Genomic DNA, 72089 nt, shown 5'->3' with positions numbered 1-72089 from the left:
AGGACGAACTATGTATATGCTGTCTGTAGGCACGAAGGAGGCAACAAGACAGGGTGAGGCCACAGGAAGGCTAGGGGCAAAGAGACAGCTCCTTCCCCACTTCAGGTCACCCATCCTCAGGTGTGGATACTAAAAACATGTCCTGTGATCCCATGGCCCAAGGGACAACCATGGCTAACTTTTGGGTAGATAAACATATGCATAGATACACAAACATATTAATTGCTTTTTTAACTTTCAGTGTAGACTCAATTCCAGACAAAGATCTCTAGGGTTAATCAAAAAGGAGTATAAAATCCTAAAATTAAATCAATAGAAGAGGCAGGAACGGGGCAGGTGGAGGAGGCCTAAACACTTATATTTTTCCCTAGGAAAACAGATAGTTTTGAATTTTTCCCTCAATTTGTTTACTTCTGAAGTGTAGTTGCCTAATACAGACATATTATTTTAAAATTTATGATGCCATCAGAAATGTATTTGTTTGTGATGTAACATAAAACATACCAATGGACGTGAAATATATGCCATTTAGATGATCACCTGCCATCGTTTATAATAGCCAGTACACAATGGAAACCACTTTTTCAAATGAGCTGAGGCCTTATTATTCTAGTGTCTAATATCCTGATTAGATTATTTTTGTGTTCAGTTTGTGAATCATTCTTAAAAAAGCATAGCTAGAATGATTTTCAACAAACCTGGAACAGGCGTAAATAATATAGATTAGCCTCTGAAATCAGCAACTTAGAGAACACATAAGTATCTGGTATATAAATTGTGCGAAGAGCTTTGACATTATATAAAAACTCATCATGCTGCCCTGCAGGTGCGCATCCGCCGGCACCACAGACGCGGCTGCTGTGCTGCACCTGTGACGCCAGGGCAGCGAGGAAGAGGCTATTTCTACGCTCAGTGCCCAGAACGGTGGGCACTAAGAATGGTTTGTAGCCTGACAGCCCTTGGGGAAAGAAAAAAAAAAAAACAACAAAAAACTCATCATGAATATAAACTGTTATTTATGGGTGAAGATGTCTGACAATAGATATTTTCAGTCCTTTTTCTAATAGAAAGAAAGCACTCATGAGAGCCTAAGTGGCAACACTGATTGACAGGAGCATAGAGGATATCACTTGAAACTAAGCCATCATAGAAATTTGATTAAAATGGCATAAGAGACTATATGTTCTTTGGCAATACGTACTTAATTCTTACAGTAGAAGTGTGACATTTTTCCCAGATAATAAATTTAATCTTTCTTATACATCATTCATTCATTCAACAAAAGTATATTGATCTTCTATTATGAAACAGGCAGTGTTCCAGGTGCTTGAGTTACAAAACAGAATCCGAACCCTCCAGGAATTCATAGCTTAGGTGGGAGATATAGGACAAGTTGAAAAAAAACAACAACAATACAACGTGGTAAGCATTATGTAAAGTTTTATGAAAGCCAGAGGATAGAGTGACTGACTATATATTAAGAAATTAAATATGACATTATCAAAGAGAGAAGGAAAAAATAAAAGCAAATACAACAATTGAAAGGACAACTTTTTAAAGACCTGGGTACTGGCCCGAATGCTGGTCTGGGCTTCCGCAGGCCTAAAAGTCCCAGAGAGAAGTGATCAGCTACAGAGACCCATGCACTCATACATGGAAAATGCTTAGAGGGCTTGATTTGATTCAGAAAAAAACAAACAAACCTCCCCTCTATCAACTGTACCTGAAGCATAATTTCAAACTCACTTTGATAAAGCTTCCCCTACTTCCTCTGACTGAGTTAGGATTGTTTATGCCACCATGTAGGGCTGCCTGTAGATAATTCCATGCTCACTGTGGCCAGCTGGGAAGGGCTGGGTTTTGTCAGAGACTGACACTTGGAGAACTGGAAAGGCTAAAGAAAGATGGCTGTAGTTACATAATGAAGGAATGGATTTAAAATTAATTTAAAGGCCAGAAGGGACGCTGAAAAAAAAAGACAAATAAAAATGGAGTTACAAATGAGTAGATTTTTGCCACTGGTAAAAATCTGGGTCACTTACAGCTGTATTTTTCCATTTGTGTTTTTGTCTGTGGACTTTGATAGCACAATTGTCTAATAAGTGTTCATCATCTGAATCTAACAATAGATTTCATTCCAGAATACAATTGTTAGATAACAAAAATTCAGTATGTTGGAGAAAAAGTCAATCAACTGACTTTTGTATGCCTTTGTTTGTAGGAAGTTTTAAGCTTTGTATGCCTTTGTTTGTAGGAAGTCAGGCATAAATGAGCATTTGTCATTCTACTCTTCTAGTGCGGTTCCAGCATACTGTGCCTTGGGCATGACACATCAGAGTTTGATGTTTATCTTTTATTACCTGCCAGACCCCTCTGGAAAGAGCCTCCATGGAATTCATCATCTGCAGTGTTTGTTTCAGGTATACATATAAAAACATGTTGAATGCATTGGTTGGGGATATTTTGGTTTCCAAGGGCAACTTAAATAAAAAAGTGTGAGATGAATAATGAAGGGGACCTTCTGCAGGAGGTAGGAAGTTAATAATTAAAATGTTATTTACAAAAATACTGACAGCAAAGCTTTCTATTGTATGTCAACTATTTGAGTGCCACTATGAATAAGGGCAGCATGATTAAACTTGTTTTACGTCTGCTTTGGAGAATTTTGTGAAGAAACTTTCTTCTCTATTATACACTGAGTTTATAAAAAAGTAAATTGAGAGTTTGCATCAGGAAGTTCACTTAGTCTTAATAATCATGTAAACATTAGGTACTAAGTTTCAGAAGCATAAGGATGCTATAAAAATTTTATGCCTATTTTGATTGTTATTGAGAGTATAATCTTTATTTTTGTTAAAGCGTTTGTCTCATTCTAATAAAAATGCTCTGAGGGAGTAGGGGCTGGGCGGACAGGGGCAACGGGGGGCAAATGGGGGGTATCTGTAACAATGTGAACAATAAAAATGACTTGAGGTTAAGTGATTAAAGTTGAGAACTTTGGGAGCTAATAATTATTAATACCTTTTCTTCACCTTCTAAGTTCTTCTAGTGGGTCTAATAACCAAATTAACAGACAAATTCACAGTAACAGGAGTATATGAAATTTTAATACACACATTGGGAATTCACCTAAACATGACAATTCTAAAAAACAGTGATGCCAAATTGGGTATTTATGACATTTTGGAAAAATGAGAAAAATGGGGAAAAGGGATATTAGATTACAAAAGTGAGAATGGGCTGAAACACACAAGACAGGCAACTCAGAAACAATGGAACACTAGGGGTGTCTAGCTGACAGGCCCCTTCCTGAAGCCCTCCTATTTACCATACTTCATTCAAGTTAGGCTAAAGCAAATATCCTGAGATTTTCTTCCTGAGGCAGGTTTCTCTGCCTGGAATCTCTTGGGCGGAAAAAGGGAAGGGTCAAGGTTCTCTCTAAGTCTCTTTTTTTCCTTAATAAACAGCTTAAAATCAATATCTCAAAAAGCAGCTTCTGAATGGCACAACTTTGGTCCCTTTCAGAACTCAGTTTCACATTATATTTGAAATGTTCGGCATTTTAAATGGTGACAGCCTCTCATCTGCTTTAGAATATATTAAAACACTCGGTTGTCAACATGTAGCATTTCTCATTATTCCTAATGGGTACATGCCCAAGTTCTACTCTTGTTTTTCGGACAGATTATTCTGAAAAGTTGAAATGTATACTGGAAGGCAGGCTGTGGACAAGTCTGGGAGGGTGTGAGTTTTCTTTAGATGAAGTTAAGGAAATGTAACGCAGTTAGAGTATCTATTGTGTGCAAGGCACAATGGTAGACCAATTCACTGTGGAATAGTGTCATATAAAGGATCAACATGATCCTTACTCCTTCTTCATCTAGTGGAGAAGACAGGTAAAAATCTAAGGAAGAATGAGTCCCTGCTATGTATACTGAGTATAAGCTGCGTGCTTTGGGATGGAGGCAAGAATGAGCATGCTTTCCATGAGGAAACTGGGTAACACTGCATGAGGAAGGGACTCACTGGAGAGGAGCTTTGGCTTATCAAATAGTGACCTATCATTGTCAGAGACATCAAATGATGGACACGTTTGTATAAGACAAGCAATTTATCTGAAAGTAAATCTGTAGCTGCAAGTGATTGCTAGGGTGGTTGGTGATGCTGGCTGTGAAAGAACTCACAAAGAGAAGAAAGTACAGAGAGTAAAAGTTTTATTTTTACTTTCCCACTGGAGGGAAAGGGGTAGGTGTGGAGATGTGCACCAGCCCTGAGAGGTGGGGGCTTTGCGCTTTTATTGGGTAATGGAGAGGTTGTAGAGCAGGATGTCTCTTTTGATGTTATCTTTGGGTGCAGGGTCCAGTCTGTTGTGGTCTGGTGTGTCTTATTTCATAAGTTCCAGGAGCATCCGCACCTTCAGGGTGCTTCCAGTAATTTTCTAGTCCTGAGGATAAAGACTCATAAGACAATTAGGGTCAGTCATCACTTATGGGGTCCAGCGAGCTCTGGCAAAGAGGGCCTGAGAAAGGGCTTTTGTCCTTAGTGACGGTTTAGAGAAAGAAAGCGATTAGTACTGACATCATCAGATTTTTGAAATTTTGATTTCTAACTAAATTGGAATAAGTTTTGCTACTACTGAGCTTATGGTAGAACTGTGTTTTCTCCCTGACCTCTCACAATTTTAGCCAAGGATTCCAGGTGAACCAGTTTTTGTGAAAACATCTTAAGAGTCTCACTGTCTCCAGTCTAGTCTAGAGCAATATTGATTGTTTACTCTTAGGAGAAGAGAAAAAAACAACAATATGATTTTAAAGCACCAGATTTTCACAGCAAGAGACATATTCTCTCTTTTGGAAAAAAGTTCCTTGATAACTAGGATGGAACATTATATTTAATAGATGTAATAACTGTGAGCCTTGGCGTCCACTTGACCCAGCTCTCTACTGAATAACCTCCTTTGTTCTCTCCTGAGTAGGGTCATATTCTCAGGAAGAGAAAGTACTTGGGAGGAGAGAGGGAGATAGTGTGTGTCATTTCTTTTCCAGTTAACTAATGTCTGGAAAAGGACAAAGATTGTGTTCCATACCAGATGCTCTGGCACCGTGAGCAGCTGTAGCATGAGGTTAACCACAAAAACACGGCAGCTGAACAAAGGCTCGATGATTCAGAAGGGCAGATTGTGTGTGTGAAGAAAATCTGCTAGGATGATCACTTTTCTAAGCAAAACAGATTCTTCAGCAGAACCTTCCATAAAATGAACAGTTATTAATCTTAAATTTGGTATTTCCCTAAAGAATATTTTACTGAGACTCCCTATTCAAAGCAAAGTTATAAATTCATGCATTCAGCTGAATTCTTAGCAGTGGTAAAGAGAAAATAGATAAAAAACATATTCTTACTCCCAAAGTAGATCTTATGGGTGGATGAGGTTGCAAAATCGAGGGAAATGGCAACATATCATGATAATTAAAAATCTATTTGTCAAAAACCATGTGTATGGCACTGAGCTAGGTAATATGCCAAGCAAGTTGGGTAAGATCTGTTCTCTGCCCTGTAGATGCTTATGACTCATCCCCAAAACACCTGCACAGGTAGACACAGAGAGCTGATGCTTCCACACTGCAGGAAGAATGGGTGCCACCTGAGGTGAGACCAGAGGTCCATTCTGCTTTGCAGCATGCATCTGTCTGTGTGTCAGGGCACTGAGGCAGCAGCTCTGTAGGAGGCTATGGCTCACCTTTTACAGGCAGGACTCAGGGCTAGGGGTTTACTGGCCCCAACTTACCCTACTTTTTCTGCTTTATGCTATTTTGTTTTGTGCAACTCTATACAAACTTCCTGATTCTATTTTTATATTTTAAATGTGTTATCTTTCTTAGGATTTAAAATTTTATTTTCAGATTTCAAGGTTTTTAGTTCATTTTTTATTATTTTTTATTTACCTCAAATCTACCTTTTTCTAGTTCAAGTATCTCTCTTGATGTTATAAATAGGTTTGTGTTTCACATGTATGGTTAAGAGTCCACTTACTGAAACCAGAATACTGTGTGATGTTGTAGGCTGACCAGTAATATCTCCATTAAGGTTTCATTTTTACAGCCTTAAAGAGTTTTACACTTTTTCCTTGGCACAGTAAACCTTTATTTGCCTTTTGATATAATAATAATAACAATTTTATGTGGCATACATTTATATAAATAAAGATATAAATATGTTTATTATAGCCCATTTGTAGCCCATCAAGGCTTTCCTAAGGTACAGTGACTAGACCTATATTTATTATTCTAGTTCTAGGCATATTATATTTTTAAAAGATAGAGTGTCTTCTTCTATTATATTTAAAATATTCTGTTTGATGAGGCTCAGTACTTTTATCTGCAGCAGCCCATTAGTTGATAATCTTCACCAACAGTTCTATACTGTTGCTGGATCTATTTCACACTATATCAGAACCCACTTTTACATATTACATACTATATGTATATTTAAAATTTTCTGCAATGCCTTAACCAATGTCACCCCACTAAATTCAATAAAAATTTATACAAAGAAAATTTTTTTCCTGCAAGTCTTTTCTTACCTTTTAAGCATATCTGTTGCTTTTCTGCCTACCCACAAAGCTTTCAAAAATTACTTTGATCCTCTCTACACAGATAAATATATTTTTAGGTGAAAAATCTTAATTCTCTGGAAAATATGGAGATTTATTTTTCAGTTCATCTATAAAAAGGCTAAATAAGACCAGTACTAGCACTGAGTTCAGGGAATTGAACAATTATTTTTGCTTCTTTTACTATTTTAGCTTCCTTTATCATTTAGCTTCATCTTATGAAAATAACATGGCACTCTCCCTTCAGGAGGTTATTTTCTTCCCTTCTTCGGAACTATTGGTCAGGCACCTATTCTCATAGAGAAAGTTGTGTGGCAGATTTTGCATTGCCTCGCCCCAGGGAGTGAGACCTGCTCTGGGCCTGGCGCTGCTACTGTGTGTTTTGCTGTCTCCCTGGGATGGGTGTGAATCCGGAGCTCTTTACAGGAGAAGCAGCCACGACATTTACATTGTGACACTTCTTTCACACACAGAGCCTCTTTATAATGGTAGTTGCTCAAAAATTCTTGGGTGGATATGGATATGTAGGTGGAATAGGGTTCCACCTAATCTGTCCACTTGGATCTAGGTAATTTTCTTGTAAAAGTGTTGAGCATCTCTGGTGGTAGAACTAGAAACTGTCTGGTGATTCCTGACATTTGACTATCTAACCCCTCCACAAATACGCTTGAGAATGAGAAACATGACACTTTTCCAAATAAACCATCTCATCTTTAGCTCATTATGTTAAGTAAAATTCTGATTCTCTGTAACTTCCAAGAAAGTTATCTGTATTTTCCTCCTGGGCTTCACCTCAAAAGACAGAGATGTTACTGACCTCTAAATTGAAATGTGAAGTTAAGAAAAAGACTTGTATTTCCTACTGCCTTTTATATAAAATTGTTCAGCAGTTAGTATTATTAAAGGCAACATCTTTAGTTTTTAGTGTTTTATGTCTATAAAATTTGTAAGTAGCATGAAGAAATGCAAGAAGACTTTCAAACCATCCATTTGGATTCTGTACTTTCTAGCTGTGAAATTAGGTGCTTTACTGCATCTTTCAGAAATTCAGCCTCCTCATCAAGAAAATGGTCTAGTAGTACCTTCCTCATTCATATAACACATACTCATACACCTTTTTAATCATGTATTATATTACATTCCATGAAACAACAAGTAATTCATCATTAGTTCTTCTAGAGTATCTAGACCTGTGACTGACCTATTCTATTCTAAGTACTTGTTGAATAAATGAATTAATTCTATACAAAGTAAAGTAGCTCCAGTAAGTCACTTGCCAACAACAAGTGTGAATATACTATATTTTTTGTCAATTTCTATTTTTGGTATATTTTAAAATGTGTCTGGTCCCAATCAGTACTGACACATTACATCTTTACTAGAAACAACTATTATAGAATTTATATTAGAAAATGAGCCATTGTAAGAACTATTTGTAGTAATAAAAGTCAACTCTTTCTGAAAATATTTACTTGTCGAAAATCTACAGGCTATGGGAAAACAAAGAACTTGTATTACATATTTTTTAGTTTTCCATTTTTCTTTATAAATTTCTGTACATTTAAATTTTTGCAATGAAGATTATTACATTTGTAAGAAAGAACAGATAACAACAAAAATCTCCAATGATTCCATGTATTCAGATGGAACTTCCAAAAATGCAATAGAGTTTAAAGATTAAAATTCTTTAAAAATATACAAGTGAAGTTCTACATTTCAGGACAAGTAGCTCTGTGGGTAATGTGTCCCTAAATATATCTTATTTTCTGTTAGTTGGAAAATGGTGGTCTTTTGGGTCCTTGTGCATAATGATCTCAGTGAGTCCCTAATTTTGTATAAGACCGAAGGGGCTTTGCAGAAACAGCTTGGTTGAAGGAGTGAATCACTTACTATGTCATAAATATGTTCTACGTTTTCACATAAGCTCCAAATGAGGTTTATTTATCTGGTTGGTGAATTAGGTATGTAAAAACAATGATATTTTGGGTAGGATCTTGAGTAAGATATGGAATAGATCAGAGTCTACAAACATTGTTAACCACCAGGATTAAGTAAATAGTTTGTAATTGGTTCTTTCTAATGTCTCTGAATTTTCTTTAATGTTGCTCCATAATGTTTAGAAAATTCTCTTGGAAAATAGGTATGTTTTTGTTATGCTATGAGAAAGTATAGGAAATAAGACTTTGTCCAGGTCATAAAGGGAGTAATCATATCCCTGGTGATAACTTGAGATTTAGAGGATAAATATAGCAAAAAAACAAAAACAAAAACAAAAACAAAATTAAAAAACCCCCCCAAAACCAAAAACCAAACCAAATCAAAACAAACCCTAAAGGAAACATAAAATTAATGGGATAAAGAGACAAAGCTGTCGTGAAGTAACTTGTCACCAGCAGAAACTTTTCTTTTTCTAAGCCCTTCCTGAGAAAACTTTGAAGGAGTCCATGTGATATTTTCTCTAGGAAAGCTTTTTTGATTACATCAGCTTACTGGGTTACCACCAGATCCTGTTGGACATCCTAAGAAATCTTACCTAGAATCATGTATGAAGGAGAGATTGGAATCAAATGTCCCTTCTGATTTTGTATTTCAACATGATAGGCTATAGTTGCCATTCATTCATTAGAAAATATTTATTAAATTTCTATTTTATTCTAGACAATAGATTAGGCACAAGGATACATTTAAAATGTCATCTTCTAGGGATCTCCAGTCCTTGTCAGTCTTTCCTGATTTCTCTTTCTATTTTATCTGTCTTGGATTTCATATTTTATTATTTTAGTCTCTTGCCAGTATCCTCAACTTATTTTGTCACTGTCTTCCTGAGTTTGCATACTCACAGACCTCAACCTTGTGATGTCCACATTTCTAACAGAGCTTTGCTAAAGAAAAATTATGTCCTTGTGCGCTGTGGATAGGAGCCACCACAGCTTTAAATTCTCCAGTTCCTGCGGGAAACTCAACATTTTTGTTTCTCTAGTTGGCTCTTTCTCATTCTCTGCTGTGACTATGTCAAACCATTTATATCCTCCTTAAAACTTTAATTTTCCATATCCCTACTGTTTGAGCCTTTCCCATCTGAAAGACAAAATTGGAAGCTCAAGAACTGTCCACCTCTCTTATCCAGAATGGAAAGGAAGTGGATCACCTTTCTCTTCTAAAATGGATAAGAAAAATCAAAGGCTTAAAATTAGTTTTAAGTTCAGATTCTGCCACTTAAGTGACTTTAATCTTCCTGAAGCTCAGTTATATCATTTGAAAAGCACTCATTAAATGCTGACAATTTCTTTTTTACTCTTCTTTTTCTAATTTTCCTCTTCCTCCTTATTTTTCCTTTTCCCCCTTCCTTCTCCTAGCATTCTATTTTCTTTTCTTACTCTTATAGAGGAAGATATAATAACGTTCTCTATCCAGTTAAACACCAAACTGCCAAATTTACCTCACAATATATCTGTAATATCCTCATTTTTCCCTTATTCCCACAGCCATGATTCTAGTTCAGATCAATGTAATTGCTACCCTAGGTTGCCTAAGTGCATATTGGGGGTCCTGCTTAGTTCCTTTGTTTATGCTGCAGTGGTTCTTACCCCTAGAAGAGGCACCTAAACATATGCTTGGCATTTAAGGAATCACAATGCTTGGACTAAACTAATCATGGCCTGTTGGTTTGGAGAAAAAATAATGTGTAGAAGAAAGAAAGACTACTTTAATAATACTGAGAATTATTTTGCAAAGCATTAAGTGAGATTTCTAAGAGGAGATTAAACAGCTTACCAATTATGGTGAAGAAGATAATAATTATGGTTTATTTGAATGGTCAATGAAATGTAATAAGGGATCTATTTTCACTAGGGATTTAAGAAAATTAATCATTTTCGAATGAGGTGACTACAGTGAGTCATCCAGGGGGGTGAGTTAATTTTGAGTGGTGGCCATAAGAATAGAAAACTACCTCACTGGGTTAGGCTAGATAACCAATAATAGCCTAAGCAAGAAGGAAACAATGTTGGCCACAGAAATGATCCAACTAGTTTCGTCAATATAGAGATAGGTTTGGGGGGGAAATAACCAGCTATGAAGCCTGGAGAGATTGGTGAGGTGGTGCCTCAGAGAATACTGATTTGAACTTTTCCTGAAGATGATGAGAAGTTGTGGAAGTATCCTAAGCAGAGAAATAACAAGACCAAAATTGTGACTTAGAGAAGCAGCAAGGGTTTAGCCTGGAGGATAGGTAGGAGAATGGTAACACTGAATTTCGGGAGAACAGTTCGGTAACGGCTGTGGTAATCCAGGTGACAAGATAGGAAGTGGAAGCGCTCATTTCTAAATGGAAGTTAGTGAACAGAATTATCACAATGTATTTAACTCCTCCTACTTTATTCTTTGCTCCTTTTAAGTTTTCACTATTATAACAAAAGTTCCACTGGACATACATGTAACTTTGTACATTTTAAATTATTTTCTTAGACCAAGTTGCCAGAGATAGAAATAGTAGTTAATAAGTATGGATATTTTTAGATAAGTTGATGCAAGTGTATGATATGATCTTTGAAATATCTCTTCTGTAAATATTTTTTATACATTTTCATCTCTTTTCCTTTGAAGAATATACTTTAAGAAAACTGAAGACATGTTCTTTTCAATTTAACATATTCTTTTAAATTTGATAACCATTGATTTTTTTCCCCCATTATTTCTAATAGAGGTTAAAACTTGTGAGATTTTCTTGGCTTGCTTTCTGTTTTGTGCACCTTTATCATTAACAATATCAGAGTGTATGGATGAGTAGGCCTCAGACCATAGCCAGTATAGTATACAGGGATCAAAAGAAAGGTTTTTAAAGTATTGTCTCTAAAAAGGTAACTGTTAGAGAAAACTACAAGTAAATGAATAAAAATCATTGATATTAAGAATGTAAATAACACTAGTTACTTTATTGGAAGGAAACTTATTAGGTCAAATTAGGGTCTATATTTAATGCTTGGCAGAATCCCTTTAGGTTAAACCTCTTTTTCTTAATTTGATCAAGCCACTGAGATGAATTACAAATGACAAAATTATATTAATCCACATAAACAATTTTCAAAAGAAATACTGTGATGAGAAAAACATAAATTATGAAAATATCTTGTAATAGAAAATATTCTGTAAAGCCATTCCTGTGTGAGAGAGGAGCCAGCTGATGGAATAATAGCAAAAACATTTCTGAAGTGGGAATAGGTTTTTGGGTGGAAATGTCAAAGGGAATCAGAATCTACCTGTTGTAGAATTTTGAGATTGTCTACATAAAGCATGAATTAGATTTGCATACTTACGCTATGCAATCAGAAACTGCATATCTGTGCTTACACTCATGGTTTCTCTAACCCCATTTACTGCATCCCTTTCCATCTTCAGCTCAGGTGTCTCCTTTTTTTTTTCTTTTTTTTTTTTGTTTAAACTTGGCCTAGTTTCCCTGCCTATCTGAAGACTCTATTTCTAAAATATCCTGCCAGTTTAATAATAGCAACATTAAAGTCCAAGCATGAGAATGTTGTACACACTGCTCCCTCTGAGAGCCCTCAGACTACTTAACATATCGTCATCTGTCTGAGTGATTCCTCTAGTTTATTGAGTTCAGAATCTAGAGCTGCTTAGATAAGAGATTAGAGCCTGACTCAATGGAAGCTTTTCCCCATAAATTAGGGGCCCATGAGGTAACCTAAAATGAGGTATCTTTCCACAGAGATCTCCAGTAATGCACGGTGCCTGGATAATACCACAACTAACGTCTATTTAGTACTTACTATGCATCAGGCACTGCTTGCTCAACATAAAGTTGCAACCAGATGATTTGTCAGCTGCAACTGTATTGCTGACTGCTTACATAACATTTCCAAACTAGTAGGCAAACTGCTGCGAAGAGTCAACACCCCAAACATCTCTAGTTGTCTATGGTTCCCCTAGGGCCCTTGGACCTCTCCACAATCCATCAACTAAAGAGTTAACACCTGGCCCTGCAGGAGTATTCTAGAATTCTGTCCTAGACTCCTAGTACCTCAGCACCCCAGCACCCTAGGGGTATTCTTACTGACAGTATTCATTAAGAGTGCAGTTAAGTGCTAGTGCTCTGGGATTCAAATCTTATCTCTACTACCTACAAGATGTGTGATTTGGGACCAATTCGTCTTCCTTTGACTCAGTTTTCCTCATCTCTTGAGGTGATAATGCTGTCTATCTCAAGGGATTGTTTTAAGATGAAATGAATTAATATATACAGAGCATTTAGAAGAGACTTGACACATAGTAGGTATAATAAAAAGTGTTTGCTTTTTTTTAAAGATTTCATTTTTATTTTTAGAGAGAGGGGAAGGAAGGGAGAAAGAGAGAAGCATCAATGTGTGGCTGCCTCTCATGTGCCCCCTACTGGGGACATGGCCTGGAACCCAGGCATGTGATCTGACTAGGAATCAAACCGGTGACCCTGTGGTTCACAGGCCAGTGCTCAATCCACTGAGCCACATCAGCCAGGGCAAGTGTTTGTTATTTTTAACAGCTGTTCTAATGGTTAAATATTTTGACCATCAACTCTCAGTACCACACTAGATACGAGAAAACACAGGGTCACTACAGCTATCACTGTACAAGAGGGCCTGGGAACCCTCTTGAATTGCTGTGTGTTCTGATAGCATTTCAGTCTTTGAGATCTTCTACATGGGAGTTGAGAAACTTCCTTTTCTTCTTTATTCCCTACTTTATACGTTAATCATGCAATTTCCCATAAGAATCCAGATATCTGGCATTCCTTGGGGATTTGGAGAACTGCCATCACTGGGACTGCATTTTGTCATGGCAACAGCTGGCTAGAGCCCCATGTTGGCTTCTTGCTGGGAAGGGGTGTCAGCTCTGGTGTTCACCATCTAGCCCACGGGGGCTTGTTGTTACCTGCCTGGAATTTGAGTTTGCTATCCATGAGCTCCCTGAATCGCTTTCTTTATGACATGGAAAACTTTAACTTCCATAACAACACTCTATTGCCTATTCTTGATTGTAAGATTATTTATAAAAAGGACCATGTTCTATTTATTTTTATGTCTTTAACTTTGCCTCATCCATAGTAGGTTACCTATAGCCCTCATTGTTTGACTGATGAAGTTTAAGCTGATGGTGAGTTAAGATGGTTTTAATGCTTATAAAGGAAAGAGTTATGAAAAATATAGTCATAAAAGGTTATATTGAAGAAGTTGAGTGAATAAGCCTTTATGAGTCACACAGATAACACAGATAACAGTAGAATTGGAATTCCATCTAGTTCAAATGTCAGGCTGTGGTAATGTGGGAGGCTCCTTAAATAATTCTCATTCTTCCTTGGCAGTCATACGGACTTGAACAAATGACTTAACCTCTGTCGAGTATTTTTTCTGCCTTGGCAAAAATGTAGGTAATAATAAATGTTCACTGGATGCTTTATAAGTATTAAATGAGACATAATATTGTTTGGTTATGAAATTCTTATAACTTGTTCATATACTTGCAGAATATGATTGTATTTATTGTAGTGTTTCTACATGAAAACACCAAATGTTACAGGAGAACTTGCTACTTAGTGGCAAAGATCAGAATTAGAATCTAATCACACAAATCCTGGCTAAATTTTTTTTTAATTTTTAAAAATGATTTTATTTTTTTGCATTTTAAAATTATATTTTATTGATTATGCTATTAATACTTGTCTTAATTTTTCTCCCTTTGCCCCTCACTATGCAGCATCTACCATTCCCTCATGCAATGCCACCATTGTTCATGTCCATGGGTCATGTGTGTAAATTCTTTGCTTACTCCATTTCCTATAGTGTACTTTACATCCCCATGGCTATTCTGTAACTACCTATTTGTATTTCTTAATTCCCTCACCTCTTCCTCAGTCCCCTCACACCACCCTTCCATCTGGCATCCATCAAAATGCTCTCCATATCAGTGGTTTTGTATCTGTTCTCCTTATTTGCTTAGTTTTTTGGATTCAATTATTGATAGACATGTATTTTTTGCATTTTTATTGATCATAGTTTGATCTTTTCCTTAAATAAGTCCCTTTTAATATGAGGAAATAAGTCCCCATATAATAATAGTTTGGTGATGAAGTCCTTTAGTTTTCTCTTACCTGGGAAGCTCTTTATCTGCTCTTTTATTCTAAATGATATCTTTTTTGGGTAGAGTAATCTTGGGTATAGGTTTCTGCTTTTCATGACTTTGAATATTTCTTGCCAATCTCTTCTGGCCTGCAGAGTTTCTTTTGAGAAATCAGCTGACAGCCTTATAGGAACTACCCTGCAGGTACTAACTTCTTTTCTCCTGTTGCATTTAAAATTTTCTCTTTGCCTTTAATCTTTGGCATTTTAATTATGATGTCTCTTAGAGTGGTCCTCTTTGTGTCCATTTTGTTTGGGACTCTCTGTGCTTCCTGGACTTGCATGTCTATTTTCTTCACCAAATGAAGGAAGTTTTCTTCCATTCTTTTTCCAAACAGATTTCCAATTTCTTGCTCTTTCTCTTCTCTTTCTGGTACCCCTATGATGTGAATGTTGGAACACCTGAAGTAGCCCCAGAAGCTTCTTACACTATCCTCATTGTCTTGGATATTTTTTTCTTCTTGTTATGATTTTTTTTTTTTTTTGCTTTCTTATGTTCCAAATCATTGATTCTCAGCTTCAAGCAGTCTACAGTTGTTTCCCTGTAAATTGTTTATTATTTCAATTAGCGTATCCTTTGTTTCTGACTGGATCTTTTTTATGCTGCTGAAATCCTCACCAAGTTCCTTGAATATCCTTATAACTAGTGTTTTGAACTCTGCATCTGATAGATTGCTTTTATTCATTTGTTTAGTTCTTTTTCTGGAGTTTTGATCTGTTCTTTAATTGGGGCCATTTTTCCTTGTCTGCTCCTTTTGGCATGCTCCATGTGCTTGTTTCTATGTATTAGGTAGAGCTGCTTGACTCTGTGTCTTGGGAGCATGGCCTAATGTAGTAGGCGTTCTGTAGGGTCCAGTGGCACAGCCTCCCCCATCACCCAAGATGGGTATTCAAGGTACACCCTTCATGTGGGCTGAGTATACCTTGCTCTTGTAGTTTAGCCTCAGTTGCTGTTGGCGGGTCAATGGGAAGGATTTACCCAGGCCAGTCAGCTGCAAGGACTTGCTGTGACCACAGAACACTAACCTTCACCCTCCGTGGAGGATCAGCTGTGCAGGGGCAGGGTGGTGATGCTCTGACACGGTATGTAGCAGTCCACTGGGTGCACAGGCACTGGAGTTTCCCACATGGTGCAGGCCAAAGTCAGCTCCTTCCTTTATTTTTCCTGGGACAACCATTCATGAGCTATAAAATAATATGAGATGGCTGCTACTTGTTCTGGGCTTGGAGATTCCCAGGTGAAGCCAAGCTGTGAATGGGCACTAGAACTGACAGAACTCGAACCTGGCTGCTTTTATTACCCATCCTGGGGCCACTTAGCTAGAAGTACAGGGCCTGGGGGCTCAGTGAGGCCAGCTGTTGCTTGTTTGATAAGACTTAGAAAGTTGTGAAGCATGAGCCAAAACCTGCCATTCAGAAGGAGAAGTCATGGTTAACATCTTGGGTGGGCCCATCACTTGGGTGGGATAGAGTCTCAGGGGATCTCCAAGTCAGGGCAAACAGTGTTAGCCATGTTGATGGAGTCTTAGATATGGCAACTCTCTGAAAGCTCTGTGGCTCTGTGAGGGGAGGGCTCAGAAAAGGGACAATGGCCTCTGTCAGCTTTTCTGTCTTGGAGAAAGCTGTCCCCCAGCTCCCACCTTGATGCCAGATCTTCACTTTTCCCTGTATGCCACTGGTGCATTTCAAGCTGCTACCTCAGTGCTGGAACTCAGGTGAGTAAGTCTAAGTAAGTCCATTTGTGGATCCTTTAAGTGGAACTGCTTGGGGCTCCAGCATTTTCTTCTAATGATTCAATCCCCACTTCTTTTTGCAGTCAGAAATTATGGGGACGTATCTTCCTGGCACTGGAAGCCTATACTGGGTGGCCTGGTGTGTGACTGGGACTTCTTACTCCCGAGATATCCCTCCCGAATTTGTATCTACCACATGTGGTTGAGGACCAGTCCATTCCGTATCTTTGCTTCTTCTACCAGATTGTATGGATGTGTTTTCTCTAATTCCTTAGTTGTTCCATTCAGCTCAGTTTCTGACAGTTCTGAGTGAATGGTTGTTTAATAGTTTAGTTGTAATTTTGATGTGGTTGTGCAAGGAGGCGAGCCATGTTTACATATGCCGTCACCTTCTAATACATTTTTTACTGAAATACCATTCACATCTTAACTAAATATAATTAAAATACCAAGGTGAATAAAAATACTCCACTGGAGGCAGGAAAAACCAAAAATCTCCTAAATTTGTTTCAGCTATTATAGCTATGTCTATACTTTGGTCATCTTAGTATACAAGATAAAGTCATAGGACTAAACTAAATGTATTCTTCATCTAAAAATATTTTTTTTCTTGAATACCTATTATGGAGTCAGAGGTACGTACTATAACTTAGTTCTGGGATTTGTATTGGTGAAATTCTCAGGTTAGAGACTAGGTTAATTGTCTTTGTTGTTTTCTTAAGAAACTTTTCCTTTTGGTCGTGCATATATGGACACAGGTGAATATTACTAAAATGAACCTTCTCTGGGTTTCAGTCTCTGGCATTTCAGAAGCAGAATGGCATTTGGAAATCAGAATATCTGTTTGTAACCTGCATCTTCCATTCACTCATGTGGCCTTGGCAAGTTATTCTAGATTTCATTTTTATCATTTGTAAAATGGAGATTCAAGTACTTTGAGGGTTATGCTGCTCATAAAGTGCTCAATTTTAGCATATTGTTATATCAGTTGTATCCCAGAGTTTGAAGCTAGAAAAAATTTTGAAGTTTATCTCATTTGATTTCTTCAATCTGTATATAAGGGGACCCCTAAAAGTTCAAACTAGTACAAATATTAGTCTGCTCAGTTTTCTTAGATATTTATATACCTGGACAAATATTTTATTTTCTAAATGAGACTTCTTAAAAATAAACAGAGACATATACTTATAAAAATATTACCAACAATACAATTATATATCAACACCTACATGATCCTAATAACCAATGTTACCCCAATAAATTTAATATAAAAAGAAAAAATACAATTATATAATGTGTATTTCTGGCAATGCAATTTTAGAAATGGTAAATATGCACAATAGGTTTGGCATATTACTATTAGAATCTTATAAGAAGTGTATTGGGAAAATTTACACAAATATCTAAATAAAATTATACACTACTAGAAAAAAATTATCTCATAATTAGTATCATATGGGCCAAGTATAATACTATCTGAAGTGAAAGAGACCACAATATTCTAAGTAGTAAAACTAAAATAAAAAATTTTACCTTGTAAAATATAGCTTTGTTAACATAGAATCAAAAATAATGTATCATAATTACAGATAAACAAAAAAAGAAAAAAATTTTTCTCTTTCAGCCTTCAGAGGCTAAATTTATTTTATTTAAAAATGGGTGCAACTGTGCCCCAGCAACCACTCTGGTGGTGTATTTATATAACTTGTCCCCGGATATGGAACTTCTGAGAATCTGCTCTTCAAAAAGATGACACTCAAAACATTTTAGAGTGTAGTTTTTTGACTCTGACTGTGCCACTTTCAATTCCCCTCAAAATACCACTGTCAGCTTAAAAAAATTTGTAATTTTTTTTTTTTTTTTAGTGTTGGCTTTTGTATTCTGGGACTCAGAAGTGATTCTCTCCATTGCTAGTGCAGAGACACAGGAGCACCTCACCCGAGCCTCTGCCTTTCTGCCCAGTTTCCTGCTGGAAAGAGCCCTGGACAGGTCTGTCAAGGGATCCTGTCAAAAATTATAACTAGAGTGTAGGAAATTTGGTGATTTTGTTTAAAATTGTTTTTCTTTCATTTACATATCTTAAGCTATAAAACAGTTTAAGTATGACACACATTTTACACATGTAAAATACATTCACAAAACAGCATTTTATCAAGTACTTTTTTAAAGTAATGTTGATACAATAAGGAAGAGGTAAGAAAAAAGAAGAAAATCAAATTCTCAGGTTCTTATGCCACTGGTCAAAGACATTAGAGATCCTAAAAAAGAAATCATAAGAAGAAAACATTTTAGCTGAAATGCATTTGGTAAAATTATTTAGGGATAAATAAAATAAAATGACCCAGAGTATAAAATGAGGATAGAAATCTTGACCAGTTGGTCAAGATCTTAATTTATTTCATGAAATTTTCTGTACCATGTACAAAAGGCCATATAGAAAATCCAGCCTGTCAGCAGAATGTTGGAATTTGTAATTTTGAATTATTCAAGTGGAGGTGGAAATGACAAGATTTACCTTGTTATAAAACTCTCCTATACTCATTTTAAAATTTAGTCTTCCAATCATCATACCTTCTTGACAACCAAATTTACTTGTGTGCATGATCTGTAATTGGACCTTTTGTTGATTAATTATTACAGGATGCAAGAGATGAAGGTAATGAGATGGAAGGCAGCAGGATGAGTAAATTAAGAAGGACAAGAAAGAAAGTCACTAAATCAGAGATTTTTTCAACTGAAATAGGAGAAATGCATATATCCAACTCAAAAGGTATCTTGTACGCATGCTTGGCTAACTTAGTTGATGCAGTGTGACTCTTACTCTCAGGAGGTAGTTTGTTATTATCATCCCTCAAAAATATATGGTCAATGACAATCTCTATTTGGTCCACCTTTTCATAATAAACTAGCTTTTCTTTGATGGAAGAAGCAAAAACAAAGAAAATTTATTTTTATGTAGGCAACAAAATAGATGGCAAATATAGACGTACAATATAAATATACGAAAACAATTAACCAAAATATTCAGAATTTATAGGACGGCAGAACAAGGAGATAAAATGGCAAAAAAGAGAATGTAACAGAAGGAACATATAAGTAAGAAAAAAGCACATGTCTGTTCTGAGAATGAGTCTAAAGATCATTACTGAGGATTTGGGAGGCCCTGATAAATGTGTGGAGCATGTTTGCATATGACATGTTGGGATTCCAACTAGACTCTAATCGATCTGAAACTAGGAGTTAATTTGGACACCAACTCAACTCTAGGAACATTGGTGTTTTCCAAGGCAGGTCAGTAGGAATGGCTAGTGCATGGCAACAATAAAAAGCAGTGAGATTTCTTTAGATTTTTAAACTTGTTTTTAAATTCTCTATAGACAGTGCACCCCTTATGGCCTGCAACTAAGATGTACTATGCCCTCTGCCTCTCATTTGGTACGTCACTACCTAGGGATAAATTATTTCCTCAAGCATTTCTCTCCATATCACTTTGAAAGATAGTTGAAAGCAATGGAAACATGACTTAACATTTTTCTTTACTACAGAAAGGATCAAAAAACAAATGGTGTGTCACAAATTGGGAGATATGAGCAAACCAGTTGTGGATTATGGCTCTGCTGAATCTCATCTGCCACAAGATGACAAGGACTTCCAGGGTCATATATCAGTGATAAAACCCTCGCCACTCAAAACATCAGCCAGAGCTCCTGGTGGTCAATTCGACCCAGACTCTGGCTATACTGGTAAGGACTCTGGGACAAACTGGCATAGGTTTCAACCACTAATCCAAAATTTGTGTTTGAATTAGAGAAAATGTGATTTTATTTGAGGAATGCTAGCCTGGTAGTCAGAATACTTAGAAGAATTTATACAGCTATCATTTATAAGGTGCTTTACAGCTTTCTTTACCCACTAGGCTGTTCATCTGGAAAATGGAGGGGTTGTAATGGATGATCTATCAAGTCTTTTCTAAAAGTGACTATCAGTTATCCTAAATTTCTGGTTTATTAATCGTGATACGGCTATTTTGGACTATGAGTGCATTGGTTAAAAAGCTCTGAGATCCAAATGAGAGAAACTAGCTAAAAAGGAGTATTTCTTCTCCCTTGAGGGAATCTGTAATGAAAGGGTTGAACAAACAAGGTTTGGAAAGTCAGAAATATAGCACTATGTGAAGTTAGAGAGGCAGTATCCACCAGGCAATGCTTAATTCTGACACTAATTGCATGTCTGGGAGTTCCCCAAGATTAATCTGAATTTTCATAATTTGCTGTAAGGACTCACAGAACTCACTGAAAGTGATTATACTCAAGGCTATGGTGTATTATTATGAAAGAACACAGATTAAAATCAGGTAAGGGAAGTGATGCGTTGCAGAGGAGTCCAGGACAGTTCTAAGCGTGGGGATTCCATTTGCCTCCTCCCAGTGAAGTCATGAATGACACTATTCTCTTGGCAACAATATGTGACAATATGCACAGATGTACAGAATATGACAATATGGTTATAACCAGGGAAGCTTATCTGAGTCTTGGTGTCCAGATTCTTTGTTGGGGTTCCACAGCCAACTGGCCACGTGACTAATCTTAGTCTCCAGCCCCAGTGGGAGTCAAGCTGATACTGCATGGCTCAACAATAAATGACATTGCTAGACTTTCTAGGGGGACCAGAAGCCCCAGGTAGGCAAAGATACTCTTGTCAGGTAGGAAATTCCAAGATCTTAGAGATGACCTCCTAGGGCTCCAGGGTAAAGGCTTGTGCTCTCCTTGGGCAAGGTGAAATTCTTTACTCCACGTGGGGTCTAAGGAGGAAGTAGAGTCTGGGAGTGAACACTATCAGAACTCTGTATATTCATACATGTTTTCTATTGACAGCATAACAAATTACCACAAACTTAGCATCTTGAAACAACACAATTCACCGTCTCAGACGTCTATGTATCAGAAGTCTGGGTTGGCTCAGCTACTTTCTTTTTTTCAGATTTTGCATCAGAGTGTTGCACATCAGAGTGTTAAAATCAGAGTGTTGAAGCTCTGGGTTCTTAGCTGGAAACTCTAGGGAATTTCCACTTTCAGTTCATTCAGATTGTTGGGAGAATGCAGTTCCTTACAGTTGTAGAACTGAGGTTCTTATTTCCTGGCTGGCTATCAACTGGGATGGCCCTGAGCTCTTAGAATCCTCTCTCTGTTTCTATATCTCATAGCAGCAATGCCTCAAATCCTTCTCATGTTTGGAATCTCTCCCAATTCGCCTTCTTCCATAGTTCTTTTCTGCCTACAATTGGAGAAAGTTCTCTGCCTCTAAGGGTCCACTCGGATAATCCATAACAATATTCCTATTTAAAGGTTGTATATAACTATAATAACATCTGAAAAGTGCCTTTTGCCATGCAGATTGACATAATCTACAGGTTCAAGGGTTTAGGGTGTGAAAATCTTTGGGAGGCTATTCTGCTTATCACACCGTCTCTCATCTCAGCATTTCTCTGTGCTTTTGTTTTCATGAATTTGTCCATGAAGAGAATGAGCAGTGACAGCTCCCAAGCATCAGGGATTATCACACAAATGCCATAGGGCCAGGCAAATAACACAAGTGAAGTGAGGAGTGGGGGTGTAGAATAGTAAGGAGTGGTGCTGGCTTGGAGAAACTAGAGCAGAGGTTGACAAATTATGGTCCAGGGACCACATTCAGCTTGTGGGCTGGTTTTTATAAAGAATATTTATGTGTTGTCTGTGGCTGCTTTTGTGCTACAGTGGCATAGTTGAGTAGTTGCAACGGATAGTATGTGGCCTGAAAAGCCACAAATATTTGCTATCTTGCCCTTTACAGAAAATGTTTGCCAACCCATGAATTAGGAGATGCATGCTCCATTCCAGCACTCCAGTCAATGGTTGCTATGAAGAAATATTCACCTGGTGTTCCACATCTAGTTTTTTCAGGAGAAACTTGAGCTCAAGATCCCTATGTGAAATTTTCTGATATTTAAAGGTCAATTAATTCAAAAAAGTTTTCAAACATTGGGGAGGCTAATAAGAAAACATCTGCCGGCCATATTGGCTCTTTCACAAACAGTTTGTAACCTTTAGGCAAAAAAAGAGAGATGAAATTTACCATTTCTTAGTCTCAAATCAAAAAATCTGAGGGAAGAACTTGTGTCTTTGCACAAATCAACTAGGAGCTTGGATTCCATTACTGACTCAACTTAATTCACTCAGAAGCTCCCTCTCTGGCCCAGGGCTAGACTAAGTGTTTTTAAACCCTAAGCACCAAAACATTTATAACCTCAAATAAACCACCTTTATGTATATTTTAAATATACATAATTTAAAAATAAATATAAAAATCAACCCCCAAAATAAGTGCAAACACTTTCAACATAGCATTTTCATCTCTGTGATAGGTATTCTGAATTAAAAATAATTATATGGTGTTTTTTTTTTTTTTTTCCCCAAAGAAAGGTTCTCCCCTCCTCACCTACATTTCCACATTTTATTGTTTCTGTCCCTGCTTCGTACCAGGTTATTCAGCTGCCTGTGCTTTCTAACACTGCTGGGCTAACGTGATATGGTGGAGGGGGAGGTGCATTTGCAGCAGTAGGGTGGCTCCCAGAGCGGCCACGTGGATGAAGCAGGGCAGGCCATGGGGAAGGAGTACTGCCGATTATCCAGCGCGCCATAAACCGAATGGTTACAGAGTGCACTCTCAAATGCACTTTTCTTCTTTTGAATTGATATTCCTGAAAGCCCAAATGCCTAACTAATCTGCCTTTTATAAGTGACTATGACTTGATATCTACAAGTGAAATATGTCCTCATTGTCACTGAACACAGGCAAAGCATTTCTTCAAGGCCTTCTAGTTGCTATAGAGCTTGAGGATTTTTGTGGTTTTTTTTTTTTTTTTTTTTTTTGTATGTGTTTTCCGGTTTTTTCCCCCTAAGCAGTCACAGCAGTGAAACTTCTTCTATAAAAGCACATTGATTTAATTTATTAGTCCTCTGAGGGATGAAAAAGGAGAATACCTCCCAGGAACCACAGTGTAAGAAAAACAAATGAGACCCTGAACTGGCAATTGTCTGTCTGCCATTCATCATGGGCATCTGGGAAGGGCTGACTAAAAGGTTTAATTGTAACTAACAAGGATGATTTATTTGAAGAAAAGAAATTCAGACAATGATGCATCAAGATTAGTTACTGCCTTGAAAATGAAATTAGATTGGAATAGGGTTATTATATTTGGTAAAAAAAAAATGAACTTTGAAATGAAAAATCGGTGTTTAGGGTACATACTAAAATATGTGATGCAAATTTTGCTTGCTTGTTAATTAGACAAGGCCAAATCACACAGCATGCATTAATTAATTAGTTAAATCACACATCCACTTATTAAAGCCACTGAGTATCTATGATATGCAGGTACTAGGGATACAGCAGCAAGTAAAGCTCAGCCCCTGCTCTCTTTGAGCTGACCTGCAAGTGAGGAGAGACAGACAATAATGTGCTTTTACAATATGGCAGGCGATGAAGGCTCTGCAGGAAATGATAACAAGATGATATGTTTTTATGGACTAAATTGTGTCTCCCAAAATTCATATGTTGAAATCCAGATCCCTAGTACTTCATAACGTTGACTGTATTTGGAGGTAGGATTTTAAAAGAGCTAAATAATGTTGAATGAGTTGTGCAGGGTGGCTCCTAAGTCCAGTATGACTGGTATCCTATATGACTGGTGTCCAATATGACTGGTGTCCATGTAAGAAGAGATTAGAGGACACACACACACACACACACACACACACACACACACACACACAGAGGGAAGATGAGGTAAAGACAACAGACATCTGTAAGCCAAGGAGAGAAGCCCTCAGAAGAAATCAACCCTCCTGACACCTGGATCTTGGACCTCTACCCAATAAAACTATAAGAAAATAAATTTCTGCTAAAGCTTCCTGGTCTGTGGTTTTTGTTATGGCAGCCCTAGAAAACTAATACATACTCACTGTGTAGCCATTGTGTAACTTGGTGATCTTAAATTGAATCAGTGAATTTGTCCACATTGTGATCAAATCTCATAGAACTAATATTGTAGGTGATTATGTTTTATTGATTTTTTCAGGACTTTTTATCTGGCAAATTATCTCAGCTTCAGAGTCATTCAATGGCATGTTTATTGTCTATAGTTCCCTTATTCAATACTATAAAACTTCATGAGGGCAGGAGTTTTTCTGCTGCTTCCTAGACTCTGTTCAATATAAATAGTAGTGGTAACTAAAAAAAAACAACAAACCAAACAAAAACAAAAACTATCCTGAGTGGATCAATGTTTTTCTTATTTTAAAATAATACTATTTATTGTAGAAACTTTAGAAGATACAGATAAAGCAAAGAACTAATAGAATTACTTGTGATCATATTACTGGTAAATCAATAAAATGACCTTATTCCTTTATTAGAAAATGCATTCTTATTTTTTTAGGTTGTTAAAATATTTGTAGCTTATATATAATGGCTTATGATGTTTAGAATACTGATTATCTTAGATTTTTCATATTTTAAAATACCTGTAAATTTTATTTTCTTTAAGGGGAATTATTTAACTTGGGCAGAATACCCAATACTTCAGACTAGGTTGGGAACACAGCAGCTGCTAATTTAGCATAAAATACTGTAATTACTATAGCTTAATTGTTTGTGTTAAATGGAAGGTAGTTATAAACCCTCAGGAGTCTCAGAGTAGCCAAATGTATCAGTGACAGAACATTATCTTTAATATATTTGCATAGGTGGAACCAGTAATTTGTTTCCCTCATGCTTCATCTACTTAAAATCTACTTAATCTGTTTTTAAACTGTCAATCTCTATGCTTATTTGTGAAGCCTAATTATATGTCAAAAAATGATATTCAGTTGTCACTTTAAAATTATAGCTGCTTAATGTCAGTGATGTGACAGATTAATGGGTATACAATTCAGATATGATCATGGTAGCATTATTAGAATTATAGTAATTTTGCTCACTTTATGCACTTAAAAAGTACTTGTATGGTGTTTACTGTCTTCCAGGAACTGTTAAATAACTTGTTTAATTGTCATAACAAGCCTATCATATAGGCTTTAATCATCATAACAAGCCAATAGGTATATTGTATCAATGAGAAAGCCAAGGCACACAGAATACAAGTTCACTGGGAAAAGCAGGATTTAGAGAGAGGCAGATGGGCTCCAGTGTTTGTGCTGAATCTCTGCAGTCTGCTGCCTCTCCTAAAGGTTTGGACAGTAGATAGCATTTATAATGGGTATTATGTGCCTGACCCCTATCTATATGCTTTAGATATATTTGTCATTTTATGGTGATGAACCATCCACTGGAAATCAAAGCTTTGAATTCTAGTTTAAATTTTGACAATGAAGTGAGAAAGTGATATGGGGAACCTCATTGTATCTCTCTTAGGGATTTGAGCTAATGAGTTGATTGGATTAGCTGATTTATCTTCAAAATCTCTTCTAATTCTAATGTTTTAGAATTTGAAGGTAATCTTAGAAGTCTTGAAAAAAACATTTTCCTTGGTTTCTAATTTTAGAGTGATTATTGATATATGGAGACTTCCTATGGCCATTTTATCTTTTGTTTTCTGGTTGCTCTGTGTTTCTAATTTTAAAATTGAGTACTCAGTCTATATTTTTCATCTCCTGCACTCCTATTCTTGAAAAATACTTTTGTTTACTTATTTACACAAATTTTAAATTTGACAGAAAAATGTAGATGCATTAGAATCAGATACATATATTTTTTTTATTGTTGACACAATTACAGATGTGAAAGCCCTTTGGTAGACAGAACAAAAAAAAAATACAGGTACTTTTAATTTAGGTATTACCAGTTAGTTCAAGAAGCTCTAAATGTTTTTAATGGTAGTCATCTATATACAGATTTATATGGTGCCAAAGCTGCCCAATTATGCAAATATATTCTAATATCCATAAGCAAAGGCATTTTCAGTAAGTATTTACATATGATGTTGCTATATACTTATGCAAATAGTGTTAACTTTCACCTAGTCCCAAGTGATAAACAATCTCTTAGGCTGTTTAGGGACAATATTCTTGGGAATACATAAAGACAGAATAAGAAAGGTAAGATCTCTAACCCAATGACATGAATATATGATGCTTTTGTTAATAATCATAATGAATAATTCGCTGCTCTCCAGCCCCTCTTTGCTTCTCATTTCATCATGATCTAATACTTTAAAACCATTCTTTGTTTTACAGATAACAGCAGAGACAGCAAACAAATGCCGACAGTACCTCAACTCTCATCTAGAATGAAGCACATTAAACAAGACATAGCCCAAAATCACCTTCAGTTTGTGCGATTTGAAGCAGCAGATCTCCATGGGGTGTCCAGGTCTAAGAGTATCCCTGCGCACTTTTTCCAAGTGAGTTTTATACGTAGAGTTATAACTGAATGTAATTTCATGACTGTTAGCAAGCAAATGGTCCTTATTATTCTTTCTCATTTTATCTTAATCTATACAATAAATTTAGCTGGAAACAGGTAATTTATATTGTTTCTTCCCTTGTCCCTTGCCAAACACATTATTGCTCCCCAAGTGATAGGTGAACTCAAGAGTAAAGGATTTTAGTTTCAGTTATAGTTGATAGGCTTCAGTGATTAATACACATGGAAAGCTATTATTCCAGGAACTAAAATGCATGACCTATGTGACTCCAGGGGGTTAACCTCCAAGCATTTCAACCTTTGTGTGCCAGGGTGTCTGCAAGTGATGGAGATAGTATCTGAGCCATTGTGTTCCAGGAAGGGTTATTAGTGATGCAGATAAAGAATTGTTGATCAACAAATATAGAAGTACTAGGAAAATTGCCTCCAGACTGAAATTTATCAGATTAACCTTTTTTTCCAAATGCCTTAACTACATTTTCTTCTCCTTATGAAAAGATCAGCTTGAGATGAGATATTAAGATAGTTTTTGAGGGTACATAACCCACCATCTTCTCAGATCTCAGGCATCTGAATCAAGTGCCCATAAAGATTTTAATCCTTGTCTCTACTTTTTGGTTCTGGTAGTGACAAGCTGCACAAACACCAATTTTTCTGGTTTCAGGAGCAGAACATATACTTTCAGCTCCCAAACAGCCATTCCTTTACCCAATAGAAATATAAAACTAAATAAGACTGGTAATTTTAGTCTTTCTGCCTTAAATAATTTCCCTCCATATAATTATCTTTTCTTTCTTACTGCAATTATGAAGGTTATACTTTGTTTAACATGAGAAAATTGCAACAGAAGACCCAGAAGCAACAAAGGAAAATATAAATTGAAAGAATATACTAGATTGAAAGCATATCCCTTTTAGCTTTCTGAAAAAGCATTTTTTAGTAATTCTGATAAGAAAATATCCTATTTTTTTGATGATTTAATGAATATTAAGTTCTCAAAAATAGTAATATCAAAATATATTGTTTCTTTGGATATGTTTGGATGAGATTTTAAGATTTTTTTCAATTTTATCGTGTATTTATTTTAATGATAGATTTATGGTGCTACTGAAACATCATTTCTTAGAAAGAGATGTCAGTATTATATATAAAAGTATAAAAGTTAAGCATCATCTAACTTTATTTTTTAAAAATATATCACTGTTATCACTTTAATATCAAATTATACCTTTTAAAATTTGCTTTATGTTGGAAAAAACTGGTATCTTCAAAACATTTTTTAAAGAATGTCAACAGATTCAAATTTGTTTCTTAGGAAATTCCTTACATCAGTCTGCAGATATTGTTTTCCCTTTATCTTGGCAAGAACACGTGTTGGTTAACTTTGATAATAAAATGTGACATTTACTGTGGACAGACTCTAATTTATGTGAATTTATTTCAATCAACAAGAAAAAGTAACTGGCACTTCAGGCACTTGCCAGAACCCTCGATATAAAACTGTTTGCTATTATGTTTTTGCCAAATCTAATCATTTAGTCCACTAATGGCATCTAAAACTATATATTTAAAATATTACTCTAGTTCCTCAATGGAACTCCTTATGAAAATATAATTTAATATGTTCTCTATATTTGCTGAGGATCGATATAATTGACATACAAAGAAAAAGTTTGCATTCTACTTTTAAAAATGCCACTGAAAAGATTTTTCCGATTTCCAGTCAATATGGTGGTATAGGTAAACATGGCTCACCTCCTTGCACAACCACGTCAATATTACAACTAAAATATAGAACAAGCGTCAAGCAGAACCATCAACAACCGAGCTGAATGGAAGCCTGACAACTAAAAAATTAAAGAAACAACATCCATCCAACTGGTAGAAAGGGCAGAAATGCAGAATGGGCTGGTACCACATCCATGTGTGGTGGATAAAAATTTGGGAGGGATATATTGGGAGTGAGGAGTCCAAGCCCCACACCAGACCCCACAGCCCAGGGTTCCAGTGCCAGGAAGATAAGTCTCCAAAACTTCTGGCTGCAAAAACCAGCAGGGATTGAGTTGGTAGAAGAATCTTCTGCCCCAAGCAGTTCCTCTTAAAAAACACACATGGAATCACCTTCTCATATTCACTATCTCTGAGCTATAGCACCAGGGTGGCAGCTTGAAAGGCATCTGTGGTATATAGGGAGGAAGTAAAGTGGCTGGCATCGAGGTGGGAGCTGGGGGACAGCTTTCTCCAAGACAGAAAAGTAGGCAGAGGCCATTGCTCCTATTCAGAGCTCTCCCCCTACAGAGCCACAGAGTTGTCAGGGGAGTTCCATATCTGAGACTCTATCAACATGGCTAACACTGTTTGCCCTGCCTTGGAGATCCCCTGAGACTGTCCCACCCAACTTATGGGCCCACCCAAACTGTTAACCATGACTTTTCCATCTGAATGGTGGGTTTTGGCTCATGCTTCACAACTTTCTAAGTCCTATCAAAAAAGCAACAGCCAGCCTCGGTGAGTCCCTAGCCGCTGTACTTCTGGTTGAGTGGTCCCAGGCCCAGCACTAGCAACAGTCAGGTTAGATTCATAGATTGGCTTCACATGGGAATCTCTAAGCCCAGCACAAGTAGCAGCCATCTCAGATTGCTTTATAGTTCATGAAGGGTGGCCCCAGGCAGAACACAAGTTGGAGCTGACTTTGGTCTGCACTACCCAGGAAACCCCAGAGCCTGTGCACTCAGGAAAGAGCCATAGAGACCATGTAGGAGCACCACCACCCTGCTCCTGTATGGCCCATCCTCCATGGAGGGTGGAGGTTGGTGCTCAGTGGTCACAGCCAGTCCTTGTAGCTGACTAGCCTGGGTAAATTCTTCCAATCCATCTGCCAACAGCAATCAAGGCTCAACTATAAGAGGAGGGTGTGCGCAGCCTACATGAAGGGTGCACTGCAAGTACCTAGCTTGGATGATAGGGAAGGTTGCGCCACTGGACCCTATGGGATATATACTATACTAGGCCTCTCTATCAAGACAGGGAGTCATAACAGCTCTACCTAATACATAGAAACAAGCACAGGAAGGCTGCCAAATTGAGGAGACAGAGAAACATGGCCCCGGTGAAAGCACAGATCAAAACTCAAGAAAAAGAACTTAACAAATGAAGATAAGCAGTTTATCAGACACAGAGTTCAAAACACTGGTTATAAGGATGGTCAAGGAATTTAGTGAGGACCTCAACACCATAAAAAAAAAGTTGTCAGAAACGAAGGATACACTAATTGAAATAAAGAACAATTTACAGGGAAACAACGGTAGAGTGATTGAAGGGGAAAATCAAATCAATGACTTGGAACATAATGAAGCAAAAATACAACCAATCAGAACAACAAGAAAAACAAATCCAAAAAAAACAAGGATAGTATAAGCAACCTCTGGGACACTCTCAGGTGTTCCAACATTTGCATCATATGGGTGCCAGAAAGAGAAGAGGAAGAACAAGAAATTGGAAATCTATTTGAAAAAATAATGGAAGAAAACTTCCCTAATTTGGTGAAGGAAATAGACATGCAAATCCAGGAAGCACAAAAGAGTCCCAAACCAAATGGAAACAAAGAGGCCCACACCAAGACACATCATAATTGAAATGCCAAAGGTTAAAGATAAAAGGCAAGCTTTAAAAGCAGCAAGAGAAAAGCAGTTAGTTACCTGCAAGAGAGCTCCCATAAGACTTTCAGCTGATTTCTTGAAAGAGACCTATAGCCAAGGTTGCTCTACCCAGCAAAGATATCCCTAAGAATCAATGGGCAGATAAAGAGCTTCCTAGACAAGAAAAAACTAAAGGAGTTCATCATTACCCAAACATTATTATATAAAATGTTAAAGGGACTTATTTAAAGAAAAGATCAAAACTATGATCAATAAAGTGGCAATCAATACATATCTATCAACAACTGAATCTAAAAAACAAACTAAGCAAATAAAAGAACGGATACAAAATCATGGATACAGAGAGCATTTTGATGGATGCTAGATGGGAGGGTGATGTGCGAAGTGGGTGAAGAGGTGAGGAGATTACAAAAACTTAGTTACAGAATAGCCATGGGGATGTAAAATACAGTGTAGGAAGTGGAGTATCCAAAGAACTTACAGGCATGACCCATGGATATGAATGATGCTTTTGGGGTTGCCTGAGGGAGTTGGGGTTGTTGGTTGGAGGGGGTCAAAGGTGGAAAAATTAGGACAAGTGTAATAGCATAATCAGTAAAAGTTAATTAAAAAAGGAAAATATTTTCCATTATCTTGTTCAGTGTCCCACATGTAAGAACCACTTTATTTTTCTGAGGTGTAGATAGGGAAAAAGTCTATCATGAAAATTTTGATATAACTCATTATATTTCATCTTAATTTCTGTTTATTCTTAGCCTGTTTTCTAATACATTGTATTACCCCTTTCATTACCTACTTATTTTATTCTTACTTAATGATTATACACTATCTGTATATTTTTTAACAAAAGAATTTAAATAAATTTTGGAACTTGTGACGGTGTAAATAAAAATTAGTATTTGCATCATGAATATTTGTAAGTTAAGATTAAATAATTCCTTTTGGAAAATTTATCATGAATAGATATTAAAAATATCTAAACCAATCTAATTATTGTGTGTGTATGTATATACACACACACATGTATATACACATACATATATGTGTATATATATGGTTGTCCAGAAGGTATCCAGCCATGTACTATAAAAAATAGAGACATTTATTAAAGAAAATACAAGAAACATTGTACACAGGACAATGATGCTTCAGTCCCCCTCAAAGTAGGTACCTTGGGACCTCACATAGTTCTCGAATCACCATCAACTACCCCATTGTATTTTCCTGAATCTCACTGATCACCTGAAATTTCTTCCCTTCCAAAGGTGAATTTAGTTTTGGGAAAAGCCATAATTTTCAGAATACCAAGTCTGGGCTGTAGGGTGGCTGAGTCATCTGGGTGATTTGATGTTTCACCAAAAAACTCTGCACAGGACGTGATGCATGAGTGGGTATGCTGTCACAATGAAGTTGCCAATCACTAGTTGCCCATAGTTCCAGCCATCTGAATCATCTGAATAGTTTCCGTGGTGGAATGTTTAAGATTAACACAAAATTTGATGCAGATTTATTGCTCTATGTGCTCAGTCATTTTGAATGTGATGGCCACACAGTACACATGCTCACTCAGAGGTGTCTCCTGCTGCCACTGACTAGTATAGTGAAGTTGTCATTGTTCACGCATGCTCATTTCAGTCCCCTCTCCTTGGCTGCCAGGTTACATTGATGTTGTGCAAACTGTTCTTATTATATTAATAATGGCTGTATTTTTTTTCTGGAGAGACATTATAATATATAGTATTATAATATTATATATGTATATACATGTTGAAGTCTGTCCTACTTTGAAGGGGACTGAGGTGTCATTGTCCTATGTACAAAGTTTCTTTTATCTTCCTCTATAAATGTCTCTATTTTTCATAGCCCATGGCTGGATATCTTCTGTATGGCAAATTTATTAAACAAAAGTGGAGTCAACAATTTGAATTTGCATTCTAAACATTATATATACACATATATACACATATGTGTGTATATGTATATATGTATATGTATATGTATACACACACACACACACAAGACATACTGAGGATCTATTTTTATATATGTCTAAAGGCCCAGGAAAGTTAAGGAAAGCTTTTAAAAAATATAGTACAGGTAGTTAGTGGCAGAATTGGGGTGTCAGTCAGTGACTCCTTGCTTCCATTTCCAGAGTGTTTTATTTTTTGTTTATTTTACTATACCTTCTGCCTCCAGTTCAGCTTTTATATTTCCTTTTATTGTTAATTTGAGCTAAGTATTCTTTCTTATAAAATTGAAAAAAATATTGATATTAGAAAACAAGCTATCTGCTCAGAATAGAGAAAAAGACAGTTACATAATTGGAAAAGGCCAAATGGGGAACCTCTGATAATGATGTACCTACTTTTTAAAGAGAAGTCACCATGTGCCTGACACTCTGCTCAATGCCTTACAAACATTAGTTTATTTAAACCTCACAACCAACTTATACTGTCTGTTCTAACAAGGGACTGCTTTTTATTTAAATTATATGCAGATAATATAGGTTCTATGTTTGATCTAATAAAAGCATAATATATTGCTATGGAGATCTTAACTAATTCTTTACTTATTTCAAAATGTGACCTTTACTGTGGCCCAAATATCAGTTATCTTAGAGATTTGAGCTATTCTGTAGGAATTTTTATTGAGTCCCTGGTCATGTATATTGGAGTGTGATGTTGTTCTAGTGTTTATACTTATAAAGATAATTTAAGATAACAATTGTCAAGAACGTGATCTGTTTATATATATTTATATATTTACCACTACTAATAAAGAGTAGTTTGCATTTAGAATGTTCATAAGAGATTAAAGAAGAAGACAGTTAGAAAAGAGTGCTCAGAAAAATACAGATTCAATAACCTGAAGAATAAAGTGTGACTTTTTACTATTCCTTACATTTGTGAAGAGTGAAACAGTAAGAAGCTGTTCTCTGTTGTTTACAACCAAGTGAATACACACAGATTTAAATTGCAGGAACTCTTGGAAGTCTCATGAATAAAATACATTACCCTTTATTTTAGATATAAAATTAACATACAGATTTTCAAGCTACAACATTGACAAGTTAGGGAAATAACATTATTTTTTACAGTGAAAATTTGAATTAAAGGATTTTATACTAACGTATTGTAAAAATCCCAAAATGTGGGTGTGTATAAAGTTTATACATACAAGTCTGTGAGTGAGTTGAAAAATTAAGCAGCAGAGGAATAGCGCTCACCTTATTCAACTTCATTACTGGTAATGGCAGATTTTGATCAGCCAAGTCAAATGGCATTTGAAAATATGTGTAGAGATGGTGGAAAGTGAAGGAGGCAGTAGCTCACGGTCAAAGGCAGAAGAGTGGACTAGTAGATTGTGTCTGCTAGCACTTGTGCCTCTTTGGTAGCCATGTTCTTAGAGTCTGGAGGTAATATAAGGAACAATCTGGCTTGCAGAATGTCAGTATGTTTTATTAAACTCAATGCTCACTAACATCATGGGAACCAAACTTTATAGTCGGCTTTCTCCATCCATTAATCTAATCTTCAACACATGAAGCCTTGTTGATATTCTTATTACACAATTTCTAGAAATTGTTTCTTTGTATCTGTTTGACTTTATAACCTCATCACTTTCCTGTTGTTTGGCACATAGAAAAAGGTAAATAAATGACCAAATCCATTGAACCCAAGAGGTATATGGCTAGAAAGTGCCTTAGCATTCATGTAGTCTAACACTTCTGTTTCACAGACATGGATGCCAAAGTATATATAGTCCAATGACTGCCTAACTTCACACAAATAATGAAAGAACTGGGACTAGAAGTCAGATTTGGTGACACCCCAAGTTCATGCTGAATTGAAGGCTACAACATTTTGGAAACGACATCTGTGGAGATAAAGGTCCACAATATTGGGAAATGCCCTGCCTGGTTTCAGGGACTGTAGCCCCACTGACAGGCAAGGGGGCCCCAAGGCTGGAAATAATCAAAGAGGCCTTGGGAAAATAGGCCACTGAGGAGAAGAAACCTGTCCCGCTGGGCTGTGCCCCTGCCTCCCTCACATCACCCTGCTTGGCCCTGTGATGGTTGTTAGTTCATGACAGGTGAGATCTCTCATGAGGAGGGACAACCTAAGCCATACACAGCCGATATAGGCAGCAGGTCAAGGACTTGGGGGCCACGGACAAAGAGCAAAAAGGCCCGCACTCCTCGGCTCGACTTCGAAATGGCCAGAATCCTCATTCTGTCTGAAAGAAGTCTCCTTATCTCTTGGTGGCTCTGCCCCACCCTCCTGGCTCAGGCTTGAAACAGTACTAAAGGCAGGTACAGCTCTAAATTGGATTGGGCGATACCCAGGGGGAAATCAGGCCTAGAAGTAAATTCCTTAACGTTTCTTTGTTCTTCCCTCAAAAGCTATGATAAACACTTAGATTGGGAAGGACATTTACATTATTCATAGACCCTGACCTGAGGCAGATCTCTTGTGTTCCTTCAATTGTTATCTATGATCTCTATTTGTTTTCTGTAAACATAGCCTTTTGACATTGATTGATGAGCTTTGCATTCATACCCCTGTGCATATGGTTCTCAATAAAAGCCTTTGGACATGGGGGTTTGGGGCCTTTTCCACTAGAGGGATGAGCCGTGCCCCCTCTCCTGGCAGAGAAGTGTTTGCAATGACTCGTGTTTATTCCCCCCATCCATGACAACCCCCGGATGGGCTCTGCGGGATTCAGAGCCCCACTCCCTCCTCAGCTGGCTCTGGACAGTAACCCTCAGATCCAGGAGCCCACTGTACAGTGCTCCCCGTGACACCACATTCATGGGCAAGGTTTTTGGGACTCTGTAAAACTGAGGTAGCTCATTCCTAAGCAGGTTGTAAAAGTGAATGAAGAGGGGAGTGCACCTGTCGACAGACCAGGCTCCTCTGGTGTTAGGATGACTGTCCTGTGTGTCGTGGTGCTGACTTCAGTCAGCTCTCTGTGAAGGACTGAGAATTCCTCCCTGTAGACTTTTGAGAGCAGTTAACTATGGAGATTACACTAGGATAAGCCAAACAAACAAACAAACAAAAAACAGAACAACTTTCTCTGAAGTATTAGGAAGTAAGCCATAAAGTAAGAAGTGCTTTGAAATGTACTTTTGGTTATGATCACTTCAAATAATTCCATAAGGTTTTACTTTATCTTTGTCATTTGCTATAAAGACATTTTATCATTACCCCTTTTATTTATTACTGCTATTTTCAGATTCAAGAGCATACAAAGCTTGTAAGGCGAAAAATAATGAGTTGTTTGTAAAAGTACCTTTGGGGTTTTATTTCAAAATATTTAAAATTAAGTTAGTGTTAACTAATAGATGTTAAACACATTTTTTTTCCTCAATTGCAAGCACTATCCCCACGTTTTTGTTTGTTTTCAAGGTTTAAAACCTAATTGCTTTATCCATTAACTTCTTTAGGAAAAAGTAATCCATGGTGTTTTCATGCCCCGAGGTTATCTTGAATTGGTACCAAATCCTAAGGACAATGAAGTGGATCACATAAGAGCAACATGTTTTAACAGTGATATAGTCCTGATGCCGGAGTTATCAACCTTTAGAGTTTTGCCATGGGCTGAGAGAACAGCAAGAGTGATCTGTGACACATTCACTGTGACTGGTGAGCCTTTATTGACTTCCCCGAGGTACATCGCCAAGAGGCAGCTGAACCAGCTTCAAGACTCCGGCTTCTCCCTGCTCTCTGCTTTTATCTATGATTTCTGTATTTTTGGTATGCCTGAAATGATCAATTCAAAGACCATATCTTTTCCGGCTTCAACACTGCTAAGTAATCATGACCAACCCTTCATCCAGGAACTCGTTGATGGTTTGTATCACACTGGAGCCAATGTCGAGAGCTTTTCCTCCTCTACCAGGCCTGGTCAGATGGAAATCTGTTTTCTGCCCGAATTTGGCATCAGTTCAGCTGATAATGCATTCACCCTCAGATCAGGTGTTAAAGAAGTGGCCAGAAAATATAATTACATCACTAGCTTTTTCTTTGAGACTGGATTTTGCAATTCAGGAGTTTTGTCTCATAGTCTCTGGGATGTCGGAGGGAAGAAAAATCTGTTCTGTAGCAGTTCTGGAACTGAGCAGCTCACGACCACCGGGGAAAAATGGTTGGCCGGACTCCTGAAGCACGCTGCTGCGCTCAGCTGCCTAATGGCTCCCGCCGTGAGCTGCCGAAAACGCTATTCCAAGGAAAGTAAAGACCAGAAGGAGAGTAAAGACCAGAAGGAGAGTGTGCTTATAACTTGGGGCTATAACGATAACAGCTGTGCTTTTAATATTAAGTGTCATGGGGAGAAAGGCACCCAGATAGAAAATAAACTGGGATCAGCAACAGCAAATCCTTACCTGGTGCTGGCGGCGACTGTTGCAGCAGGTTTGGATGGACTTGGAAGCAGCGTTGGTGCCTTGGCTGGTCCAGATGACAGCGTAGAGCTTTATCCATCAAAACCTTCCGAAATACCTTTGAAACTGGAAGATGCCCTTATGGCACTGGAGGAAGATCAATGCCTGAGACAGGCTCTAGGAGAAACCTTTATTCAGTATTTTGTTGCCATGAAGAAGTATGAGCTGAAAAATGAAGAAACAGATGCTGAGAGAAATAAATTCTTAGAGTACTTTATTTAAAATAGGTCTCTTAACTATTCCTTCAGAGGTGTGATTTTTACTTAAGTAGCTGATCTACAATAAAGAAAAGATTGGACTTTTGTAATTGACAAGAAGATCGCATATTTTTTTTTTTTTGTTTTTTTTGTTTTGTTCTGTTCCCATGGAATATTTGACAAATGAAGTGGACTGCTGAGAGGATTCTGATAACAATAAAGTTGTGGTGAAGATGTAATATGCAAACTTACCAGGTCTTGTCAGTCAGTCCTCATTTCCTCTGTGAATGTTGACCAAGATAGAAATACTCAGTTTCTTTCAGGTAACAAATATATTTATACAATAAAAATGTCTTAAGAATTAGAAATCAGCCCTGACTGGTGTAGTTCAGTTGGTTGGACATTGTCCCCCAAAACGAAGAGTCACTAGTTAGATTCTGGGTTGGGGCACAGGCCTGGGTTGTGGGTTCTGTTCCTGATCAGGGTCCGTATAGGAGGGAACTTGATCGATGTTCCTCTCTCACATCAATGTTTCTCTCCCTCCCCTCCCCTCTCTCTAAAATTAAATAAAATAAAAAAGAATTAAAAAGCAAAATTTACATCACTTAAAAGAAATAATTTCAATTATACAGATAGGTTGTGACTGCTAGGGAGACAGAAATGCTTGCTAATATAATCTCACTAATCAAGACATACTGAGGATCTATTTTGCAAGCATCACTGTGATGTTTCTAAATAAGTTAAATAAGTTTTGCAAAAATATGTCATGATGACAAGACAGCAGAAGTGTTCCCATATGTCCCTTCTCTTTTTACCCTTCTTCATTATTTTCTGAAAGGCCTAGGAACTTCAGGGCTCTAATGTCCATAAGACACAAATCCACAAGAAATAGAATTCAGGCTGGGAACAATGAGGTCAAGCATTTAAAACCTTTAAAAAAAACAAAACAAAACAATGCCTCATCTAGAAGCCCAATACATAAAATACAGGTAGAATGACTTATGTGTGTGGGCATGAATCAATTCTGTGTGATTTGCTCCCTTTGCAGAACTAAAGATTTCAAAGATATATCTGGTGTTTTGTGAAATGTGAGAATAAATGCTTAGATAACTAGGGCTATACTTGCAGCTTAAATTTGTATTTAAATTACTGATTGTGCTGCCCACAGAGTTTGGTATCTCTCCAGAGAATATTTGTTCCAGACCTGAATGAGATAATATTTTCACTATCACTATTTAGCTTCTTTAGGGATGAAATCCAAAATCCACACACTAGCAAATGAAAACCCTATTCTAGTGTTTAGGATCAAACAGGAGATTTTGTGTCCAGTTAAAACCAACTGTGTTCTCAATTTAGATAGCAAACAAATAGGCAGAGGATTAGAATTTGGCTCAGGTTCTCCTTATTCAAATCTGTAGTACAGTGGTCCCCCCTTACCTGTGGGGTTACATTTCAAGACCCCCCAGTGGGTGCCTGAAACTGAGGAATACAACTGAACCCTATATAGGCTATGTTTTTTCCTATGTATACATACATATCTACATACCTTTTCACTTAAAAGAAAACACCTTATGTTTCTCTTTGGCATATCTGAATTGCAGCATCACTACTCTTGTGCTTTGGGACTATTATTAAGTACAATAAAGGTTACTTGCATATAAGCACTGTGATACTGAGATAGTGGATTTGATAACTCACACAGGTCCTGAGTGACCAATGGGTGGATCGCATGTACAGCATGGATTTTATGGACAAAGGGATGATTCACATCCTGGTTGGGTCAGGAGAGCGAGGGACAGTGTGGGGTTTCATCATGCTACTCAGAAGGGTATGCAATTTAACATTTATGAATTGTTTACCTTTGGAATTTTCCATTTAATATTTTTTAGACTGTGGCTCGGATAACTGAGACCATGAAAATTTGAACTGCGGATGAGGGAAGACTACTCTACTCAGTAGTTTAAATAGTGACAGTTGGTCTGTCCTTCTCTAATTGCTTCCCTTGCCTGTTTTTTGAGCAGAAATGTGTTTAGATGCATAAGAATAAGGTTCTTTGTTGGACTAAGAGGTAGAGAGAAAGGTGGTGTAGGGTGGGTAGATCAAAGAATGAAATTCCACACATTATACACGGCAGGGAGAGGAGGGAGGAAGCCCAACCACATGGCAGCTTATTAGTTGTCTGCCAATGTTCATTCTCCCCTCTCTTCTCAGTAATAACTCCTAAATATGTCATTTGGGAAAACATTATGAAAAATAAAAGTAACATTTCTGACTTTCCATTGTGGCTGAATATGGTCCAAAGAGATGTAAATAGAAGTGCCGTATGGAAGCTCAGGGAAACTTCCTTAAAGGACAGATGCTCTGCTCCTGGTACTGGTACTTATTCCATCTTTCCTCCTTTACTTTTTCTGCTGGCTGGTCTCAGATAAGGTGACTGAAACAGTGCCCTTGGGAATGGAGGCTGAACAAGGTGGAGTAACAAGATGAAATCTCTGCTTTGTGGAGCAGAATTCGATTTGCCCACATTCAGACTTTTATCTGAGAGAGAAACAAACTTCTATCTCCTTTAAAGAACAGTGATTTGACATTAGGCTTCTGGCCAAGATGAAGGAGTAGGTAGATATACTTGGCCTCCTCACACAGCCAAAAGAAGGACAACAAAAAATTAAAACCAGAAAATAACCAGAACTGTCAGAAAACCAAACTGAATGGAAGTCCAACAACCAAAGAGTTAAAGAAGAAACATTCATACAGACTGCTATGAGGGGTGAAGACAGGGAGCTGGGGCAGAGAGGACATGCAGCAAGGTGGCAGCTGGAGAACTGGGTGGGTGAGGCAGTGGCTGGTGCATTTGGTGGTCCCATATTTGTGTGCGGATAAACTGGGTGGAACAACAAGGGAGTGAGACAGACCATGCAACCCAGGGTTCTAGTGTGGGAAAAGAAAGCCTCAAAACCTCTGGCTGTAAAAACCTATGGGGGTTGCAGCAGTGGGAGAAATTCCCAGTCTCACAGGAGAGTTTGCTGGAGAGGTCCTAGAATGTACACCAGGACATGGCACCAGAAGGGCACAATTTGCTTGTGGGTAGCAGGGGAAGTGACTGAAAGCTGGCCTAGAGTCGAGCAAGCAGCATTGTACCCTCTTGGACCCCGCCCCAAATACAGCATCACAATGACCTGGGTTGCCCTGCCCTGGCGAATACCTAAGGCTCTGCCCCTTACAATTTAACAGGTGCACTGAGACAAAGAAATATGGCCCAAATGAAAGAACAGATCAAAACTCCAGAAAAAGAACTAAGCAACGAGGAAATACCCAACCTATCAGATGAACAGTTCAAAACACTGGTAATCAGGATGTTCACAGAAATGATTGAGTACAGATGCAAAATAGAAGAAGAAGTGAAGGCTATGCAAAGTGAAATAAAGAAAAATATACAGGGAACCAACAGGGAAGGAAAGGAAACCGGGACTCAAAATAAAGATTTGGAACAGATGGAAGAAATAAATATTCAACCAGAACAGAATGAATAAACAAGAATTCAAAAACAATGAGGAGAGTGTTAGGAACCTCTGGGACAACTTTAAATTTCGAAACACCTGAATCATAGCGGTATCAAATAAGAAGAGGAAGAGCAAGAAATTGAAAACTTATCTGTAAAAATAATGAAGGAGAATTTACCTAGTCTGGTGAAGGAAACAGACTTGCAGGAGATCCAGGAAGTTCAGAGAATCCCAAAGAAATTGGACCCAAGGAAGCACACACCAAGGCATATCATTATTAAGCTACCCAAGATTAAAGATAAGAAGAGAATCTTAAAAGCAGCAAGAGAGAAGGAGACAGTTACCTACAAAGGAGTTCCCATAAGATTATCAGCTGATTTCTCAAAGGAAACCTTATAGGCAAGGAGGAGCTGGAAAGAAGTATTCAAAGTCATGAAAGACAAGTACCTACATCCAAGATTATTCTATCTAGCAAAGCTATCATTGGAAGGGCAGATAAAGTGCTTCCCAGATAAGGTAAAGTTAAAGGAGTTTATCATCACCAAGCCCTTATTATATGAAATGTTACAGGGACTTATCTAAGAGAAAGAAGATCAAAAACAATGAACTGTAAAATGACAACAAACAACTATAAACAACTAAACCTAAAAAAAACCAAAACCAAAAACAAACTAAACTAACAACTACAACAAGAACAGAATCACAGAAATGGGAATCAGAGGGGAAGGGGAAGGGGGAATATGAGGGAAAAGGTACAGGTAATAAGCAGCATAAATAGGAGCAAGATAGACAGGGGTGGCTAAGAATAGTATAGGCAAAGGAGAAGCCAAAGCTTAAATGAACGACCCATGGACTGAGTTGGGGGGATGCTTGGGGGAGGGGCGATGCAGATGGAGGGGTATAAAGGGGAGGAAAAAAATGGGACAACTGTAATAACATAATCAATAAAATATATATTTAAAAAAAGAACAGTCATTTGAGGTCTTTTTTACTTGTGATAAAACTTGTATTCTTGTTTACTTGTATGTGAGTGTGACTGTGGTGTTTGTATGAGTCATGTGTTTGAGTGTATGTGTGTGGGGGGAATTTGAGGGATTTGGGATGAAAGAATAAAGATATAAGCAGTAAAAGCCTACTTCCTCAACCTTCCCACTTGTATAGAGTAGAATCTGAGTTAGAGGAGTCCACACATGCGAAAAATTATATTGTCTTATACCCTGATAGAGCTCTAGAGACCCATTCATACTCCGTGGGCCTTTATGAAACATGTTTCATGCTTTGGCTTGTTTTTTACCATAATGGGTTAAAGATGTTATAAAAAACTTACATGTTTGTAGCCTTTATTTTTCCCTCATACATTTTATTAGCATTTAAAAAACACAACATTCCGGATGCCAGTCGGAGGAAATTATGGGAATATTATCTTTGGTGTTCAGTGTACGGTGGTGAGGGGACAGAAAACATTCGGTCACATGTTACCAATCTGTTTATGACATAAATTGGTGTGGCAATCTTCATGGAGATTTCCCTTAGGTCTGCTGATGGATATATAAGATATATTTTTTTAAAATAGGCAAACCAACATTGGCCAAGGGCATTTAGGGCTAAAGGAAAATTGGAGTAGATGTAAAAATTCAGTTGCTGGTTTCTGTTTTGGAGGGGACTTTTTGCTGATGCTTCTACCTTCTTAGCGTAGGTAAGAAGGCCAGACAGACATCCAGTAGCACTTATTGGGCCCCTTTTGTGTGCTAAGTCTTCTGTTAGAACTCATAGAACTTGGGGAGATCAAGGTAAAGAAGATGAACAGATGATGAAAGAGTTTTGGGTCTGTATATCTTAAGCAGAAAGAAAGAATTTTTTTGCAGCCCTAATGCTGGGGAAAAAAAATACTTAGAAGGCTGCTTTATGGCTTGAAAAGGATGCTTTATGAGTCTCCTCACAGAAATTACTTTCTTATTTTCATTTACTATAATTGTTCTAATCAAAGCTTACGGGAAAATGTGATTACTGAATTTAAAGTTGTTTATTAAATGAGTATACATAAGAAATGTAAATTAAAAACTATAATATTTTAAGATTGGAAAGTAAAACATTAGTATCATAGTAAGAAGTTTCTATTTTCAAGGACATTTTATGATCTAAAATTTCATTTTACAGTGAGCATCTGAATAACAATGAAGCTTGAAATGATCTGAAGGCAATGAAAGATCTAAAAGCTAAATATGAATAAAAATTGAAAGCACACAGTGCAGTCAGAACTTATGAGCATCACACAACAGTCTATTGACATATCTCCAGTCACCTGTATAACAAAACAGACTTGCCAATATGTTTGTGATATAGGTATTATCAAACGACATCTTTAATCTTGGGTTTTTTTGTTACAGATGTTAGAACTTGTATCTCTAAACATTACATATGCACGCAGTGCCTTGCATCTTCCCTGTTAAAGGTCTTCTCATATTGCCTATAATTAACGGTTTACATGGCAGATTTCCTAATTAAGATACGAGTTCCAAGAATGAAGGGCACAGATCTTATTCATTTTTATATTTATATTTTTTGTTCCTTGCATATGTTCTGGAATTTAATAACTGTTTAGTGAATCAATCAACCTATATGCTGTAAACATGATATGGTTCTATCCTTGTACAGTGTAATACTCTTACACACCTTCCTACCCAGAGTGAGAAATAGAGATGGGGACAGCTGAGAGAATCAGTAATTTGTGGTTTGTTAATTGGCCTTCAGCTTCTCTGTTTCTAGAAACTCCTGAGTAAACACAAATTTGATCAGCATGATGGGGATCATAAAAAGCAAGGAACAGGGTGAAATGGCCATGTAAAACCCATCGACAGCTTTCTATGTTTGTGGGATTTCTGTCCTTTTGTCTCCTGTCTCCTAAGGCAGAAGTCAGAGCCTCACCGGCCCAGTTTCCTGCAGCCATGGTGCTGCAAAGACTGCCAGTCAGGTGCAATCATTCGGCCTTTGGGGACTCTACTCCCGGGAAGCCTGAGGGAGGCAGTGGTGACAAGTCCCAGGGGTAGCGAGTGGGGTGTGTGGCACTGGTGGTATTGCTGCCCAGTGGCAGTGGCATAGGGTCTCTCTGGAGTGGTCAAGTGTGGCTTCTGAGCCTGATTTTTTGATCCTCCTAGGTTCTGTCAATTACCTAATTTTTTTAATAAATTCATTTTAGGCTTAAATTAGCTGGAACTTGCAAAAAGCACACTGACTGAAAAAGAGTATATAAAAGATACTCAAAGAGCAAGCAACTTTGATAAGGGGAAAGAAAAAAGACAAAGAGTGCTCCTACATGAAATTTAGATTAAACAAAAGTTTATTAGGCTCCTTGTACAGAGCACACATTATGCTGGTGCTTTCCATTTATTGTCTTATTCGATGCTCTCTACAATTTCATGAGAATGACATGCTGATTATTTTAAAAGTAAGAGATGTAAGACTCAGAAAAATTAAGTGTTGAGAGAACTGGAAGTTAAATGCAGGTTCTTTCCACCTTTTGAGCTTACGGTCTCTGGGCTTTACCAGACAGCCACTCACCACACAGTTCCAGCCAAGTACAACACTGAAAATTATGCTGCACATTATTTTCAATTTTATGTCTTCTGGGCACCAAAAATGCAGGTAGATACTTAAATAATTGGACCTTTCCTTTTTTGTTTTTGTTAATATGTATTCCAATTTAATGTACTTTTACTGAGTTTTAGTTAATATGTTTGACAACAAACAAATCTCAGCAAAAACAGATGTGGAATTGTTCTGATAATAACTACCTGCCTGCTACTCTATCTAGGCCAGAAAATCTCATCACAAAAGAGTATCAGGCCATAACAGAATTCATTTCAGAACTTTTCTCAGAGAAGAATAGTAAATCATGCCTTAAATAGTTTTTAAAATAATTTTTTGAACATAAAAAAATACCTGGTAAAATTTCTGACAGTTCTTGGCATTTAGAACTGAAATTATTTTGTTCCACCTTCAAAAATATCCTTTGACAAGTACTCAGTATTCACCAAGCACATAAAAGATTTGATACTTCTCCCTAGATGCTTAAGGAATAACAGATAAGAGAGCACACTGATTTTTAAAAACAGGCAGTTTACCTGAAGGGAAAAGGTATAAATTAAGGTGAAAAGAGAACTGGTTGAGAATATAGGATGCAATAACCATATAAACCTTATTGGGAAGGAAAGGGATGTATAATTTTAATTAATAACCACACATATTGAATTATTATAGAACTGCCAATACATGATTCATCGAAAAAGAAAGGATATTTATTGGGCATATATGAGATTATTGAAGAAATTGTTACATTGTCGGGAACTTTTGAAACAAGAGCTAGAGGGCAGCAGTGTACCATTAAAGAGTCGGCATTAGTGGCTCAGGATTCAACACAAAACCTAATATTAAACATGAAAGTAACCAGATCTTAAATGAATAGAAATTGAAAAAGTATATTAGAAATACTAACAGCAGAAATGCGTTTTCAATCACATGACTTACATTTGAATATGTTTAGGTTAACAGATATCAAGTACAGGCTCAACATCAGTGGGGAGAGGATATTGGAAGGATATTACTGATACTGAAGGGCATAGTCAAGAGCCATTAGAAATATGAAACCATGGAAACATTAGCTTCATTATATGATGCCTGAAATTAAATCCTGAAATCAGAATTTAAAAATTCTGGATGAGTCTGCAATGGATTTGGAATAAATAGTTCTGAAAAGAAGTAAAGAAGAAATGTTTAACATTTTAAAAAGCTATGAAAAGAATAATAAAAAAGTCTAGCTATAATTTGTTACTTATTTGGAGGTCCATTTAAATGAATCAGATTATAAAAGCCTCTAAAGCATCTACAAATTAAATAAATTTTACAAAGTGCTAGTTTTCTTTCTGAGATCATCAGAAAACACACATGCCAATTCAATTTTTAAGAGGTAATCAGAAATTCTGATCCTTTTTGTGTCAAAAGTTAGAAAGGATGGTTGGATTTTAAGTTGCTGTTGATGTTAGATGCTAAGTGGCATTTCTATTCACTTTATTAAACAACTGTTTTTGGGAGCCATTTGTATGTCAGTTACTGAGGAGGAAAGTACAAAACTGGACAATACATGTTTTTCTCCCAAAAAGAGATTTCAGTCTATTTGAGGGTATTAGGTATATTCATACATTTAAGACAGAATATATATGTTGCAGAAGAGAACAAAGAGCTTAGAGGAGGATGGCACTGACCAAATAATGCTAAGGTCTCGTCTGAATCGCTGGCTTCCTGGGCTCCGTCCTCGTTTACCCCGGGAGGGCAGGAGTGTCAGGGCGCATGTCTCCAGGACTTGTAGAAGGAAAAACAGCGTGGCTAGAAAGGAGAGAAGAAACCAACACTGAGAGCGGCCGAGCTCTTCCACTTCCTTAATTCCCTGGCAGTGACCAGGCATCTTGCCTCACCTGACCATGGTTCCCCTTTCCCTCTGCTTCTGATGCAGGAGGTGTTCCTCAGGGGTCTCAGGGTCCCACCCTTCTGGCCTTCTCAGGCCCTAATGCTACCAGTCGCCTTCTTTTCTACTGTATCTCTAATATGTCAATCTCCTTGTGTTTCTTTCCCATCAGAATTCAAATATGTCAACATATTTCCTGTGTGTATAATTTACATGCATGTTCCGAGAGCAAAAAATACCCTGTAATAATCCCAAGTACCCTTCATACTATCTCTTCTTCTCTTTAAAATAAAATTTATTGATTGGGTTACACATATCCTTGTTCTTTCTGCTTTGTCTTACTGTTTACTCCTCACAGCTTCACACCAATCCCACTCCAACTGCTTTCACTAAAGTTAATAGTGACTGCCCTTTTGTTAAATCGATTGGCCACGCTTCATTCTTTATGTTACATGAGTACTAGACAGGCAGAATTTGACGCTTTGTTGAAATGGGTTACTTTTGACTTGGAAGACATTCTAGGTTTTCTTTCTTTCTTTTTTTTTTTTTCTGACCACTTCTCAATCTCATACGAACTCTTCTCTTCCGTCTGATATTTAATGCTGGTTATTATTCAGGACAGTCTTTTCTCTCCAAAATGTCTTTTCCTCATTCTAAAATGTGTCTCCATAACATCTTATTTATTATTGATATTACTTTTTATCGATTAAAACTCTTGATTTGAAGTAACAGAATTCAAATTAAACTTGATTCAATAAAAATAAAGGTTGTTTTTTTTTTTTTTAGAAATAGAAGGCTGCCTCATGGACCCTAAGACCTTTGATGTAGCTATGTTTCAGGGATGAACCTCACCAGGGGCAATAGCACTGTACATAAACCAAAACACCTTTTCTCTTTGTTCTCATCTCTACGTTTCTTTTTTTGCTTTATGCAATGGAAAACGGCTGCGGGAACAATAGACCAAATTTATATGTTTTATAATAAGCAATCTGATTTGAAGTTGGACTTTTCTAGTTCCAATTCCAAATTGCCTGGTTCAGTTCGGGCAATGTACCCTCTCCTCACCCAGTTAAGAGTAGCCTGGAAGGGAGACATCACATGGTGCAACTATGACTACTCTCTCTACTACAGTGTGGCTGGGATAGAGAAAGGGAAGCTTTGTGGGATGATGTGAAAACCCAGGAAGTGTCCATGGTAGGTTCCAGGCATTCAGTTTCCATCTACAAACAGGTGACTGCCAAACTGGTTTCTCAAAATGCACCTCCACTTGAATATCTGCCAGGTATCTCAAATTCAATACAGCCAGTGTTTAATTTATGACCTTTTGGCCTCAAAGTCTACATATTGTTACTTTATTATTTTTTAAGTCTACACTGGTCTCCTTCTAGGAGAAATCCCTTGTTATATGTGGTCACTGATCATCTGCTGCCGTCCATTGTTCAAGCCTGGGGGGTTGGTGAGATGTGTGGTCTCTTCACATAACGAGGACATCCCACAGATCCTTTTCATCTGCTGATTCAGTCCTTCGGCTCTTTCGGCACTATAGGTTCTCAGAGTCCTGGCCGCGTCTGCCATCCGCTGAAGGACCTACATGGTCCACTAAGCACCTTCAGCTATGGCTTCATCTCATCGTGCACACTGCGGCCCACAGCAGGCCTGCTGTCTCTCTCTATGCTCTTGGCATGTGATCTCGGGCAAGTAACCTAATATTTTTAATTTTCCAATTACTGTTTACTTTCAATATTTTTTTATTGGTTTCAGGTGTGTAGCATAGTGTTTAGGCAATCATATACTTCACAAGGTGTTCTCCTAGTACTCTTAGTACTCACCTGGCACCGTATATAATTATCGCAATATTATTGACTATATTTTAATGCTGTACTTTATAACCCCAATAACTTAATTTCTTTGAACCACAATTTCTCAACTGACAAAATGAGGATATCCTTCTTATTCACAGCAGAAAACCTGTTACAATAATCGCCCCTTTTTTTAACTTAAAAATACTACATGTAATGCTATATCACATAACTAAGAAACATTAACAAATGTGTTACTTATTTTAAAAAATTCTATAATACATCATCTATATATTGATCTGTGCATCACAAATGTATTGTGCTGAGTTCCCTTGGACATGCCTTTAAAAATGTGACTCTAAATGGATGATTGTATAATTTAATCATATAATAGTTGAAAACTTTGCTGTGAGTTGGATCAACAGTGACCTAAATGGAGAATAAAGAAATGTCTTGACTGAAAACTGCAGAGAGCATCTGAATTAGACCCCATGTGTATCCTACCACAAATCCCCTTGACTTCTCTTTATAGTGTGAAACCACACCCTAAGGATTCCACAGCAAAGTCACCTGCCACAGTTGAAGCTCATGGAAGGGGTGAGATAGAATTGTTCCCCACTGCATGGATACTCATTTTTCATACTCAGGTACCCAGCAGAAGAAGGCCTAAGCTTCACTGTTACCTTAACGTTTGTTTTATTTTTGTTTTTTCATTAGGGCACAGTGATTGTTACTGCATGTCTTGTGGTTGCCAGAGCTGTTTCTCTGCCTCACTGGTATGAGAGAAGAGAATAAAATAGAGAGAGAGAGAGGCAGTGTTAGGAGTCACAGTGGTTACAAGGATGTGCTGAAACAGAGCAGAGCTGCTCGAAGGGGTCCTGGCAGTGGCAGAAGAATAGCCTCTGGGCTTTTTAGAGATGCAAACTCTCAGGCCCAGGAATGTGTTTCCACAAGTGCTCTAGGCCAACTGCTCTGCATGGCTAACTTTGAGAAGTACTGCCCCACAAGATCCAGGCCTTTCCGAACATTCTCAGAGATTTCCATAAGCCCTGAATCTAAGGGGGAAAAATACATAATGGCTTCTACTACTTTGAAGACGCTACTTCCACGCTTCTTGTGCCCCTGGGGCTAAAGTTTGCTGTTCTAAAAACTGCTACAGACGCCAAACAGCTGTTCTCACACCTAGAATATCTTCTTACTTCCCAAGGAAGACTTTTATACAGAGCAGAAAAGTATGTTATCTGCTGTGCTATTAGGTCCAATGTGATAACTATTAATCAAGTTTACAGCTGAGACAGTTAAATGCTTCTTGACATGTGAATGATCTCAGTCCACTTCATCACTTACTCCTTTAAGGAAGGAGGAATAATACCAAAATTGTCTCTGATTGAATGGCTTGCAACTTAGTGGTTTTGGGATATTTTTAAGAATGGAATTTTGGCAGCACATTTAACCTTATTGAGCTATCTGATATCTCAGGAGGCAAAATTCTTATAAGACCAAGAAGTCATGTAGTTTTTGTTTGATACTGCTGAGGGTTATGAAATGGCTCTTAATTCCCTTAATACCTGTTAATTCTTTCTAATAAGCTTATTTTCTCCCCAAAGGACAGAAACAGCTATATCAGGATATATACTCACAATAAGGAAACACATTGTACACACTGCATTTATCCACATTCTTCTAAAGGAGTCTTACATTTCTGAAATGCATTACTCAAATTAGATTCACACACACACAGTAATGAGAGTGAAACAATGTATTTTTTGACAATAGCTCTAAACCTTTACATGAAAACACTCACACCTGTACAATTTGGAAAAGTATAGTCGTTATCCCTATTGGGGCAGTCTAGAGTCGAGTCTTACACAGCATAATCTCTGTGGACCACCTGGGTTGCAGCCCTGCCCTCCTATGTACTACCTCTGTGTCCTTGGGAAGGCTTTGCAAACTTTCTGTGCTCAGTTTCTGCACCTGTAAAATAAGGTTCATAATAAAACCTCAGAAGTCACTATGAGGATTAAATTAGTTCATGTGTGAAAAGCCCCTAAAATAGTGCTTGACATATTTGTTAAGCATGCAGTCAATATCTGCAAGTAAACTACAATATGATTTATTTTTTGTGACAAGAAAAAACATAGGTTTCTTTTTATGCTGTCCATATGGTTTGAGACCTCCCTGGTGGGGGGCGGGGTTATAGCTTTAAAAAGAAATTCCCTTGGAGATCTTTATAATGGGGATGTGTATAGAGGAAGACAGTATAGGGATCAGTTACAGCATTTAATCCTGATATCTTCTGGCTTCTAGGTTTGTTTTCCTTCTTCCCAATACAAATAATTTTCATTTCTCTGGACAGGATAACACTTTTTTTGAGTATATATTATTTTATAACTTGTAATAGACATCAAAGATGGTCTTTGACAGAAAAATAATATAATAGTATATAAAATTTAAGCAGTCTCTCAAACATTGTTCTTCACTGCTATAGTCTATATACATGTAAGATGAGAACATTCGCAGATAGAACATTCTGGAAGAAATTTCATGTAGCATGGATTTTCATATGCTTTGAAGTTGAAAGGAATCTTTGTAGCATATTAAATCACAACTCATTTCTTGAATAGTACAGAGGACTAAAATGAAGGACTATTCATTCATTTTCTTACTACTAAGTACATTTTTCATGTTAAGTCAAAAAAGAAATATGCAGGGCTAAGAGAAAGGCAGATTTGAATAATTTATATAAAAGATATAAACCTAACATATACAAAAATTGGTGTTTGACATGGAGTTTCTTCTGAAAAGAACTTATTTTTATTAGATTCTGAAGAAAGGAAGCTTATTCTAAAGAGCAGCAGATTTATGAAAATCTTTTAAACAAAATTCTTCCCCAATGAGAAATACTTATAATTAAATTTAGAAATAAAATATAAGTTGATAACAGTATTTGACCAAAAATACCACACACAATTTTATTCATTGTTTGACTTCTTTTATATAATTTTTCCAATTTGAAAATCTTGGAAGACTTTTCCTTGAACACATTTTAAAAATATTTTATGTTGTGTTACCTAATTTAGTTGTACATAGTTCAAATAATGATTAACAAACTTTTCTAAATGAAAAATAAAGTATGAGCAAATTAAAATGTTCTCAAGCGATCTCAAAATATTTATAAAATATAACTACTCTTAAATTAAGTGAACACTAATGGTCACGTTATTTCTCTGGTCAGATTTGGCATTTTTATACTAGGAACTTCAGTTAAATTACTTTTTGGTGTGGGCAAAATATTTCCTACTTCTTACTAAGGGAAAGATTAGTAGCACACGTGTCTTATGCCAGAACCTGTTCTGAGGTTGCTTTTTTACAAGTTAATTCCACAGAATAAGACTGTGCTTGCCATTGTTCATGGTTGGTTAGAGCTTCAGTTCAGGGCGTGGAAGGGCTTCTAATGAGAAACTCACAGAGGGTTAATGAAATTTCAAGTTTTGTTACTATGGAGTGACACAATAAAATCCTCTGTGATCCATATTAAACCAGAGGGTTTCACCACCAAGGGACTCAGTTGGTTCTATGCAACTGCACGGTGAATAAGAGTCTCCCCATAAGGCCACACCATGAGCCTCTATATATTGTACAGGAAATCAATAGCATTTTACAACAGAATTACATGGTAAGCTTCTCTGTGCTTTATTCTAAATCAATGGAGATTCACAACAGGATTCACCTTTTAGCTTCTATAAATTGCATGGTAAATCAAGTGCCTTTATTTGTTTTAAACTGGATAGTTGCCACCACATTAGGCAATAAAGCTTATAAGCATATCCTTTCTGATACAAATGAAGTTTTATTTCTAAGGCTTGCCTCAAGATAGATATGAATTTTTCAAGAATAAAGCTAGTAACTCCTAAGATGTCAAATATCAGAGTCACTTGGAGGAATGGAGCAAAACTTACTGGAAGGAATAGGGCAATTTTCTGAACCACAAACTCATGAAGAAATGGAGGGCCAAGAGAAGTCTTCCTGTTGGTGACAGGCGAGATGATGGTGGGAGACAGGGTTCAGAGAGAATGAGGAAGTGGATGGGATGAGGATGGGAGGGAAGAGGATGGGATGCTGGCCGAACATTGATTGAAAAATCCCACCCATCAATTAGTAAAAATTTTATTCTTTCTTGTCAGAGAGAAATAGTGACTTTATTTTAGTTCTTTTAATTATAATGGTTTTGGTATTAAGGAAAAAACAATTTCTAGAGAAAACATTTTACCAACTTCAAAATATTCTCTCAATTCTGGGAACTTCTTGACTTTTCAGTACAACACTGTTAATTTTCTGTAAACTGAATTTACATAGGGTAAGTTCAGGTTGGGTTTTAGCTTATTGGAGGCGGAAGGAATATAAGTATCAAATTGGGTTTTAAAACAATTTTACTTTACAAGATAATCAAATGGTGTAGACTTTTGAGATAATTCAAAGTGTGAGGTTTCCAAGTAGATGAGGAACCAAGCGTTTTGGGGGTGTGAATGACGTCAATTATCCCTTACCTTTCTTTTAACAATGAGGAACCTAGGGCTCAGAAGGTTTTATACGACTTGCACAGGGCTGTTAGTTACTGGCAGAGCCAAAGCTGTATCAGGATCTGATCATTTCCAGTCTAGTGCTTTAAAAAATATATGTTGTACAATATCAGTTTCCTACTATCCTATATTTAAATAGCATTTTTGTGCTGTCACTGGAACTTGTAGAATATTTTTACCCTTGAATCTGCCCTTTTATTTGCATTTTACTATGTTTTAAAGTCCCATTGGTTTTCTGCCTAGAGGAATTTTGAATTAAATTGCCTTTTGGGTTCTAAATTTGTTTTAAAACTCATTTTGAATTGGCTCATAAGACTGTGAGCTTGTCCTGCTCGAGTTTCGGCTCATCTGCTGATTTAAATTGACTTAGACATAAACTGGAGATAATTTCCAATTTTTCTCTACTTCCCAATCACCAGTCAGACTCTTGCCATCTTGTTTTATGTTCTTATGACAGGAACTGAGAAAAGCATCCCAATCCTTGAGGTGATTTAAGAATATGATGGACCAGATTCAAACACATAAAGGATGCGGGGGTGGGGGTGGGGGGGAAGGAATGGTGGTCGATTTTAGATAAGAAGTGGATTCAAACCTGTTCCAGAAAAAAATGCCAGCAGGTGTCTATGACTCAGTTCTCTAGCCTTTTATCACCTTGTTTGCTTTTCAATGTCTGACCCTGTATGCTCACAGCTATATCAGTGTCAGCTGCTGGTTTTCCATTTTCTCTGTGGAATGGGAATTAATCCCCTATTCAACTTAAAGTTTTTACTGAAAACATCTTTTGGAAACTGGAGTAGTAGAGAAATGCTATATAAACATATTGGTTCTATTTTGGGCACCTTTACCTCTATCTTTCCATAATCTCTGAGATTTTTATTTTCTCTGTGTTCAGTCTTACTCAAGAGCTCCTATCACTTCTGAGTTCCTTGCTTCCTGTCACAGTCTTGAAATACATAAGGGGACAGAGTTTTAAGTAAGATTTTGCAATAAAGTAGACATGAGTGTGTTTTTCAGAGTTTGTGTCTGGATGTGTATAAGCAATTTAGAAATAGAAAATTATTTACTTTTCTTCAAATGAATGAAAGGTAATGTTTATATTCAGCTTAAATATCTGTAGAGTGAAACAATGAAATTAGGGGACATTTTTCTCTTCACATTTCAGTTTTGGACGCATACCTATTTTGACGCAGTGGAAGACAGGTCAGCCGAAAGCTGCAGACCCAGTTCCCCTGGTTGGAGCTATTAACTCCAGCCGCAGACAGAAATGTTCACATGTCGTCTCATTCAGGTGACAACTCTACAGTTGCAGCCCAGGGGTTGGATGAAGGAAAAAAAAAGAGGTGATTTGGGGTAGAAACAAACTCTGGCTGATTGTTTTCATCCCTAAAAGCAGTGGTTTCCAACCTTGGCTACACATTGTTGTTACCTAGAAATAACACTAATGCTCAGGTCTCAACCTCGGACATCCTGATGTGATTGGTCTGGGCATTAGGATTTTATTACTCTCTCAAGGTGATTCTAATCACAGCTAAACTGATCTTAATCTTGGACTTACGGAATTATTGATTAGCAATTCTGCTTTCTATTTAACCAGTAGTTCTCAAACTTGCCTGTGAGAATCACCTTTGCAGGCAGTTAAAGATGCAGGTTCTTAGGCCTCATCCTAGCTCAGCTAATCAGAATTACTTCAGGGTGGGCCCCCAAAAATTGGGTTTTAAGAAAATATTTCTTCAGTGATAATTTATGCAGTCAGCTACTTCAGAAACAGAATTATCTGCTCCGCCAATTACTAAACAATTTCTACTGGTTTTTATCCTTAGAGTTCCACAGAAACCTCTGCTGACATGTTATTCATAGCTGAGGAGGAGGGAGTTTACAGAGAAGTGGAAGTTGCTGAAAACACCTTCCAAGTGAAGAAGAATAGGATGAAATATAGAAGAGGCAGAAAACATTCTTGTGCAAATGTAAAACTATTTGTTGATAAACCTACTTTCACTTAAGTATGAATCAAACAAATGGCTGTAATGATGTAAATAAGCTGCATTTGAATCATGGAGCTGCCACTCACCACTGTGTAAACTGGAGAGATCTATGTTTTCAGCTATAAAATGAATGTAAGACCACATTTTTTTGAGGGGTTACTGTGAAATAACATATGTAAGGTGCCTAGTACAGTCGTTCTGTGGAAGGTACTTAGAGGCAGCTGTTTTTATAGTTTATAAATTTTTTTCTAAGCAATAATACATGTAGAGAGGATTACATGGCAAGAAGGGTAATTAAGCAGAAGCACATTAATCATGAATCTTCTCATCTATTAAGAAAAATAAAAATTTCAAGGTTTTTGAAAAAAATTTTAGTCTTGCTTATATTGCTTTTAAAAATGTAGGTGGTCTCAAAAATGCAATTTTGTTTTTGAAACATTTCCTTTTACTGTCATTAGTGTCTTTAATCTAACTGTCCAAGAACACTTATAATTATCACCACTGCTATAATCATCATCCATAGAATTATTACTTATTATCTTAGATATGCAAAAATAGACTAAAAGATCAATTTTGGCTTCACTATGTTGAGTTTTTGTTCTGCCCTCCAAACTCTGTGAGTTTCTTAAATTATAGAAAATAAATAAATTTGACTCATTTATTAAATAGCATACCTATTTGATATGATATATCAGTTTTAACATATTAAAGCCATTGAATAGTCTACGTGAATATGAACATCAAGCTGACTACATTTCTTTTGTTTCATTAAAAGGTAGAAAAACTTAGGATATTTTAAATGGCAGAAAGACAGGATATTTTTTGGCTGGGCAATAGAAAATTATCTCATCTACTATCCTCATAGCCTAGTTCTGGGGGCAGGGGAACGAGAGAGAAAAAAAAAGAATGTTAGTATTGCAGAAGTTCTTTTCTTAATATGATCCCCAGTTACAATGCTCCCTAGTGAGTCACAATACAATTATCCTTTTTTAAAAAATGTGGTATTGATGATCTATTTTTAAACTATCATTGGTTATTAAGACAAGCCCCACAAACACAAAAGAATTAACAGAGAAAGATGCCTGCCAAGGCCCAAAGGTAATAGGGATGAGAACCACAGACTTAAGTTCTTGAGGTGAGTGACTTCAGTGGGAGAAAGGATGGAAGATGTGGAATTCACACAAGAGTTTAAGATTATGGAGTAAAAGCTTCAAGTTTCAAGCGACACTGAAAAGCAAACATGATTAATGATTTTAAAGGTAAGGTAAGAAAGGAAGACTTCAAATAGACTTCTGTAATGAAGGAAATTTATAATATTCTATAACATTATAATATTGATTGGGAGTAGCTTATTAAAGGTAGCTGGTATTTGATCAGATTGTAGAATTAGCTTAAATGAGTGATTTATTCTCCAATGGCTCTCAGTATTTCTGAGAGATCATCAAAATGAGATGGACCAGAGCAACTAGACATTAGGATATGCTAAGAGTTCGAAGCATTCTTCTCAATATCTGAATAGCAGTTCTTGGTGGGAGCTTTCCACTATTATATGTGCTTTCCATTATTCATGCAAAATAATAATACTCTGAGGATTAGACTGATATAATTAACCAAAAGACAAATTCTTCCAGGCTGAAGGATTGAGGTGTTCTCAGTGGGTGGGGTCTCCAGAGAATTTTTCAGGCAGAATAATGAATAATCTAAAAGTCTATTAACATTTGAGATCTCACAGGTTGGTACACACATGGCCATTCTTTTTAATAAGAGGAGCTAATTTAGGTAACCTATATATATGCCATGCCCTATATTCCCTATTTTGGTTCTTGAACACCAAAATAAGGGTATGTCTTCTTAGAATGACCTGTGCATTAATGTGTTGACATCTTATACACAATATCTTTTTCTCACTATTTATTTTTCCACTAATAATGTGGATATTTAACCCTTCTTACACATAGATTAATTTTTGTGGATATAGTCCATATATTGTTACCCACCTGAACCAAAAGCATTAGTGGCTCACGGCTGTCTGAAACATTTATATTCCTTAGCTTTTATCTACAGTTTGCACTCTCCTCCAAGACCTCATCACTGTCTTGAACTGTTCACAATTATTTTTTTTCCCACTTCCTTTTTTTGTTACCATTGTGCCTGCTTTTGCTCTCAGTAGTTCATTCACCAGAACTATCATTCATCCACAACTCTTCTTCCCAGACCTTCTATCTTTCACATACTGGCTACAACATTCTTTTGTTCTCCATTTCTTATTTCCTTCAAGCCACACTCTAGACGGAAAATATTTATTTATTTATTTATTTTAAATCTTAGTTTAGCTTGATGTTAGGAAGAGATTTGATGGACTTCACAAACCCAACCAGGATCTTGTGAGTAATCAACATAACAGCCATACTCAAAGGAGTAAACATTTTCGTACATCTAATATGGACAATCCCTATGCAATTGGTACAGTGAATTTTCTAAAAGACTTATTAGTTTAGCTCCCTTCTCATAACAGAAAAACATGAATCCTTGTTTTGACAAGGTCTCTTAATTAGAGAATCAGAGGGGGTGTACACTGGAGGAAGCCTTTGACATTTCTCTTTAGGTATTTCAACTGGTGTTTTTATTTTTTAAATGTCTTTTGTCTTAGTCAGCTTGGGATGCTATAACAAAATACCATAGACTGGATGGTTTAAATGACAGACATTCATTTATTTTTCAGAGCTGTGGAGGTGCCAGCAGGTTCAGTTCTTGGTGAGAGCTCCCTTCCTGACTTGCGCATGGCAGCCATCTGTCGTGTGCTCACCTGGCCCTTCCTCAGTGCATGGCTGTGGTGAGAGAGAGTGCCCTCTGTCTTCTTCTCCTTATAAGGGCATTAATCTCATCATGACGATCCCACTCATTACCTAATCTAAACCAATTATTTCCCAAAGGCTCTAATTCCAAATACATTGGAGGTTAGGGCATCAACATATGAAATTTTGAATGGGACATAATCGTTCAGTCCATAACACTTGTCCTAATATATTTGCACCTGCTAAGTTTCTAGTATGAGCTCTAGAAGCTTTGAAGACTGTCTGAGTGATGAGCCTGAAGCATTCTCCTTAGGTTATTATTCTCGTCATGATCACAATCCACAGATAGAGGAAAAAGAAAGTCCATGTTATAGAAACTCCGCAGAAGAAATAGGATATAGGCGATGCAAGCACTTTTAACAACCTAGCTGTATAGACTGTACAATATTTAAAGACAGAAAATAATTCAGAAGGCCTTTTATTTTCTCAATTGATAAAATGTACAAAATTAAAGAAGGTGTTATTTATGCTGAAAACTTCCAACCAGGAACCACAGAAGGAGCTGCAATAAGATTGATCAGGATAAAGCTTAAGGACTCTGCACGTTTAGCTGGATGACCAGATGGGTTCTATTTTACTCTTGGAGTGTTCTCATTTACAAATCTATCAGAAAAAAAAAATCTATCAGAGAGTAAGTCCTTGAAGACTAGTTCCCCATTTTATTATCCTTCATAATTCCTGAAGCATTATGCTTTGTATGACTTGGTCACTCAGGAAAGGATTATCAAGTTGAAGAATGAAAACGGATACTGCTCTGTGGTGGGTTGGAAAATGTTTTAGATTTTGAGTTGAATTTCATCTTGGTTATTCACTAGTTATATGATATGAGGAAATCATTCAATTTATAGTTTATTGCAAGGATTAAAATGTAATTAAAGAATTCCTGTTCTCAGCTTGTCCTCATTTATTCAATATATAGTCCCAGGCATAGTTATAATCATATGGGATACATATGAGATACATTAGTTAATAGAACAAACAATCCCTGCCATCATAGAGCTTGTACTATAGAGCAGAAGTGAGAGACAATAAAAAAAAACAATCAGCCAATCAATCCATTGATCAGTCAGTTGCAGCAGATATCAGAAAGCTGCAAGTGCCGTGGTAAGAGAAAAAAAAGAGTGTGGCAGGGAATTGGAACCATGTAGGTGGTGGTGCCAGGCCATATCACTCTGTTGAATAGGGTAGTCAGAGGAGGCCTCACTGTGAGGGTGAGATTTAAACAAAGGTTCGAAGGAGGTGAGAGAGTTAGCTGATACTTGGAAGAAGAGGGTTCCAGGGTTGGCCAGTGTCCTTGGGCAGGAGCCAGCTTGGTGGTGGCGCTGGGCCTGCTCTCTGGTGAGGCCTGAGGCTGCAGAGAGGTGAGCAGACAGATTGAGGAGCAGAGATGACGTCAGAGAAGTGAGGGGGCTGGGAGAGGTGGAGAACACTCAGGGCCTTCTATGTCCCTGTAAAAAGTTCAGCTTTTTCTCTGGGTCAGACTGGATGCCACTGCACAATTTGAGCAAAGATGACATGGTCTGTCTGACTTCCATTTTATTTGCATTTAGTGCCTAGAACACAGTGGGCATCCAGTGCACATCCAGTGATGCTTGTGAAACAAAATTCATACCTTAAATTATTGTTTATAATTATTGCCAATAAGCTGGCAGAAATGCTTTTATTTATTTTTTCATTTTGTTGGCTACTTTGGCATACAAATAAAAGCAAAATTTTATTCTTATTAAAGAAAATAATAAATAATATAACTAAATATTATTAATAAAATATTTGGATTTGTATTTTCCAGAGTTAGTTCTTAGAAAGTGAACAAATTCTGGTTTTTATTTTATTTTATTTTTTGGGGGAAAATCTTTTTTATTGTGTTTTTTTCATCACCATTTAGTCTCCCTCAGCCTCCTCCCCTGGAAATTACCACACTGTTGTTCATCCCCATGAGTCTTTTTTCCTTTTTGCTCAATCCCTCCAATCCCCTAAGTTCCCCACTCTTAACTATCAGCGTGCTCTCTATCCAAGAGTCCGCCTCTGTTTTGCTTGTTACTTCAGTTTGTTCATTAGATTCCATATATGAGTGAAACCATATGGTATTTGTCTTTCTCTGACTGGCTTATTTCACTTAGTATAAGGTTCTCCATGTCCATACATACTGTCACAAAGGGTAAAATTTTCTTCTTTTTTTATGGCTGAGTATTATTTCATAGTTTTATCCACATATCTACTGATGGACAATTGGGGCTGCTTCCATATCTTGGTGATTGTAAATAATGCTGTAATGAACATAGTGGTGCTAATGTTCTTTTGAATTAGTGTTTTGGGTTCCTTTGAATATATTCTCAGAAGTGGGATCACTGGAACAAAACACAGGCCCATTTTTAATTTTTTGAGGCATTTCCATACTGCCTTCCACAATGGGAGCACAAATCTGTATTTCCACCGATAGTGCAAAGGGGTTCCCCTTTTTCCACATCCTCATCAGCATGTGTTCTTCATTGATTTATTGATAGCCATTCTGACAGGTGTGAGGTGATATCTCATTGTGGTTTTAATTTGCATATCTCTGATGATTAGTGACATTGAGCATCTTTTCATATGTCTATTAGTCATCTGAAAGTCCTCTTTGGAGAAGTGTCTATTCAGGTCCTTTGCCCATTTTTTAATTGGGTTGTTTACTTGCTGTTGAGTTTTGTAAGTTCTTTATAAATTTTGGATATTAACCCCTTATCAGATGTATTAGTGAATATGTTCTCCCATTCTGTGGGTTGTCTTTTTATTTTGTTGATGATTTTCTCTGCTGTCCAAAAACTTTTTAGTTTGATATAGTCCCATTTGTTTATTTTTCTTTTGTTTCTCTTTCCTGGGGAGATATATCCGATAACATATTGCTCTGAGCTATGTCTGAGATTTTGCTAGCTATGTTTTCTTCTACAATTTTTATGGTTTCAGCTCTAATATTTAAGTCTTTAATCCATTTTGAATTTATTCTTGTGTGTGCTGGAAGAAGGTGGTTTAGTTTCATTTTTCTTTTGTCTGTCCTTGGTTATATGGCTGCTCTCCAGCTAGTGTTCAGTTGGTTATTCAGGATGATTTTTCTATAATTTAGTTGTAATTCTAGTTTGTTCCTGAGAGGAGGTTTGTGCAGGTGCCATCTACTCCTCTGCCATCTTGGGTTTCTCCCAATTCTGGCTTTTGTAAAAGTCATATAAAATTTCCTATCTCTTCTTAAATGCTCTGGAAACATAAGAACATTTTGGATAATTTAAAACACTTTAATTTTCTTAAAAATAATACTCTTTCTATGAGGCAGCATTTGTCTGACATCTCGTGTAGAAATGACAAGTCAGATGTTTGTTCTCTAGTCACTGAAGTGATTTCTGAGTGCGTTGTCCTGTTTGGGGTTCCATTGCAGTGCTTTTTCCTTTAGCTCAAACTGCTAATCCATGTCTTTCTGTCACCCATACTGCTTGGCCCTACCAGAAAAAGAAAGTCAGACCCAGCATTAGAGCTTTCGCAGATCTTTTAATTTTCTCCTCTTCTAACATGCTTTCTCTTAGCAACTTTTTTACTTATAATCAGAAAAAACAGTTTGAATTGTTCTTTACTCATTTTCAAAGGGTCTTGAGGGTACAGCCACAATTATACGAGTTACAATGTAATTAATTACATTCTTTTCTGAATAAATCTCTGACATCTACAGACATTTAATCTCCAAATTGTCTTTAAAAACTCAAAAGGAAAACATCCTTTACAGATTTGGCAAACGATCATAAAATAAAGGTTTGAACACCTTTATCTTTAAAATTATTTTATGTACTTTACTGACACATCGTAGGTCCATCAAATGACAACATCCTCTAAAGCTTATTTTATGCTATTTAAAAATATTGATGATATGATGTATTTGATGCAATGATAAGATATTAGACTTTACTCAGTTGTTAATAGAGTTATAATATTGTTTATATCTCTGTAATTAGTTTCATAGAAATAAAAACACTAGTAAGTTATTTGGTAATACTTATACTACACTATGGTAGACAGAATAGTGGTTCTCCAAAGTTGCCTACACCCAAATTTCTGAAGCTTGCGAATATGTTACTGTATGTTGCGAAAAGGACTGCAAATGTGATTAAATTATGGTTCTGGAAATGGTGAGATTATCCTGGATTATCTGGGTGTACTAAATGTAATTATAAGCATCCTTTTAAGAGGGAGTTAAAAAGATCAAAGTTAGAAAAGGTGATGTGAGAAGAACAGAGGTTGGAATGACGTGGCAATAAGCCAAGGAATGATGGCAGCCTCCAGAAGCTGTAAGAAGCAAAGAATGTATTCTCCCCTAGAATTTCCGGAAGGAACTAACCTTGCTGATACCTTGACTTTAGCCCAGTGAGTTTGATTTTGGACTTCTGATCTCTAGAACTGTAAAATAATAAATTTGTGTTGTTTTAAGCTACCAAATTTGTGGTAATTTGTTACAATGTCAGTAGGAAATAATGCATAGCTATATAACTAAATTACATTTTAAAAAGTTGGTAACACACTGATTTATGTTCAATATATTTGATAGTACAAGAAAACAGAGTAAGATATATCATCCAATTTTGTTTTTATGTAATTAATATTGTAAGTGTAGTGCTGGAGGACCACTCATAATATTTTTTTAAAATACGTGATTACAGTCTGTGTTGTAGCCTCTCTAGGCTGAGCAGGTCCACTTGGGGCTCAGGTAGATGGAAGAAGATGTGTGAAGGTGTGGGAATGCTTGACATGCTTTTATTTGGGAGAGTCACACAGGCCACAAGCCCATGTCTGGGGAAATCACACAGGCCTCAAGTCCTTGTCTGTGCCGCATATAGGCCACAAGCCTGTGTCCAAGTCAGCGCCCCGACTCCCCACCTTGTCCAAAGCTCGTATCCCTTAAATACTAACCCTAAACAAAGCAGGCTACAGGCCAGAAAGTGAAGTAACTATTATGAGCTGTGCATGCGAGCCTACTCAAGGCTATGGGGCAGTTTATTGCACTTGGGCTCAAGCTGTGAGACCCAGGCTCAAGGCTGTGGAACACTGCTTTATCCAGACTCCTTCAAGGTTGTGAGAAGCTGCTCTCTCTGGTTACCCACGCATTTGGGTGAGGGAGCCAGACTGCCTCCACTTACCCTACACAGTCATTGGCAACAGTTAAGCAATCTATTTGATTGTCCTGGAGATTAATATGCTTGAATAAGATATCATAGACAGCTGTAGTTAAAATGGGGAAGAAGCAAAACTCATTATTGATGCTCATTGCCACACCTTTCTGGAGTCTTTCATCATTAATGATACTTCCTCCATTTGATTCTTACCTCTGCTCCATGTTTCATTCATCAAATTAAAATATCTAGTATATTACTACTGTATTATTAGGGCTCAATTTAATTCATTGAATATAACCAGAAATATTTATCTGTTTTGGAAAGGTATTTATATATTTTGGGAAAATCCATGGGAAGGAAACACCAATGGGAGAATGTTAGGCCCCACAAAACTTTTTGGAAGAGAAATTAAGCCGGACTCGGGTTGGGGAGGAGTTCTCAAAACACAAGATATGATGGTATGTTACCATCTTTTTGCACAGAGTAGACAGTTGAAGCTGATACACTCTGAATTGTTAAAAAACATTTAATAACATTTTTTGCTTTATTTAAAACTTTAAAATATATGTAAGTATACAAAAACAAATATTTCCTACAGTAAGAAATTATATTTGCAATTGCTAAAAAAGAAGGCACTCCTTTTTGATAGTATGTCAAGTATATTTTTCAATGGGCACATCTGATGTTTTATAATTTTAATCTTCCTTTCTTCACTTAATGTTATATCATAAATAATTTTATATGTCATTGAGATCTCATAAATATTCTGCTATAATGGAAAAGTGACATCTGTCATTATTTTCTTTATCAGAGTCACAACTAATTGTTTTTACAAGGAGGTAAAACCTTTATATATTCTTACTTCCAAGGTCTGCAAAACCTTTAATACTAGTTAGAATAAACATAACTATACCAGGTGGTTATAATAATTATCACTAAGTCAGTAAATAAAATCAATTTTATTTTGTATTTTATTTTTTCTTCTTTGTATTTTATTGTATTTTTCCCCATTACCAGTTGTTCCTCTTATACCCTCTTCCACCTTCGCCTACCCCTCATGTCCTGCAATCAACACACCTTTGTCCATGTCCATGAGTCCTTTTTCTTTTTTGCTTGATCCTTCCACCCATGACCCCTACCTCAGAGCTGTCAGCCTGCTCTCTATAAGTGTGTTTCTGTTTTGCTTGTTAGTTCACTTTGTTCATTAGATTCCACATATGAGAGAAACCATTTGGTATTTTTCTTTTTCTTTTTCTTTTTTGTCTTTTTCTGACTAGCTTATTTTATTTAGCATAATGTTCCCCAGATCCATCCATGCTGTTGTAAAGAGTAAAATTTTCTTCTTTTTTATGGCTGAGTGGTATTCCATTGGGTAAATGTACCATAGTTGTTTTATCCACTCCTCTATTGTTTGACACTTGGGCTGCTTCCAAATCTTGGCAATTGTAAATAATGCTGTAAAGAACATAGGGGTGTTTATATTCTCTTGGATTAGTGTTTTGGGTTTCTTTGGATAAATTCCCAGATGTGGAATTGCTGGGTCATAAGACAGTTCCATTTTAATTTTTTGAGATATTGTTCTTCATACTGTTTTCTATAGTGGCTGCAGCAGTCTATATTTCCACCAACAGTGCAAAAAGTTTCCCCTTTCTGTACATTCTAATTAGTACTTGTTTGTTGATTTATTGATGATAGCCATTCTGACCAGTGTGAGGTGATATCTCATTGTGGTTTTAATTTGCATTTCTCTGTTGATTAGTGATAATGAGCGTCTTTTCATATGCCTATTGGCCATCAGTATATCCTCTTTGGAGATGTGTTTATACAGATCCTTTGTCCCTTTTTTTTAAATGATTTTTTTTTTTTGGTGTTGAGTTTTGTAGGTTCTTTATAAATTTTGGAAATTAAAACCTTATCAGATGTGTCAGTGAATATGTTCTCCATTATGTGTGCTGTTTTTTTTATTTTGTTGATGATTTCCTTTGCTGAGCAGAAATTTTTAGTTCGTTGTAGTCTCACTTGTTTATTTTTTTCTTCTGTTTCCCTTGCCTGAGGTGATACATCAGAAAAATATGACTATGAGCAATGTCCAATATTTTACTGCCTATGTTTCCTCAGGGATTTTTATGGTTTTGGGTCTAACAGTTAAATCTTTGATCCATTTTGAATTTATTCTTGTGTGTGGTATATGAAGGTGGTCTAGCTTCATTTTTTTTTTTTTTTACAGATCTGTCCAACTTTCCCCACATCATTTATTGAATAAACAATTAAGTTTATTGCATGTGCTTGTTTCCTCTGTAAATATTAATTGTCTATAAAACTGTGGGTTTATTTCTGGGCTCTCTGTTCTCTTTCATTGATCCATGTTTCTGTCTGTTTTTATGCCAGTACCATGTTGTTTTGATTATGATGGCCTTATAGTATAGTTTTACATTAGGTAGCATGATTCCTTCTACTCTGTTCTTCTTTCTCAGGATCACCATTGCTGTGTGGTGCCTTTTATGGTTCCATATAAATTTTTGAACTATTTGGTCTATTTGTGTGAAATATATAATTGGTATCTTGATAGGAATTGCATTGACTATAGATTAGATTGCTTTGGGTGGTATGGACATTTCAATGATGTTAATTCTTCCTATCTATGAACACAGTATGTGCTTCCACTTATTATAGCTTCTTCAAATTCTACTTCACTGCTTTATAATTTTCTAAATACAGGGCTTTTACATCCTTATTTAGATTTATCCTTAGGTATTACTTTCTTTTTGAAGTAATTTCCAATGGGATTGTTTTCTTAATTTCTCTTTCCTAGACTTCATTATTGGTATATGAAAATTCAAATGATTTCCTGACATTAATGTTGTATTTTGTTAATTTGCTGAATTCATTCTTCAGTTCTAGTAGTTTCTTGGTGGAATCTTTAGGGTTCTCTCTGTACAGTGTCATGTCATCTGCAAATAATGTCAGGTTTACTTCTTTCTTTCCTTCCTTCTCTGATTATTATAGCTAGGACTTTCAGTATTTCCAGTACTATGTTGACTAAGACAGGCAAAAGCAAACATCCTTGTCTTGTTCCCAATCTTAATGGAATGCTTATAGTTTTTGCCCATTGTGTATGATTCTGGCAGTGGGTTTCTCATATATGGCCTTTTTTATGTTTAGGCATATGTTCCCTCTATTCCCACTTTTACAAGAATTTTTACATAAATGGGTACTGGACTGTATCAAATGTTTTTTTCATGCATCCATTGATATGATCATGTAGTTTTATCCTTCATTTTGTTTATGTGGTGAATCACATTTATTGACTTGTGAATGTTGTATAGACTTTACATCCCTGGAATAAATCCTACTTGATTGTGGTGTATGATCTTTTTGATGTATTGCTGCATTTAGTTTGCTAATATTTTGTTGAGGATTTTAGCATCTATGTTCATCAGGGACATTGACCTATAATTTTCTTTTTTTGTAGTGTTATCTGGATTTGGAATTAGGGTAAGGCTGGCCTTGAAAGATGCTCTTTGGAGTCTTCCCTCCTCTTGCACATTTTTGGAATAATTTGAGAAGGAGAGGTGTTAGTTTTCAGAATGTTTGGTAAAATTCATCTGTGCAAACACCTGGTCGAGGGGTCTTGTTTGTTGGGAGTTTTGTGATTACCGCTTCAATTTCACTAGGTATAACCTGTCTACTCAGATTCTCTGATTCTTCCCAATTCAGTTTTGGAATATTTTAAGTTTCTAGGAATTTATCCATTTCATTCAGTTTGTCCAAATTTTTGGCATATAGTTGTTGGTAGCATTTTCTTACAATTCTTTGTATTTCTTTGGTATCAGTTGTTATTTCTCATTTTTAATTTCTGATTTTATTTATTTGGGTCCTCTCTCTTTTTTGCTTGATGAGTCTGGTTAAAGACATGTCAGTTGTTTATCTTTTCAAAGAACCAGCCAGCTCTTGGACTCATTGATCTTTTGTATTTTACTGTTAGACTCCATTTTGTTTACTTCTTCTCTGATCTTTATTATTTCCTTCCTTATACTCACATTGGGCTTTGTTTGTTATTCTTTTTCAAGTTCTTTTAAGTATGAAGTTAGATTGTTTATTTGAGCTTTTTCTTTTTTTTGAGAAAGGCTGTAATGCTATGAATTTCCCTCTTAGGATTGCTTTCTCTGTGTCCCACAGATTTTGGATTGCTGTGTTCTCATTTTCACATGTATCAAAGTACATGTTTCATGTATCTTTTCATGTATTGCTGCATTTTTCAATGTTTCATGTACTTGTTTCATGTTTCAAAGTACTTGTTTCAAAGTATCTTTTGATTTCTTCCCTGATCTCATTGTTGACCCACTCACTGTTTAATGACATGTTATTTAATTTCTATGTCTTTGTCTGTTTTTAAGTTTTCTTCTTGTGATTGATTCCTAGTTTCATAATATTATGGAGAGAGAAGATGCGTGATATGATTTCAATTCCCCTAAATTCATTGAGATTTGTTTTGTGTTTTAATGTGCGGCTTATCCTATAAAAAGGGTATTACATGTACACTTGAAAGGAATGTATATTTTGCTGCTTTGAGATATAATGCTCTGAGAATATCAATTAGTTCAATTTGATCTAGTGTATTGTTTAAGGCTGCTAGTTCCTTGTTGATTTTCTGTCTGGAAGATTTATCCATTGAAGTCAAGGGGATGTTGAAATTCCCTATTATGACTATATTTCTGTCAGTCTCTCCCTTTAAGTCCATCAATGTTTGCTTTACACATTTAGGTGTTTCTATGTGGGGTGCATAAATGTTTAGTATGGTTATATCCTCTTGTTTGATTATTCTCTTTATTATAATGTAGTATCCTTAAGTGGATTGAGCGCAGGCCTGTGAACCAAAGGGTCGCCGGTTCCCAGTCAGGGCACAAGCCTGGATTGCAGGCCAGGTCCCCAGTAGGGGACACTCGAGAGGCAACCACACATTGATGTTTCTCTCCCTCTCCTTCTCCCTCCATTCTCCTCTCTCTAAAAGTAAATAAATAATTAAAAATGATTATTGATAGATACTTATTTGTTGTCATTTTATTTTTTAACTTTTTCTGTCTCTTCCTCCTCCTCCTTCTTCTGGCAAGCCCTTTAATATTTGCTGCACTACTAGTTTTGTAGTGATGAACTCCTTTAGCATTCCATGTCTGGGAATCTCTTTTTTTCCTCCTTCAATTTTAAATTATAACCATACTGGCTAAAGTATCCTGGTTGTCGGTCCTTGCTTTTTATCACCTTGAATATTTTATGCCAGTCCCTTCTTGCCTGCAGTTTTTCTGTTAAGAAATCAGATGAGATTTCTAATGAGAGCTCCCTTGTAGATAACTAAGTGTTTTTCTTTTGCAGTTTTTAAGTTTCTCCCCTTGTATTAAAGCTTTGCCATTTTAATTATGATTTTCCTAAATGTGGGTTTCTTTGGGTCCTTCTTGTCTGGGATTATCTGCACTTTCTGGAGTTGCGTGTCTTTTTCTTTCACCATGTCCGGGGAATTTTCAATCATTATTTCTTCAAATAGTTTCTCAGTCTCTTGCTTACTCTCCTCTCCTTCTGGTATCCCCACGACGTATGTGTTATTATGCCTTATATTGTCCAAAAGGTTTCTTAAACTCTCTTCATTTTTAAAATTTATTTTTCTTTTTGTTTATTTTGGGTATTTTTTCTACATTGTTTTCCAAATAGCTGATTCAATCCTCTGCTTCATCTAACCTACTGTCCATTCTTTTCAGTGTATTATGTATTTCAGATATCATATCCTTTATTTCTGACCGGTCCTTTTTTATTGTTTCTCAGTCTTTGTTCATGTTGTTGAACATCCTTATAATCATTATTCTAAACTCTATTCCTGATGAATTGCTTATCTCCATTTCATTTAGTTCTTCTGGAGAATTCTTTTTATTTCATTTGGGGACTCTTTCTTTGTCTTCCCATTTTGGTTGTTTTTTTTTGTGTGTTTGTTTATACGTATCAGGTAGAGCTGCAAACACTTTTGGTGCAGCCCTATGCCAGACAATATATGTGATGGGCTCTTGGCAATTGGTTAGGAGCTATCAGAGATACACATCTTGTGGCTCACTCTGCTGGGCCAGGGTATGTGCAGAAAGAACTAGCTGCACATACCAAGACTGGTTTTTACTAGCACCCGGCCTGGGTGAAGGTCAGCTAAAGTCTCAGGGCTCTCAGAGATCTTGCCTTTCTCTGTAGGCTTTCTGTGGGCTTAGTCACTGAAATAGCCCCCAGCTGTATTCCTCAGCAGCCTGGTTTAATCTCCACAGGGTGTGGTAAGAGAGATTCCAAAGAGTGAGGCTATTGCTTCCCCTCAGGTTGATGCTGCATAGAGGTAGCTCTTTGCCTGAGAAAGATGGCTTTTGTAGTACGGGGAATGACTCAGCACAGGGATGCTGGCTGCTGACCCTTCAGCTCTCTCCCTGGAGCCATCAACCCCAGGCGTCCTCATGTGGTTCTATTCTCTTCTGCTCTTTCTCTGCCAGAGCCCAGGGTATGTGGCTGCAAACAAAATTTTGTATTTGGCCCATTGAGACTCTGCATCTCTTTCCATCTTTCACTGGTGAACAGAAACCCCACTGCTTTTTACAGTTGGATGTTATTTGGGTTTCTTTTCCAGTGCTGGTACTGTAAACTAGGAAGCCCAGATTGGGGTTTAGACTCCACATTTCTCAGGGGGAACCCCACTGGCCTCTGAAATATCCCTCCAATAATTCAGTTGCTGCTCTTGGGAGCCCAGCCAGTCCTCTTGTGCCTCTACACTTTTTTACCAATTTTGTTTTGGTGGTGTTGTTTCTTCTGGTTATAAGGCTTTCCTCCAGCTAGTGTTCAGTTGGTTATTCAGGATGGTTTTCATATAATTTAGTTGTAATTCCAGTTTGATCCTGGCAGGAGGTTAGTGCAGCTTTCACTTACTTTGCCACAGTCTTTGATCCCACTCAATAAAATTAATTTTTGAAAATTATAATTTATTGACTATGCTATTAGAGTTGTCCTTATATTTTCCCCGTTGCCTGCCTCCACACGACATCCCCCAATCCCTCAGGCAATCCCCACACCACTATTCAAGTCCATGAGTCATAAGTATTAGTTCTTTGGCTACTCCATTTCCTATATTGTGTTTTATATCCCCGTGGTTATCCTGTAGCCAGCATTTATACTTCTTAATTCCCTCACCTCTTCACCCATTTTTCCATACCCTCTCCCATCTCTGGCAATCATCAAAATTCTCTATGTATCCAAGAGTCTGTGTCTGTTTTTCTTGTTTGCTTAGCTTGTTTTTTTAGATTCATTGTCGATAGTTATTTTTGTCATTTTATTGTTCATAGTTTTGATCTTTTTCTTAAATAAGTCCCTTTAAAATTTCATAAATAATGGTTTGATGATGATGAACTCCTTTAATTTTTTCTTTTATGGGAAGCTCTTTATTTGCCCTTTGATTCTAAAGACAGCTTTGATGAGTAAGAGCATCTTAGCTTATGTCCCTTCTTTTCATGACTTTGAACATGTCTTGCCAATCCCTTCTAGCCTGCAAAGTTTCTTTAGAGAAACCAGCTGACAGTCTCATAGGAACTCCTTTGTAGGTAATTATCTGTTTTCCTCCTGCTGCTTTTAAGATTCTCTCTCTATCTTTAACCTTTGGTATTTTAATTATGATGTGTCTTGGTGTGGCTTCTTTGTGTCCATCTTGTTTGGGACTCTTTGTGCTTCCTGGACTTGCATGTCTATTTCCTTCCCCAAATTAGGAAAATTTTCTTTTGTTATTTTTTTCAGATAGATTTCCAATTCTTTGCTCTTTCACTCCTCCTTCTGGAACCCCTATGTTGTGAATGTTAGAATACTTGAAGTTGTCCCAGAGGCTGCTTACACTATCCTCTTTTCTTGGATTTCTTTTTCTTCTAGTTGTTCTGATTGGTTGTGTTTTGCTTCCTTATATTCCAAATCATTGATTTGATTTTCAGCTTCATCCACTCTACTGTTGTTTCCCTGTAAATTGTTCTTTATTTCAATTAGTGTATGCTTTGTTTCTGACTGGATCTTTTTTATGCGGTTGAGGTCCTCATTAAGTTCCTTGAGCATCCTTATAACCAGTGTTTTGAACTCTACATCTGATAGATTGCTTATCTCCATTTCGTTTAACTCTTTTCCTGGAGTTTTCCTGGAGTATCCAGAAAGAATATCTGTTCTTTCATTGGGGCCATGTTTCTTTGTCTCCTCATTTTGGCAGCCTCCCTGTGTTTGTTTCTATGTATTAGGTAGAGCTGTTATGACTCCCTGTCTTGAGAGCATGGCCTAATGTAGTTGCTACCCTGTAGGGTCCAATGGCATAGCCTCCCATATCACCCAAGCTGAGTATTTGAGGTATGCCCTTCATGTGGGCTGAGTACATGCTGCTCTTGTAGTTGAGCCTTGCGTGTTCTTGGCAGGTCAAGGGAAGGAGAGATTTACCCAGGCTAGTCAGCTGCAAGGACTGGCTGTGACCACTGAACCAACCTCTGCCCTCTATGGAGGCTCAGCTGCTTAGCGGCAGGGTGGTGGTGCTCCTCCATGGCCTGTAGCTGTCCCCTGGGTATGCTGGCCCTGAGGTTTCCCAGGTGATGCAGGCCAAAGTCAGCCCTCACTTGTGTTTTGCCTGGGGCCACCCTGCCTGAGTTGAAGCAATCTGAGATGGCTTCTACTTGTGCTGGGCTTGGAGATTCCCAGGCAAAGCCAGGCTGTGATTCTAATCTGGCTGCTACTAGTGCTGGGCCTGGAGCTCACTGAGGCCAGCTGTTGCTTGTTTGAGAGGATTTAGGAAGTTGCGAGGCATGAGCCAAGACCAAACAATCATATGGAAAAGCAGCTTGTTTGGATCTGTATGTTGGCTGCAGTAGAGTGTCTGGGGATCTCCAAGGCAGGTCAAACAGTTTTAGCCAGGTTAATGGAGTCTCAGATATGGCACTAGCTTGCTGGCTCTGTCTGGGTTGATATGGCTTCTTTAATTCTGTTGTTGTCAGACTTCCATTCAACTTGATTTCTGATGGTTCTGAGAGATGGTTGTTCTATATCTTAGTTGTAATTTTGATGTGGCCATGTGAAAAGGTGAGCCATGTCTGCCTACACCACCATCATGACCCAATAAATCAATTTTAAAGTTTATAATTTTAAGCCAACAAACACCATTTTCTTTAATAAAATTTTTTCAAGTGTGATTTTCTTTAGCATGCAAAATGTTAATGAAAAATGGCAAGAGTTCATTAAAACATTAAAAAAAGTTTGATATTAGAATAAGATACTTGGTATTTTATTTTAATTGTTTTTTTAGTGTGGCATCTGTTAATAAAATAATATAGATTTCAGATATACAATTCTACAATATTTCTTCTGTATACAGAATTAAGTCATTTGATATATTAAATAAACAGATTTAGAAAGATTGAGATTAAGCCCTGGATGGTGTAGCTCAGTGGATTGAGTGCCAGGCTGCAAATCAAAGGTCAACAGTTT

At 37.0% G+C, this 72089-nt stretch overlaps 1 protein-coding gene and 1 non-coding gene across 2 annotated transcripts; both read left to right on the top strand.

Annotated features, from left to right (window-relative positions):
* Window positions 1-814: 814 nt before the first annotated feature.
* Window positions 815-958, top strand: LOC129068033 (small nucleolar RNA SNORA43). The gene has a single exon (XR_008528851.1). It is a non-coding gene; the product is annotated as a small nucleolar RNA SNORA43 (small nucleolar RNA).
* A 19031-nt stretch (window positions 959-19989) lies between these two features.
* LGSN (lengsin, lens protein with glutamine synthetase domain) lies at window positions 19990-37313 on the top strand. Its single transcript, XM_054569541.1, has 3 exons — window positions 19990-20254; window positions 26783-26949; window positions 36081-37313. Exons 1-3 carry the CDS (start codon window positions 20074-20076, stop codon window positions 37296-37298), a joined length of 1566 nt encoding a protein of 521 aa, XP_054425516.1. The 5' UTR covers window positions 19990-20073; the 3' UTR covers window positions 37299-37313.
* The last annotated feature ends 34776 nt before the right edge of the window (window positions 37314-72089 follow it).

This window comes from Pteronotus mesoamericanus, unplaced genomic scaffold, assembly GCF_021234165.1.
Source record: "Pteronotus mesoamericanus isolate MK-2021 breed Mesoamerican mustached bat unplaced genomic scaffold, CSHL_Meso_final contig_20, whole genome shotgun sequence".
Taxonomy (NCBI): domain Eukaryota; kingdom Metazoa; phylum Chordata; class Mammalia; order Chiroptera; family Mormoopidae; genus Pteronotus; species Pteronotus mesoamericanus.
The sequence above is the reverse complement of the archived record's forward strand: the minus strand, read 5'-3'. Positions and strand labels throughout refer to the sequence as shown.

Coding starts and splice junctions, on each gene's coding strand:
- LGSN (XM_054569541.1), top strand. CDS start 20,074: ATGGTGTGTCACAAATTGGGAGATATGAGCAAACCAGTTGTGGATTAT. Junction 20,255..26,782: donor CCCAGACTCTGGCTATACTG/GTAAGGACTCTG, acceptor TTTGTTTTACAG/ATAACAGCAGAGACAGCAAA. Junction 26,950..36,080: donor TCCCTGCGCACTTTTTCCAA/GTGAGTTTTATA, acceptor TAACTTCTTTAG/GAAAAAGTAATCCATGGTGT.